Source organism: Cryptomeria japonica, chromosome 1 (genome assembly GCF_030272615.1).
Source record: "Cryptomeria japonica chromosome 1, Sugi_1.0, whole genome shotgun sequence".
Taxonomy (NCBI): Eukaryota; Viridiplantae; Streptophyta; class Pinopsida; order Cupressales; family Cupressaceae; genus Cryptomeria; species Cryptomeria japonica.
Genome location: NC_081405.1, coordinates 336,429,489 through 336,501,577, shown reverse-complemented (window position 1 = coordinate 336,501,577; position 72,089 = coordinate 336,429,489). Strand labels below are relative to the sequence as shown.

The window sequence follows — 72,089 nt, the reverse complement described above, 5'->3', positions numbered from 1 at the left end:
ATGCTTTGTTGTTTGATTCTTGCAAGTTTAGTTGCCACATGCCCTGTTTTAGTGTGTCTATCCTCCTACAATGAGGCTAGTCTGTGAGTTATTTGATATAGATAGAGCACATATTGATTTGTGTGGCTTTACTCACCTTTTACAAATGCCAGATATCTGTGTGAATCATGGGACACTTACTGCACTTGTTGAGTGGTTCCATTCAGAGCATAACACCTTTCATCTACCAGTGGGAGAGATGACTATTACACTAGAGGATGTTTACAGGATTTTGCGGATTCCATTTGTTGGGGATAATGTTGACTATGATTCTACTCAGTGTCATGGTATCTTAGCCTTGAGATGCATTTTTCATGATGAGGACATCCTTGCGTGGGCTATCAGTTGGGATGATATGATGGCTAGATACAGTAAGCAGTTTCCACTGGCATGTGTATTGGTTTTACAGATATGGGCCTGGGAGCATATCCCAGGTTGCAGACCTATTATGGATGATGCCAGAGATCCACACTAGCCAATTCTTTATAGATATTTTGGATACGTTACTCAGCCCCATCTGGGAAAGATAGAGTATTGGCGATGACATCTTGATGATCTGATCATTGTTGTATGGAGACCATACATGGGTCTTGAGCTGTGGGACGACTGGAGAGCTATGCGATGTGACATGTTCATGACTCGTCCTCTTATCAGCAAATCTGTGATGGTTATTGAGCGATTTGTTGTATCTCAGGTTATGAGGTAGTATGGTAGGCCTTAGGAGATTTCACAGGAGTTCACCACCTATGGCTGTTATGGGGATGAGGAGAGACAAGGATGGGCCCCTAGGTTGTCATACGCATTGAGCATGCATGCACTTGCCATATTGCAATGACTTCGATGGGACTATCTGGAGGATATTGTAGATGCGGGGGTATTGCCCTAGTACAGGGATTGGTTTCAAAGTCATCCCTTTCTTAGATTTACAGATCTAGTTGAGCATGTGCCTCTCATAGAGGAAGATGACGATGAGGACCCTACATAGGCACAGGTACAGGTACAGGGATAGGCACAGGGTCGAAGAGCAGCAGGTCTTAGGCGGGTAGGTGGTGATCCTGGTGCGAGAAGGTGCAGAGTATTAGCTAGGGGGAGACTATTAGAGAGGGGAGGGTGGATCCCTTGGAGCTATTGGTGTGGGGGTTAGTGGTGCTAGGACAGTGGAGGGTGGAGGAGAGGAGGAGCAAGCAAATCCTAGACAGGTGCGACAGCGGAGGGATGAGCATGGTGGAGATGGTGGCAGAGATGGAGGTGAAGGGAGCAGGGGGCAGCTGATGCAGCACGGTCTATGAGATCAAGATTAGCAGGTTTGTAGTCACAGTTGACAGTGGCTCAAACACAACTTGCAGAGTGGGACCGACAACTGACGAAGATCAGAGTCGAGCGCAATCATCAACTCATTGAGATGAGGGCATAGAGAGACGCTCTTCAGTGGGAGGTTTTGCACCAGATGAGTCAAGCGGCTTATTATGTTGCAGCTTATAGCATAGCAGTTCCTATAGCACTGCAGGTTGTTCCATATTCCCAGTATATGGCTCGATCTGAGGGAGCTCGGGCACCTAGGCAAGATGTTGGTCAGTAGGCTCCACCTCCTCCACCACCTGGCGATGAGGGAGAGGCAGAGAGCTAGATTTTATAGCTCTTAGATTTTTTTATACACCCAAGTTTTTTGTAGCCTATACGATTCTTAATCTAATGGGAGATTGTAGATGATAGTTGATATCATTTGTACCTTGAAACTTGTATTTATACTCTGAGAAATTTATGATGATATATACGAGATCTTGATTTGATTTCATCGTACTTGTGTTGATTGATTATGAGATGTTTTTCTATATGCTTTATTCTATATGTATGCATATTTGTTCAGTATGGATGTATGTAATGCCAATGAATATGGATGTTTATTTTTGTTTCTTTTCATATGCAAATAAATGATGAAAATGAGTAACTAGTAATGCAAAAAATGTTTTAGTATTTATGCAATAATGTGAATGCAAATGTCCAAGGGGTTGAGCTTAATTGGTTAAAACACTGGGTTCTCATTATGGAGACCCAAGTTCAACTCCCAATAGGGACATCTAAAGTGGAATTCTAAGTTGTGACTCTTGGCCTTCCATAGGATGGGGAAGGTCTTGGGGTCAATCTAATCAAACATAATAATAATAATAATAATTCAAAGATATGTAATGGGGATGGGGCCCCCTACTGTGTCCCCACTAGTTCATAGCTTCAGTCAAAAGCTATTAAGGCTTTGGCCAATTACCTATCAAAAAAAAAATAATATGAATGCAAATGAATGTGTATAATGAAATGTATGGATCTATATAAGATGCTTATGTATGTAGCTAACATTTCAATACACAAGTACTCGATCAAAGAAATGATGAAAAAGAGACCACTTAGCTTAGAAATGATGATACTTCAGACTCTCATTCAAAAGATAAAAAGATCATTGTTATCATGCATAAATCACTCGAAATGCATAAAATGCAAAATGAATGCAACTTAAAACTAGTAATTGGATTTGAAATGCTTAATTTTCATCACTTAGTGTTTACAAACATAGCAGGCAGAATAGAGTTCCTTCCTTTTCATGTACAATATTAATTATCTTGTCCGCAATGACCCTTTTTTTGTTCATATCCTTGGACAGATTACGCATGCATCCGGATTGCACATTTAAATAAATTCCCTCAAAAAAGACAAAGAAATCATGCCAACCTCCCTATAGAATACAAATAAGCGGAGTCGAGGTATGTGTGGCGATTTCACCTTATTGTGAAGGCACTTATCACAGACACCCAGTTGATTAGATGTTTCCAGATCATCAGAATCATTCCTAGAAGTAGAAAACAAAGAAAATATTATGCCCCCAATCCTTGCTTCTCTTGGTCAAGATACACTTCCTCGAGTTACTCAGAGGAAATAATAATCGAAAACCAATATAAAAGACAACACACAAAGAAAATTTCAATCATATCTCAAATTGTTTAGTGATTGTTTTCAGTAATGTTGTTTTGCTTGTGTACTCAATGATAAAACTCTTTAGTAGTTAGGAGATAGGTGACTGACTCAGATTGGACGACCAGGTATTACTGATGGAAAGATGACTTGGTTGATGCTGCTTAGGACACGAAAATTGTTCAGTTGATTACCCTAAGACTAGGACATTGATCAGTTTCAAGCCATGAGGGTTCTAAAAGAACTAGGATGTCACAAAAAGTGACTAAAAGATATATGCAAGCGAAATCAAAGATGCAAGAAAGCGGGAAATACCAAAATTGCATTGATAGATGGAGCGCTTGAGTACAAGAGGCACCTGTTTGCCAGGTTTTCACCTGCTTGGCAAAGATTTTGTTTTTACGACATTTTATTATTTTTTTCAGGATTTTTTATCTGTACAGGTTGCTGGAGCAGAGAATACTAAGTGAAGAAATTTTTCAAGTGGATGGTGTTGATCGGTTCATGGAGTTGTTCTCCTTCTGATGTTGAGAGTTGATAGGCACAAGAGTCAAAGACTGCAATAACGATGTAGGGACCCAGCCAGTTGGGTTCAAACTTCCCTTTGTTGTCCCAAAACTGTTGATTTTTAGGATTTTCTCTCAAAACAAGGTCACCAACCTGAAATTGTCGTTGTCAAACCTTCTTGTTATATCCTTTAGACATTCTCTTTTGATACACTCTCAGATGATCAAATGTAACCTGCCAACGTTCATCCAGCAACTCGAGTTCTTGCAATTTAGATTTTTTGTAGTCTTCATCAGTAACAAGACCTTGCAAAGAAACTCTCAAAGACAGTATTTCCACCTCAATAGGTAAGACTGCTTTAGATCCATACACCAAAGAAAAAGGTGTAGCCCCAGTAGATGTTCTATTACTTGTTCTATAAGCCCATAACGCAGGATTGAGCTGCAGATGCCAATCCCTCCCAAATTTATTTACTGTTATGTGTTAAATAGTCAACAGACTTTTGTTAGATGTTTCAGCTTGTCCATTACCTTGAGGGTAATATATGGATGACCAGTGATGTTTGATTTTGAATTTTTCATAGAGCTCATCTAGATCTTTATTCTTGAATTGTCCTCCATTTTCAGTCACAATGGATGAAGGTATTCCATACCTGCAGATGATATAGTTAAGGATGAACAAAGCTACTTGTTTATCAATTGCTTTGATGAGCGGAACCGCTTCTACCCACTTAGTGAAATAATCAGTGGCAGTTATAATAAACTTGTGTCTGTTAGATGATGCAGGATATATTTGGCCAATGAGATCAAACACCCATTGCTGAAAAGGCCAATGTGTAATGAAGGGTATGAGATCCCTTGCTAGAGCATGTATGAGATTCCCATGTAGCTGACACTTCTCACAAGTTTTAGAAAAATTTATAGCATCTTTCTCCATGTTTGGCAAGTAGTTACCAGCCCTTAGTAGTTTCCGAGCTAAAGTTAGACCATTTGAATGAGATCCACAAATACCTTCACGGACTTTAGATAATGCGCGTTGGGACTCTTTAGTTTCTAGACACCTAAGCAAAGTATTATCCAAACCTCGCCTAAATAGATCATTAGCGATGATGACGTACCATGAAGCATTTCGGGTTAGGTTCCTTTTCTCATTACAAGTAAGATTTTCTAGGATAATTTGGTCTCATAGATAAGAGTAAATGTGGCTGTAGCGAGATGAGTCATGTCCAATAATAGAATGGACTATCTGGGACTTAGGAGAATCATAGGTAGGGTAATGTAACTCTTCCACCAGGAATTCAAAGCGAAAATTAGATTCTTGTAACTTTGGTATAGATGCCAAGGTGGCCATAACATCTGCTGCTCTGTTTGCTGATATGGGGATTTGTTGGAATGACACAAAAGTAAAATATTTCTTGAGATCATCCACCATTCTCTTATAAGGCATCAGTTTCTCATCTTGAGTCTAATATGTATCATTGATTTGGTTGATGATTAACTGAGAATCTCCATAGATGTGTAATTCCAAAACTTTCCATTCAATAGCCAGCTTGATCTCGTTTACCAAAGCTTCATACTCTGCAATGTTGTTTGTGCAAGGGAAGAGAATCGTGTAAGCCTTCGGGATTGAATATTTTTTAGGAGTAATAAAAAGTATTCCAGCACCGGAACCATGTTGAGTGAAAGACCCATCAAAGAACATCTTCCATGATTGTTGAGTAAGGTGCATGATAGATTCATTTGGAAATTCTATATGCAAAGGTTGAGTGTCTTCAAGTGGAGCATCAACAAGTTGATCTGCAATTACATGTCCTTTGATGGATTTGCACTCTACATATTCAATATCAAACTCTATAAGAACCACGACCCATTTAGCCAATCTTCTGGTAAGTGTTGCTTTGCTGGGAAGATATTTGAGCGGATCAATCTTAGCCACTAGCTTGATGGAACGTGCTAACATGTAGTGTCTCAATTTTTGTGATGCAAAGACTAATGCCAAATATGCTTTTTCTATTATAGTATAGTTCATTTCATAAGACACCAAGGTTCTGCTGATATAATATATAGCTCTCTCTTTTTTATTTTCATCTTGTTGTGCCAAAAGTGCTCTGAGTGATGAATCAATAGCTGATATGTATAGAATCAATGGTTTACCTTGAATTGGTGGCTTGGTGGATTAGATAGTTATTCTTTGATTTGCTGAAGGTGTTGTTCACATTCTTGATCCTAGTTGTATGTTACTCCTTTCCTTAATACTTTTGTGAAGGGTTGAGCTTTATCTGCTAGCTGAGAAATAAAGTGTTTGATTGACTGAAGACGTCCTTGTAAACTTCTCATTTGACTAATATTCTTTAGAGGTGGCATTTCCATTATAGCTTGGACCTTCTTAGGATGAACGCCAATTCCTTTCTTTGAAATGATGTAACCAAGTAATTTCCCTGATGTCACTCTGAATGCACACTTTTTAGGATTTAGCTGGAGCTTGAATTTTTCCATTCTATCTAGTATGAGGCCTAGCTCTTGAATATGTGTGGATCTCTTCATGGTCTTTACTAAAGTGTCATCAACATAACCTTCCATATTTTTATGCATCATATCATGAAAGATAGTTGTTACTGCTCTTTGGTAAGTTGCTCCTGCATTCTTTAGCCCAAATGACATGACGTTCCAACAAAAGGTTCCCCATGCACAGGTGAAAGCTGTATTTTCTTGATCTCCGGGAGCTATTTTGATCTAATTATAACCGAAGAATCCATCTATTAATGAGTACATCTCATATCCATTATCATATCAATATTAGGCAATGGAAAATCGTCTTTCGGACATGCTTTGTTGAGATCTCTGAATTCTGTGCAAACCCTGATAGATTTGTCTGCCTTTGATACAAGAACTATGTTTGAAATCCATTATGCATAGTCTATAGCTCTGATAAATCCAACTTTTAGCAATTTTTCTAGCTCACCCTTAACTAGCAGTGCCACATGAGGGTGCATCTTACGGAGTTTTTGCTTGACTGGTTTAACTCCTGGTGTAATAGAAAGATGGTGCATGATAAGATCAGGATCTAGGCCTGGCATATTAGAGTATGTCCATGCAAAGTTGATCTTCTTTTCTAAAAAGAGATTGCTGAAATATTTTAACTCTTCTGCTGATAATGATTGAGCTAAGGGGATGATATGTGGTGTCTCTTGACTCCCAATATTTACTGGCTGAGTTGGTTCAATCAATATAGAAGACCTTTCCTGGAAGTGACTTGGCAGTATATCAAGTATCTCACCTTCAGGTGCCTCAGAGAGGTTTTCACCCTTAGGTACGTCCTTTATTTTCTCTAATTTTGATTCTGACACCGCCACAACATGGTTTTCGCCATCAGATCTTTTATTTTTATTTTTTTTATTTTTGTGACTAAGATACTTGATATCTGTTTCACTCATGTTCTCACTGTGTTCACTGGTGGAAGAGTCCATTGCTTCAACTGCATTAAGGTAGTAGGCTAATGTGTACTCATTGGCAAAGATAGGTACATTCATAGGTTGGTTTTGGAGACTACAGTCAATTAGTTCAGGATGTACCAAGGATAAAGTTTGAACAGGTTCAAGGGAGTTCACGGTATTATCATCATAACTTTGGACCGACAAGTTGAATTCTAGAAGACTACCTTGTGTAAATGTCTTGAGACGAGGAAGAGTTACAACATGATCATTTAAGTGCACGTTAATATTTAGTTGACCAAATCCAATAGACCTACTTCTAGTATCGTTCTCTACGCCAGATTGGACTACATATTGTGGTTCACCAGTAACAAGATCAGTAGACAGATTTTCGACATCTGTGACAGAGGAGTCAGAGTTTGATGCTGAATAGGTATTGTCATCAATAGGACTGTTGTCGGAGTCATCAGAGTCATAAGAGGAAGTTTGTGACTCTTCTTCATGCGATTGAGTGAATGTATGTATAGTATCAACACCTACACCTTTGATGCTGCAAGTTCCTTCATGATTTGGTTCATTTATCACTTGTATCTGACATACCTGTTGACACAACCTTGATGGTTTTGTGAATCTCTATCGTCTACTCCATTCAACTTCTTTTGGACTAATGACTGGTTCTGTTTTTGTAGCTTCAATTTCTTCTTGTGTAGTTCCATACATGATTTGTTCTGTCCTATTAGAGGGAGACATAGTAGGTGGAGAATTTTATTGTGTTCTTCCTTCTTTTAGCTTTTGTTCATAGTCTTCTTGTCTTTTTAGTATAATTTCTTCTATCTCCATTTGTAGTTTTAAGCATATCAACTCTTGTGTGTCATCTGTGATATCATTGGACTCTTCTAGAGTTTATGTACTAGATGTATCTGAGAGATAATCTAGACCCCATTCATACTCATTCGAGTCAGTTTCTGAATCATCTACTTGTTGTCTACCAATGTATGTAACTGGAATTTTCAGTGGTGCAAACAATTCTCTGATTCTTTCTACCTCTTCTCTCATATCCTCTGGGACTTCTACTCCTTGTAGTGTTGTAGTTGATACCATTGGAACTTGATTATTGGTTGTTTCCTCTCTCTTAATTGCTAGTTCTTCTTGTTCTTTTTCATACTCTTCTTGAGTCTGTTGAGTGTTTACTTCTTGTGATGTTGAAGGCAGTATCTTTTTCCTCCACTTAGATTGATGATGGGAAGTATGTTTCTGGTCTGATGTCTTTCCTAGATTGTATCCCGGTCCAGCTTTATCATTTGTAGACTTAGTTTGTAGATGAATAGGTTCCATAATACCTTCTTGATTTTTTCCCAATAGACCAGTACCTGAATATCCCATGCGTTGAATCATTTTATATCCTGGACCATATTGTGTTGGAGAAATATCACAATGTCTTACTTCTTTATTTTCACTATCTTCTTTGAAAAGTCATTTGAGAACAACGTCCTCTTCTATTTCATCTGCAAGGGAAGTAGAGGATTGTACAAAGAGGCCATCATATATGACATTTGGAGTGGAAGTCTGTGGCTTCATAACCTTTGATGGTTTTCCTGACTATCTTGGTGATGGAGGAAGAGAGATTAGTGAAAGTACTGGTTCTATCTTGTATCCATCCATGCCAGTATTTGTGATTTTTAATTTCTTTTCTAAGTCCTTCATCAAGGTTTCTGAACTTTCAGCTATAAAGGTTTCTCTATTATGAGGCACAAAGGTATCAACACTCTTTGTCAATGCATTATAGAGGGAGTTTGTATCAGCAAGAATATTGACTTCAACTTCGTTATAAGAAAATTTTACGCATTGATGATATGTAGATGTAACTGCCTTCATTTTGTGAATCCATGGCCTGCCCAGTAAGATGTTGTATGAAAGAGGGAGATCAAGCACCTAAAAAATAACATCTCTTTCTATAGGTCCTACCCTGATTGGTAATAGTACTAGACCTTTAGAGGTTCTTTCTTCTTCATCATAAGCTTTGATTGTTATTTTCTTGGCCGGATCAATGACATTTTCAGAAAAGCCTAGCTATGTAAGCAGGTTATAGGTACAAATATTCAACCTAGCATCTCCATCTATCAAAACATGTTTAACTCAATGTTTATGGATCATAACTTCAATGTGCAATGGTTGGTTATGTGGGTGATTCAGCAAGTTGTCATCTTCTTCAGAGAAAGTGAGATAATGAGGCGAAGTCAGGTGACCCACCATAGATTGAAACCGATCGATATCTAAATATTTTGGGACATTAGTAGTGAGAAACGCCTTATCCAGCATCTCTTTATGAGCAAAAGATATTTTGAGCAATTCAAAGATGGAGATTTGAGCATTCATTCTTTTCAATTGTTCGACAATGCTATAACCAGGAGAGAATGATGAAGCCAGTTGTTTGGATTTAGCCATGGTTGTATCTGTTTGTCTATTCGAAGAAGTTGGTAGGTTTGATGTTGTTTGAGCAGAAGTTGAAGAACTAGCTCCTTGGAGAGTGACTTTCTTTTGAGCATGGGTCACAACATTTGTATTTTGTGATTCATTTTGTTTATCTTTGATTATGATCACATTGCAATATTTAGGTTGGGAAGACTCAATCATGTTGATCACATTGTCTTTGTTGGTATAGGTGTAATTGACCTTGGCACCTCCTTTTGACTTTGAAGAATCACCTTGTTCATAAATAGGTAAGGGATCTTTAAAAGCTTTGTGATCATCATTAGTTGTGTGATTTCCAACAACAATTTTGTTAGCATTAATGAGATCTTGAATCTCATGCTTGAGCTTCATGCAGTTGTTTGTGTTATGACCTTTGTTTCGATGGTATTCACAGTATTCGTTCTCTCTCCACCATTTTGGTTTGACTTCAGGATCATATGGCCTAGAATTGTTTGGTAAGGTTATCTGATCAATTGCCAATAAAGTTTTGAAAGTGGATTCGTATGATTCTTCTAGAGGAGTGAAGTCACGTTTAGGTTTCGAAAGCTAAGGGTTCTTTTTAAGCCACTCTTTTACTTTTTTTGGAGGATTTTCTGCTGCAGTTTCAGCTGCTTTGAGTGCTTCTGTGCCAGTAGCCAGGTTAAATATTGTGGATTTTGATTTTGCTTTAAGAGTGTCCACCACTCTGTCATTAACAACGTTTCTATTGTTGTCTTTTCCATATTTCCAATATTTGTTCTTTTCTTTGGAACTAGAACCTTGATGTGTTTCTTTCCAAAGTGAGATATCTCCTTTCTTTATAAGCACATCTTCCATTCGAAGGGCACTGTCTAACATTTTGTTGAATGAAGGGTATACTTGCATTTGGATACTGTATTTCAATTCAGGGATCAAGTTATTGATGAAGATATCCATCTTCTCAGAATCTGGAATAGATCATGAATATCTAGAGAACATCTTTCTCCAACGTTGGAGGAAAGTGAGAAAGGGCTCTCCTGTTTTCTGTTTGGTATTGCAAAGCTCAATCATAGTGACTGGATGACGAATGTTATAGGAGTATTGTTGTAGAAACAATTGGATTAATTCTTCAAAAAAATTTATTCCATAGGTAGGCTTGAGAACCATTCCATAGCTTGCCCTCCTAAACTTCTCGAGAAAAGGCGCATGAGATAGGTTTGTTCATGCATTAACTCCATACATAAAACACAAAATTCTCTGACATGGTCTTGAGGATATGAGTTGCCATTGTATTTGACAAATTTGGAATCTCCACTCGTGAAGGAAATGAAGGCATGTAAAGGTTTTTATCAAATGGAAATGGGCATATCTTGTCCAAAGAATATTGTTTTGATGATTTATCCTTGTTTTTCACTGTAACGCTTGTAATGTTTGTTTACCATTGCTAAGGGTGTATCTTCCTCTTTAGTGATGAGGGCCTCAACGTTATAACCAGTAGGAAGTTTAGCACCTTGCTTTGCTAGTTCTAGAAAATAGTCTTCTTTTTCTCTAGCCATGATAACCTTCATCATTTTTCAGAAATCTTTATCCTTTTGACATTTATGAATATCAGTTTCAGTAGGTTCAGAGGCTTCAGATTTGTCTGATGAGGAATCACTGTCAGTAGCTTGGATACTAAGATCGTCATAAGCATTGTGTTTAGCAGCTCGTCTTTCTTGTTTTGTTCCAGATATGGTGGGAGACAAGGGCTGATCATAAACTAGTATATCTGATGATGAAGGTTTATTAGTGACAAGGTCTTCTACGTAAAATGGATTATCCTGATATGAAAAGGATGGTCCTTTGCCTTTGTCAACTTTCTTACGAGAACTTCTGGTTTGAGTAGGCATTTTTATTGACTGATGTGACCTAAAGTTATTTGTGATGTAGAAGTCAAAATCAAATTTAGAGCTAGTTGTTCGTTTAACATATTGATTGAGAGAAGCAACTAAGATTTAGTCTGGTTTCAGGAAAGATATATCCCATGTAAGACGTGATCTAAGTTACCTAGTTTGATTTGAGAGAAGTGACTAAGACTCAGTCTAGTTTCAAGAACGATCTATCCTGTGTAAGATGTTTATCTAAGTAACTTAAGTTTGATAAATGGTTGATTGAACTAGTTGAAAGATGATCGACAAAATTGTGCAACACAACGACAGAAGTACACTGTTTAGATTTGTTTATGCTCAGGATGATGATAACCAGTTGAATGCTCGTTGTAGACTATTTTTAGGTAAGTTTGATTATTCTAGACTAACAAAATCAGAGATTCGTACGACAGGGTTTACAAGACCAGATGACAGTTTAATAGCTTCAGGACGATAAAAACAGTATTTCGTACGAGTTGTTGCCTAGGTTTGTACGACAGGTGGGTATACCTCAGACAACAAACTGATGAATGTGATGTTTTTTCGTACGACACATGACTAGGGCTCAGATGATACTTCCCTAAGCAGGACGACAGTTTATCAGATTTTGTACGACACCGAATTGAGACTCAGACGACAAACTATAAGGCTTGATGAATTTTCGTACGACAACAGTTATGTAGCAGGACGATAAATCAGAAGACTCGTACGACAGTTTACTGGACAAAGACAAAATTTTGATAGATAGAGTTTTCAATGATTGAGGATGACTAGTTTTGAGTTGGACTGAGTTTTTGATAGCTGATGTAGGTTAGTTTGTGACACGGACGAAGTTTTGACGACTAAGGTAGACTATTTTTTTTTTATATGGACAGAGTTTTGACCATTGAGATAGACTAGTTTTTGATATAGATAGAGTTTTGACCACTAAGATAGACTAGTTTTTGATATGGACAAAGTTTTGACCACTAAGATAGACTAGTTTTTGATATGGACACAGTTTTGACCACTGAGTTGTTTATTATTTTCTCTATTTTTGGTATTCCAGTTTCAGTTTCAGGGATGAAAATACAGTAAACATGCAATATGTATAATGACTTCAATCACAATATGCTAACCCTATGGAAATTGGTGAGAGAAGACAACCTTTGCTTGCAGACTCAGGTACACACCCAATAGCTAATCAGAATACAGCCATTGAGTCTCACACAATGGATTCTCAACTCCGTATTAGCCGACTTCAAATGCTAATGGGGGCACAAAATGGCAAGTATATTGGGAGAATTACTATCTCTTGCACAAAGATTATCCCCCCTTTCGGTGGTGAACTTGACAGCCTCTATCTTATAGTTGTTAGTCAGGAATTTCGTTCAAAATCACCCCTTGAAGTCACGCAAGCATGATTGAGGCCTATAGCCCGATAAGGTACCAAAACAAGCTGTAGTCATGTAAACGTGATTGAGACCGCGAGGCCCTACAAAATGCTCGATATGGGAGATCTCGAAGAGAAAAATCAAATAATCCTGTCCTCTGAGACTTTAATCAACCAAAGGCCTATTTATTATAGTGAGTTAGAATGCCTAGGTTTGACTGTACTCACTTGGGTCATTCTCACAGGGTGATTACTTTTTCCCAATGTGACAGGCTCGCTAAAGGTACACAAATCTCAAACTTAGAAAAAACCTCAAGGGTCTGGATTTCTGATTGTCTGTGCAGATAAGAGCATACTCTCTTACCTCTCAAAATCTTCTTAAAACACAAAAGATAGATTTGTTCATTAACCAGATAGCAATTTAGGTGCCTAATAATGAATTTAAAAAATACACGATGTTTACTTGAATCTCCTCGGGCAACTTGCAAAGACAATGAATTAGTAGTCATATTGTCTTTGTTTGACAAGCATATTCTTCGACAAGCGTTTTGTAAAAAATGCTTAGGCTGTGAAAATTCCTTAGACAAACAGACAACAAGCAATGGTCAGTGTTAGTATGATCAAAATCCAATAAAGAACCTGAAGAATGCAATATGCTTTTAACCCCAAAAAAATATAGAATACCGTACGACAATTCTCACCGAGTTGTACGATAATTCATACGAGATCGTACGATACCTACAGTTTGTCGTTCGGGCATGTGGGAAATCTCGTACAATATTTCACAGTAATTATACGGACAAAAATCTGAAAAAATAAAAATCTGAAAAATAAGAAAAAAGTTAGTCTTCGAGGTCGAAAAGATGTAGTCTTTTGCCCCACAGTGGGCGCCAAAAATGTGTGTGTGAAAAGTGGAATAAGTATCTGCAAGCTGTAAGATACAACACTTCAATTAAGTCATTACATTTATGGTTAGACAGATATAAGCATGAATAATAAAACCATCACAAATCGACCAATTGCCTTCTAAAAGATGTGAGTATAGACTTTCTCTCAGATTTGTATAAGCAATACCAGTGACTAGACTACACCAAGACGAAGGATTTAATCTACATGAGCATGATATTAAGCTAAATGGATGCAAGATTATGCTAGATGGATGAATAGTAAGCTATATGAATTCAAACAATCATAATTGAACTAAATATGCAAAAAGCTAAACTAAGATGCAATAATATCGAAAAAAGCAAGCATAATATCTTTAATGACTCCAGAGCAAAAACTGTATAATAACAATAAATCTCTAGGGTGTTTTGAATGAGAGATGAAGGCTAAATTTATAGAAAATCACAAGAGAGACCAACGGTCAAGATCAATTAGCAACGAGCAATTGAGATAATTCAAGAAAAAACACAATTTAGGATAATTGAAATAATTGAGAGATCGGATTAAGTTAACCTTGAGATAGATTCCAATTATAGTTTGATTGAAATGCATTCAGATTATAAGTTCGAGTTTTGCATTGGAGATAAAATTCAATTAATTCCACGCACTTGAGATAAAAATAAGTAATTCCATGCAATTTCTTTGATTTATTCAAGAAAAAAGTCTTTTCAATGCAACTGAACTTCTTTTCTTAGAATCTTTGAGTTCCAATTTTAGAGAATGATTAATAATTCATTTTAATTATTTTTCTGATTTCAAGTTCCCAATTTAGAAGAAGAAATAATATCTCAAGTTTGATTTCTCTCTCAATTCAATTCTTTTATTTTATTTTCAATTTAACTCATTCTTTGCGTATTGATTCCTCTTTTGTAATTGTCTCACACTAAGATGGTTAGTGCCTGATTAGTATTCAATAAACACAAAAACCATTTAAATGAGATATCAAGAAAGATTTGAACAAGAACATCATGAAAACAAAATAAAACATAAGTATACTCATGAAGCTCCCATTGCAAGTAGCTCTTCCTTGTCCTCCTTGCCTCCACGAACTTTGCTAGCTCCAAAGTTTGACAAATGGAGAGTTGGAGAGAGATGAGTGAATGTGGATTGCTCTCCTTGTGCTCAACAAGGTAAGTGGATTGATGGATTATTGGATTATTGGATTTGAGTAAGGATTAGAAGAGGATAAGAGGAGAATAGAGCAACATGAGGATGCATGAGAAGTCGATCCTTTTGTGAGGATAATTGGCTCCAATTTATAGATTGGAGAAGGTCAATGGAGGGCCAAGATTGATTTGATTATGAAGGGTTGAGATTGATTTTGGATAGAAGGCATGGATTAAGGGTGCCTTGGGAAAATAAACAGGAATATAAAATTCCTTTGGAAAAAGGGGGGAGAAATTTGAATTTCCAACTTGAGGAATTAAAAATTCCAAAATAAGGATGCATTGAGGGATTCAAAGAAATTTTAATTTCTTTGAGAGATTCAAAGTTTGATGTGTCATGAGTGGGAATTAAAAATTGGAGAATAATGATAATCATGATTATGAGAGATTCAAGGAGGGTTAATTAGGTTGAGTGGGATTAGGAAAAGTGATTTGTAGGAATCACATGACTAGGTTAATTAAATAGAATTAATTAACTGAGTGGGTTTTAAAGGAAATAATTATTGAGAGGACTTTAGAAGAATAGGGGAATAATTAATTTATTTGATAAATTAATTATTGGACTATAGTGACAGGGTTAATTAAATTAGATTTAATTGATTTTGAGAGGAATAAGGATAACACAATTAAGTTAATTAATTATGTTGACAGGCTTAAATTAATCAAATGCTAATTTTAAGTGTCTATAGTAATAAATTAATTCATTTTTATGATTAATGGCATAATTATTAATTAATTAAATATGCTAGGATATTTAATAAATTAAATAAGATAATTGATCAAAATGATTTACTTGGAATGATTTAATTAATTAAATAAATATTTAATTAATATAGAATAATTCACTTACCATGTGACATTTAATGATTGAAGAATTAATTAATTGTGTGCTCAAGATTGATTTAATTGCCTTTGGTTAGGACCTTGGTGATGTTGTCGAGATTAGGGGCCCATGGTTTAGATGACCATTTTTAGGGTATTACAGGAGGAACATAAGGCAATCCTCACTTTTCTCAATGATATAATATTCAAGAGTGAGTTAGAGACCTCATTGGATGTTAAAGACAAATGTATCATCTTACAACTAGATTATATCTTAGTGAATAATAGAAGAAAAATGATAATGATCAAATAAAGCCATATAATCATAACACTAAAATCGATATCATGATATCACATGAGTTATTTATTAAGAGATGTATAATGCTAGTCTTCTCTAAATAGAGTAAGTTACATAGTAGTAATGACATTGAGAATTTATTATATGTGTAGACCGAATCTTCACCATTCTTTATGCATTACTTTAAGTTTGTTTAGAATGTGGATATTTTTTTATTTAGTATCAAATTTTCTCATAAAAGATTTTTTTATTAAGCCTATATTAAATATTAAGTTGTTTAATTACCACTTTCTAAGCTTATAATGATTTTAAGTATCTATTTGTTTTTCTTCTTAGTAGTACTTAAGTAGCACACAACCCTTCTTCAAGCACCATATACTTGAACTAAGAACAACTGTGAAAGGAAGCTAAGGTGCGGAAAATGGTTTTAATGGTAATCAAGCAAGGAGAGTGAATGCAAAAATTCTTATAAAACCTTGACTATTATATTCTAGATGCACATTAAAACAAAGTAAATATTAAAACCATTGCAAACCATAACTCCAAATTTATGTGGCAAAACCCTTTAAGAAAAAACCCACACTAAAAAATCTAAAGCTCAATTGTATTACTAGCAACAAGAGTTACAATAAAATGTATAGTGCTAATCCTCTATAGGAGCAATTACAACAAAAAAGAATTCTAGAGTAATTCTGACAACATAACGACATCTCAAAAAAATATCAACCTGTCATACAAAACACTCTAAGGCACCAAGGATTTGTAGAGCTCACACATGAAGAGTAAGTGCCCATGGTTTCCAAAATTGTCTACAACACCTATGTGGTAAAGTGGTGTCCAAAACAAAAATATGTCATAAACAAGATACATTGCACATAACAATTTCCAAAACGAACTCCTACCTTTTCAACAACAATCAACTTGCCACATGCAAGGCACCTTCTACATGGCAACTGCCAACACATAGCCAACTATCAAATATGAACTCTTACACATTCCTAAGGTGAATTAGAAACTTCTACAATTAACTCTCACAGCTCATAAAACTGCCATAACACATTATCATAGTTTGTCATAAAAATGATATAGAAACTTATGACATTTGTCAATTAAAATATAGGCCCTCTAAGGTGACGCCAACTTCCTACAAAATAGGAACTTTGTCATAGTCATCACCCATCACATAGAATGCCACCTCACCAAGAGGTCCCATGGAGTGATATGACAAAATAGAAGTTAGCAACTTAGAATATAATAAATTTATGCATCAAATAATTAAATAAATCATCATTAGGATTCTAAGGTTGAGACACCTTAATTCCAACAAATTGAATAGTTAGCTTCAATAACTAAGGGTTGTACTTATGTTTAGATAAGTTATTAATAGTTATCTTTCATTAGTAAATAAATATAAAATTGAATAGTAATGATAACCGTAAGTTTCACCTAAAACTCATGCTTTTCTTTATTATTTTTACCCACATTAGACACCATTTAAAAAAAAAAAGGAGCTCTCATTTCCAATATTTAAATACCATATTTAATTGAAGCTTGTAAGGAAATTTCATCTTCAAAATGCTTACTTAAAGACATAAATAACCTCCATTTGTTGATCGAAAAACATTTCAAATTAATTAAATCCTAATTCTAAGCAGTGTTTCCTAAATCTTTTTAACATGAGACATTAAGCACAAATTTTGTGCAATAAAGATAATTGTTTTGTACAATAATCATCATTTTTCATTGATCACATGTTTCTTTTATATTATTCACCTTTTCTAAGGGAATCAATCTATCTAATCATTCATAATAACATACTGTAATAGTAAACTAAACAACCAACATGACAAAACATATATAACCAAAACAAAACACACACAACAATCAACAATAGACATAAAGAGTAAACATCAATATCTCTTATTCAAAACATTTAAGTTAGAAAGGACAAATTCTAAATTCATACCCACAAATCCCAATATAACTCAGTATGACTCATCTCCTTGATCTTGTTATAAGTCATACGATTCTTTGATCTACCATCCTTTAAACTATTTTTGAATGCGACTCAATATCAATCATCTCATCGATTTTTTTATCATTCATACAATACTTTTGATCTACTATCCTTTAAACCATCTTGTACATCTCATTCATACAATACTTTGATCTACTATCCTTTAAACCATCTTTGATATCATAAACATAGATTCTTCCGTTCTCTTCTATAACGTTCAACATTCATTCATGAAAATGCACATTCATTACCTTACTCTATTTAGACATTCTACCTTCCCTATAGATGAAAAGCCCTCACATGGAAAATGTTGAGAGCTTATCCTTTGCTTACACGAGCTATCAACATCTACGAGTCAATAGATCTAGGCCTAAGGGTCTAAAAGGTATTCAGTACCAATCCTCGGATACCTAATGTTCCCCGGGAGGTGAGAGAAACCAAAAAAGTCCTAGAGCTTATCAATGAAGCTAATCCAACTTTCACATGATTTGTTGCCATGTATTATATATTTTCCACCAAACAAATAAAGTTGGTCACAAGGTAGCCTTTAGCATTTATCGCAAAGGCGTATACAATACCCTAACGTCCACTCAAGGCGGGTCCCACACAATGCCTTGTAATTTCGGCACGGAACGCACTCGTGGGGATTCGAGCCCGCGGCCGCGCAACAGTAAACATTCTCGCGACAAAACACCACACAAACAAACAAACCCAATTTCGCGTCGGTTTCCAATCAATCCGCGGGTCCCACCTACTGCGCCGTGCTATCCAGTCAGCAATCCACGTGGGAAACCTGAGCTCATGTCGGTAAACTCCCTTTTATCTTAACAATGTCAACTGTAATAAAATATTTTAATGACGTCGGCAACGTCAGACGCTCTAGAAGAGATCAACATCGTTATGTTATCTTCGAATTTTTTTATTTTTATTTTTATCTCAACTCCTCTTGGAGGAAAGGTTTCACTGGTCTTTATAGTTAATTTGATGTAATTTAAGTTGGTTTTGTAGTTGTTATTTTTGTATGGAATTTAAGTGTTTATAAATATTGTTTTGGTTTTTGGATGATTACAATGAATCTTGTAGGATTTGTTGTGTATGAAAGGGTCACGTTCTATAAATTCTTTATTGTCTTGTTAATTTGATCATTATAAAAATTGACAATTGATCCGATTCTTATGTCCAAATCTCTGAATGCATCCACAGTTCCTAAATGGTAGATTAGATTTCATTTTCTTTTTTTGGCTGCCTATGTATGCAACTTAATTGCTTATAGCCATTTTTTTGGCTTCTCAATAGTAATGATGCATGTTGTGGGATTTGTGATGCGTACAAGGGTCAAAAAGTGGTCATTTCAAAGTGTCGTCCAATGCCCACTTAAAGATGCCTCAATAACCATGTACTACAACCAGCTCAAAAATGCCCAATACTTATACACAAATGTTGTAATAGTCATGTGTTATGGGTACTAATAAAGTTGCACAACTCTTCCGATTAAAGTCCATAAATTCTAATTACTGGAGGCAAAGTGGGCAGCTATTGGTACTTGTGAAATGTATTAATGAGCTTTTTAGTTATCAGTTTTTTGGTTTCTTTAAAGTTAGTAATTGGGAGGTTGGATGAACAAAGAGTGAATGGTAATTGGAACATAGACACTTCTCCTATCGATCCGATAAATGATTTTTTAATGAACTTAAAAATAATGAAATCCAATAAACATTATTGAAACAAAATAAAAGATAATTGATCCTTTTTCCTTACCATCTCTGACCTTTATTTTTTCAAATATAACTGGTAAAAACTGCCTCTTTTAAATTATTCTCGTACTTAATACAAATATTTACATAAGCTACCCGCTCTATAATAAAATTCCATTACTTCAGCAGAGAAGTTGAAGTGCCTTGTAAAATACCTTGGATTAAGGGTTTTGGCGAAGGATTCAGGTTTCGTAAGTAATGTCTACCTATGATCCGTTATACAGGAAATCCGACGGAGAAACACCGATCTCAACAACAATGACCCGTCCTGTCACACCAATGAGAAGAGGACAGCACACCACGTGGATTTACATTGCAACTTGACGTGGACAGTACGCAGATATTCTTCCTGATGATGTGGCAGAGGCACAACAAAGAAGATTATAATTAGCCGCCAGAGGGGTATTAATATTCTCTCCCTTCGTAATCCGTTTGTATCGGTAATTATCGTCGTGTTCTCTTTTGCTGCAAAAGCGGAAGCGGGTTCGAAACCCTAGGCAGGGTGGTCTTAAACCTCCGTTTGTAGTAGAATTAGCTTTTGAAATCTACTTTTTCGCACCGCGATCTGGTGCTGTGTTGAATATGAAATGTGTTGGGCACGGGTTCGAGCCGATCGAGCCGAAGATGGAGTTGATTTGGACGAATTTTGGACCGCGAGGAGCCTGAATTTACTTGGTTCGGCGGGGATGTTGTTGAATTTTTGTGCGTTTTCAACATTGATCGAACTTTTCAGGTACTTGTTTTAAATGCCCTAAACTTGTCTACTGTTTTGTAATCTGATTTGCCGTTCCCGCTCGAATTGCCGAGACAATGAATTTACCTCCTGACCGAGCTGGTCACGTTTTTAATACACCTTTTTGTTTCCGGCTTGGTTTATAATCGATTGAATTCTGTAGATTATGCGTACAGTTTTGTGCTGTTTCGCATTCTTGAATGAACTTGTCAGAAATTTGAATTTCAACTTTGTTGCGACAGAAGCAAACTGCAACGTCTTTTGTTTTAACTTAAACTATTTGCTTTGATCAATTCAGATTTTTTAAGGACGGCTGATCATCTATCAGAGGAGGTCTATTAATAATTCAGAGTCTCTCCAAAAAGGATTGCTTTAAACAGGTTTTGTTTTGTATGACAAAAATAATTTTGGTGCAAGACAGGAGAATCTAGAGTCTATACATTGTCAATCGGAAAAAGCAATTTGATAGGTAAGGAAGATTTTAGTTGTCATTATATTCAACGTAGAATTCTTTAGGAAATCAATATAATTATTATTCTTTTCTCGTACGATTTTCCTCTTCCGAAGGGTTTTATTACAGTCACCTGGAAGCTCCGGTATAGATAAAAAAATTCATCCTCATCCATGACCTACATTTTTGGTGATTACATTTATACATAATAATAAATATAGCTGTGCCCTTATTGATTCGAAATGACATGGCTGACCAAGGGTCGTATATCAGGGTTCTACTGGTACAGGTCCTATTGGAAACGGGTGATGAAGTCGGATCAAAGGTCTAGGGACAGAATCTCATGTTCTTCACATAGGAATATCATGTTAGGAATATCTTTGAACATGTTTTTGTATGCCAGCGTGAAATTTCCATCGTAGAAATGTGTGCATTGATTTGCTCCAAAACTGAGCGGAGGCTTGCACTGATATTTTGTGTAGTTGGAAAAGTATAAAATGATTAAAAGGATTTCCATATGATGTTTCATACTTGCCCATGTAGATGCAAAAAACAATACATATTAGTCATGGAAGAGTAAAACTGATGTAGTCACTAGAATATGTTAAAATTGGATATGGTAACAGGGATGTAGATGCCATAGTGAAATAGGGCATGCAATTAGATGAACGGGGTACCCTGTAAGGATATATAGTACTACTGCAAGGGTATATTGCATTTAAATATGATCTTAATGATATATTGTACTACTGCAAGGATATATTGCATTTAAATATGGTCTGTAGTGGGTAAGATTGTAACAACAGGGATGGCCTTGGTGACTGAAGAATGATGATATGATGCAATATATCTACTAATGTTCCCAAGTTTTGTTTCTATGTTTGGTTGAATGGTTGTTGCTGTTTTTAACTCTTTTTTATGCCTCAAAAATTAGATTCAATATTTCACTTAAGTTTACTTTTGGCAATTAGATCATATAATCAAAAAATAAAAAACCTCTATATTAAGAGGTTCAGGAACAAGGAATTACTCTACCGATCTGTTCCAGTTTATCCTTATATTGATTTTTCCTTATTTGATATAGTCTCCACCAATACTTGCAAGTATAATTTAAACTCATCTATTAGCATACACTTTTTATGGTTTGGTTTCTTTTTTAATTTATATCCCCTCTCCATTCAAGAAAAAAAGTTCTCTTTCTTGAATTATCATGCTTTTATAGTCTAGGAATGTGAAAATATTCTCTACTATGCTCTTTGCAGAATTTTTTTAACTGAATATCTAAGCAAAGCTATCTAATGAGTCGTGTGTAAAGTTGAATTTATTTATATGCTCAAAAGTAAAAACTTGCTTGTTTTCTTCAATTGGTTGTAACTTGGGATTCTATATATTATCTATTTGAGCATTTTACATCATTAATTGAAAGATAGATCATATTCGAGAGTATTGTTTCAAGTTTCAACATGTTCAAATTTTCTGAAATCTTCTGTTTGGTTGTTTGATAGAAGTGATGACCAAATTGCATTTCTTTAAGTCAACCATTATCTACAGCAACTGACAGTTGGTGATTTTTCTTTTCTCACCATTTGATACTTTTGCAAAGATTGTATAGCAGAAAAGAATTTCACTGCACTAAGAATTTCACTGCACTAAGTGATATGATTGAAAATTGATTCTGATGTTACTTGATAGGCATGTCAATATCAAACTTCTCATGATTATGAATAAGATTGGAAATTGTAAGACCATTTCTTGTTCTGGGCGTTTCATTGATTGGTTTGGATCGCGCAGGATGTCATACATCACTTAATGGCCAAAATTAAATTGTGTTCTTTTCACATAAGGGGATTCCTGTAGATTAATAGGTTCAATAGTCTGTTTTCATCACTCAGTGAGCAAAATTAAGTGTGTTTGTCTCATACCAGGGGATGTGTAGAATGGCAGGTTCAATAATCTGTTTTCAAAAGCTTTGTTTTTTCAACTCTAAATCTAAATTGATGTTACAATACTATTTATGTGGATGTGATCCTCTACTGCTGTATTTTTATCTTTTATGTTCTTTCCAAAATGATATTAAGTCAAAGAGTATTTCTTAAAGGAAAGAAAATGGAAAGCAAAGGGAGGTTTAGTTTCTGTTTAGTACTTTTGCAGAAAGACTGTTTAATCTCTTTCCTCTGATTGGTTTCAGTAAAATTTGATGCAGATATTAAGATCAAAACTGTAAGGTTTGAACTGAGAAGGATAACATTGATTATCATTTGCGCTGCCCTTCTTTATCTGATAAAAATTGTTGTCAGAACTTGGTAAAATCAAAATGGCATCTGGATCAATCAGTGCAGATGAAAGGTTTGCTAACATGATCCATCGTCAACAGTTGCTGCAAAAAGAGGATATAAATCAATTAACAGAAGCCCAGTCAGTATCTGATGCTCATGAGGAATTTAGACGAGGTTTGGAAGTGCTTGTTCGGGATCATTTCCATACCTGTATGACTCTTGCATCCTGCAGCTCTGCCCATGATAGTGGAATCAATGGTCGACGTGATCGTATTAACCGCTTTCATGAGGACCATGATGACAATGAAGAGGAGGAAGGCGATCAGCTTGTGCGCAGAAGGCGCAGATCTGAAATGGAGGAAGATTTGACAGATTCCTCTGCTGCAAGAAGACATCAATCAAGGATCTTGGCTAGATGGGCTGCACGACAAGCTCAGGAGATGATCACTACAATGGAAAGACAGAATCGAGAGTCAGAGTTACTGGCTCTTGCAGGCCTACATGCCGTATCAATGTTAGATTCATCTTTCCTCAGGGAATCTTCAGCTTCTAGATCAGAGGGTAGAGTTGAAAGGCCTAGTACTCGAGCTTCATCTCTCCTCCAGATGTGGAGGGAGCTTGAGGAGGATCAACGAGCTGATCGTGCTAGGGGAAGAATGAGAGCAAGAATGGTTCACTCAGAGGTTCCAGAAATTCAAAGGGAGCACATAGATGACCAAACATATCATGAAAATGCTGGTGTTGGTGGAAGGGACCATACTGCAAATACTAGCAGTGTAAATACTTTGTTACATCAATCAAATCAACAAATGAATGTTTCACAGGGAGGTAGTGATTTTTCTGGGGACAGACAGTGGATGGTAAATGACCAAAATGACAATGAGGCTCCTGAAGCTGGACACAGGCATGGGGAATATAGAGATTGGGAAGAAAGACAGTTGGATTCAGAGAATGTCAGTAGGGAACAATCTCCTGAACTTGGAGAGGGTGAGACTGAGAGGGTGAGACAAATTGTAAGGGGATGGATGACTGAAAATGGCATCACTGAAAATTCATCTAACTTGACCCATGGCAGTGGCCACAGGACAGAGTTGCTTGGTGAAAATGAAAGAGAGAGAGTAAGATTAGCCAGGGAGTGGGTACACACAGCAAGCCAGCAGAGAGATGTGCGTGGTAGCAGGCGGGAACAATCTCAGAGGCATGGTGTTCAACCTGGTCTGGTACGAAGACAAGCTAGACAACGTGAAGTTACGCAAAGTGGATTGGTTGCTGAGATGGAGGAGCGTGCGCCAGAGCATGTGAACAGGGATGCACTAAGATTGCGAGGAAGGCAAGCTTTTATGGATTTGCTTGTGAGGATCGGGAGGGAGAGACAGAGAGAACTTCAAGGACTCTTGGAGCATCGAGCTGTTTCAGAGTTTGCACACCGCAACCGGATACAGGTGAGCAGTGTGATATGCATATTTTCATGCTGCATGGTTATTTGATCAGAAGTGGACGGTTTTAACATTTTTGGTACTTTTCCATTTTTATGTGACCTTTATAAGGGTAAAATGTCTCATCAATAACAGTGGTTGTTGACGATCTACGACTTGTTTTCCTGGTCCATAGGATCTTTAGATTGAGTTCATTTGCAATTATTTATTATTTGTATATTACTCTGACCACATCTTGGGTTTTTTCTTTGAGGATCCAGTCCCACAAGTTTAATATTTTTTGATTCCTGGAGATTGAAGTTGTGAATATATAGAAAGCTTTTCAGGTGATATTCTATGTATTGTCTTTTTTACTGTTCTATGTGGCTTTAAATTGTCAGAGGCATTTGTTTTTTCTTCTCTGCTTGCTTTGCACTTTTATTTCATTTATTTGTACTATTACAATTTTCATTATTGTCTTTGCATGCTCAAATATTTATGGGTACTTTAGGTAATGCCATAATTGTATATATAATTTTAACTTTTATGTTTCAGAATACGTGGTATCTAGATGTGATTATGCATGCATAAACTACTTTTTAGCATGAATAGTAGTCTGCTGTCTGCATTTGACTGTTTTATTCTTCATGTTTGGATAAACCATTATCAGTAAATGTTTTTGATACCCTTTTGCAGTCTTTACTTCGAGGCAGATTTCTGCGTACAGGACCTGGAACTGAGGAAGAGAGGCCACCTTCAACAGCTGCAAGGGAGTTGGGTCAGTTAAGACAACGCAGGACCGTATCTGCTCTACGGTATGGATACTTACTGAAGTGTTTTCTTCCTTTGATTCTAACATATGCAAATGGTATGTTGGGTGTGCATTATTGGTGCCTATCCTTCTTAACTGTTGAATGTGAGCAGTTCAAAACCTTGTCATGCTTAGGGAAGATAATACTGAAAACTTCGAGATAGAACCCTTTTAAAATGTACCGTCTTCTGATTGTAGAAGATTGGTATGAGTTGCTGCAATATGGTTAAGTAATTTTAATAGAATTACAACATGATGTGTGAGTGTATGCTTTTTGCATTGAAATGATTAAATGATAACCAGGGAAAGCTTTTTATTCAGATTGGAAAATATTGTTCGTGGTCAAGCTGTTAACCATTCTGATGGGGCTGGAAGCAACAATTCCAATATTCCTGGTGACAGCAACTTCAATACTTCAAGAAATGATCAGTCCAGATTGGAAGAACTGCAAAACACTTTACAAGATCAGAGTACGATGCAAGAAAGTCATCAAGCTGGAAATGGGCAAGATCTTGGAAGAGAGATGGGGGAGGTGGAAGGAGATATTGGCGAAGTGAGAAGGGATGCACAAGAAATTGATATGGAAGGTGTAGATGGAGACTCAGAGGAAGATACTGTACAAGATGTTGATAGGAACTGGCAAGAAAATGCTGAAGTGGAAAGGGTGCAGGAAAGGCTGGAAGGTACTGAAGGGGAATTACATAGAGGCTGGCAGGATGATTCAGAGAATGCAGATAGGGACTGGCAAGGAGATGCTACTCAAGACGTAGACAGAGAATGGCAAGAAGGTGCCATTCAAGATGTAAACAGGGACTGGCAAGGCAATGCTTCACAAGATGTTGAGAGTGATTGGCATCAAGATGCTACACAGGAAGTGGCAAGGGACTGGCAGGAACATCCTTCACAGAGAGAAGCAAGGGCCTGGCAAGGCATTGCAACTAGAAGACAAGTCAATGATTTTGAGCCTTCAGAGGACACAACTGCATACAACATGGAACTCCGTGAACTTCTAGGCAGGTATGTTTTCAAGAACCTCTGTAGTCATTGATTTTGTTCTTTTAAATTGGCGAATCTGATATGAGTAATTGGTGATTGATACTTGTTTAGGCTCAGGATATGTTGCAGAAATTTGGAAGTCAAAATCATAAATATTATAACTTGATTTCTTCTTTGAGCAGGCGGAGTGTTTCGACAGTTTTGGCAAGTGAATTCAGAGAAAGTTTGGATCAACTGATTAGATCCTATGTACAAAGGCAAGGTCATAACCCTGTAGCCTGGGATCTAGAAAGGCCTGTACAAAGGACCACAAATGTGCAGGAGGAAGATCCAGAGCCGCAAGAAGCTGAGAGCCGAAATGAGGGTCTTACTAATGTTACAAATGTGCCTGGATTGCGTCCACCTCCACCTCCTCCACCTCCACCAACACAGCCACTTTGGCAACAAGGTACTGCATGGGCTACTCCAGTATTGCCTCCACCTCCACAGACAACATGGAGTCGTCATCCGTTACAACGCTCTGACATTGTGAGTTATTATGATTTTATTCTTTATCCTTTTTGGGGTTGCATATGATGCACAATATCAAAATAAGCACAATTGATATAGATAATTTTTGAATAGGTAGCATAAATGTGCTTACAATTTCTGGAGATAAAAGAATGTTTGTTCTGCAATATTGATTGTATTACCAAGTGTGTAAATACATTTAGTTTCTTTAAATAAAAAAACACACATAAAATATAAATTTTAATTGACTTGGTCTTACACTTGCAGGAATGGGAAGTTGTAAATGACTTAAGGTCTGAGATGACACGAATTCAACAAGGAATGATTAGCATGCAGCGCATGCTGGAGGCTTGTATGGATATGCAGTTGGAGCTACAACGATCTGTCAGGCAAGAAGTATCTGCTGCTCTAAACCGCTCAAATGAAGGTCAAAGTAAGTTTTTTCCTGTGGAATATAAGCTATAACAAATAATGGTGCTTGACAAAAGCATGTTGTGTAAATATTTTAGAAAACTATTTTGAATTAACTGAGATAGACATTCATGTCAAAATTTAGAAACAGGTTCCATCATCTGCAATGAAGTCTACACAAACATAAAAGAGACTTGTTACACAAGAGATTTATACAACTGATAGCTACTAAGAATAACCTTCTATTAGAGATTAATAATGGCTGTAATAGAAGATAGAATGAGGTGAAAACACTATTTATTTACACTATATACCAATGTAAAATATGCTTAGGGAGATTTTACTACCCCTATAATATTGTTGATGTGTCTTTTATACACGATCAAACACAGAATAAAATACCCAAAGGTACCTTATCCTCTCTTGAACAAAGTTTCCCCGAATGTTGAAGATTTCGCCTAAGGATCAATCGAGGCAACTCCAAGGTTCTTATATGTAGGGTCTCTACGTGTGGATAAGCTTTTGTGGTATGATGTGATTATGCTGGAATCACAAGGGGACTTACGTTCGAATGCCTGCGCGTTTGAATTTGTTGGAACTCAAGTCCTATCTACTCATCGGGAGAATAAAGAAATAGCAAAAGGTTGGGGGCTCAAAAAGTCTATTCTAAGACCTAGAATGCAAGAAGATAGATGAGCGACTAGGTGAAGTTCTACTGGGTTGGGTCTTACCATCAGACTGAACAATTCGACACCAGCTCAGTGCAATCTTCTAAGGGACATTTTGGATATGTTCAAATCGTTTCCATCAAACACTGATCACCATCCAAGTTAATGCATGAACAATGGATGTATAACAATTTGAAATTAAGCTCTTTAATGCCTGTTGACCACGCAGGGCACACTTACAATCAGTAAGGGGCTAGTGGTATGGACTAGGCGGATTCCACGCGAGCGCATTCAGTAACTTCCTTCATTCAATCTAATTGTCTATTATCTAAAATGAAGATTCAACAAGAAACCATGCATATTGCAAGAAACAACACATTTCACCTTAACTTCAATGAAAAATGAGGTTTATTTACAATTTTGGGCAACAATTTCTTGCCTTCTCTTCCTACTCTATTCTAATTACCATCTAAGCTTCTATTCTTCTATCCTATTCACAAACTATTCACTATTCTAACCACTATTAACTCACTATTAGCCTTTACAAATGAAGAGCGAGAGCTTTATATAGAGAGCTCTTTACAATTCAATGGCTAGGATTACAAGATGGAAAACCCTAATTAGGGTTTGTTACAAAAAACTTCTTTAGCCAATGAGAAAATTAACTTTTCAAGAGTGTGGACCAATAGATGTCAGGGGTAGGTGCCTCGAAATTTGTGCCATCACTGGTGAGTCAAGTACATTGAATCTAGACATGCTGATGTGGACCTCTTTGATTGGAGGAACAGTGACTGGGATGCCACCTTGTCTTGCGTTTGTGCTTGGTTAATCAAGGAACGTTGTATTTCTTGATATTCAATGTGATGATGATGAGAAGCTAACTTTGATTAACTCTTCTGAAACTATCTGCTTCTTAAATGTACGCTTGCACTAACCTTGGTTGATCCTCCTTCGTCTTTGATGTACTTGATGAATGGTGTACCTTTCCTTGGCTCTCCTATGCTCGATGAAGCCTCTTCACGGTCAAGTCACTCCTCCTCTGGTAGCTCACTTCGCCTTGAAGTGTTTGTAAGATCCTTCTTTTTGACATCCATTGGTTTCTCCATGTGGTAGAACGAGGTCTTTGAGGATGGTTAACTCCATTGCTTGCAACTCCTTGAACACTTGAAGTCCTTCAACTTAGTAGCACCTTGAATCCTCTCTCATGCATTTGAAGTGTCCTCAATGATGATGAAACTTGAAGAGGTCGCCCTTGTCTTGGCCTGATCTTCCTCCATCTTGATTTTGTTGATCTGCAAAATAAACAAAAATGGTGTCAAGCACTTATGATATATTCATCTAAAATGGTATTTCTCACTTCAAACCATTAACAAGAAGGCATTAGGATCAATTTCGCTTGGACCCTTTGGAAGGACAGGCCCTATAATGAAATTCGCTCTGGACCCTCTCTAGGGACAGGACCTATAATGAAATTTGCTCTGGACCCTCTCCAAGGACAAGACCTATAATGAGGTTTTCGCTCTAGACCCTCTCCAAGGACAAGACCTATAATGAGATTTTTGCTCTGGACCCTCTCCAGGGATAGGACCTATAATGAGGTTTTCGCTCTGGACCCTTTAGAAGGGTCAGGAGCGAATTTTGCATTTTGCACAAATTCTTCACTTTGTCATCATTTTTCTTTACTTCAATTGTCTCCAAGGCATGATAATGTCCTAGTTGAGGTTCCAAGACATGAAATTAGTCCATTTTTGAAGCAAAAGGGAGGGTCTTAGGAAAATTCGCTCTGGACCCTTTGGAAGGGTGAGGAGCGAAATTGGCATTCTTAGGCTCAATTTACCTCATATAGACTTCATTTTCAACCTTACCTTACCAAGATCAAATCATTTGCCTCCAAAATTGCTTAGGAATAGGTTTCACTCAAGGGCCTAGGCAAAACATTAGACCTCCTAGGAATTTCGCTCTGGACCCTCTGGAAGGGTCAGGAGCGAAATTGGCATTTTTGGACAAATTCTTCACATTTTATGACCACAACTCACTCAAATGCATGCCTAAGGATGCCTCTAAGTTCAATCAACCTCAATCAACACTAGGCTTGATACAAAATTGGGAGCAAAAGGAGGTTTCAAGAAAATTTGCTCTGGACCCTTTGGAAGGGTCAGGAGCGAAATTTGTGATTTAGTCTCAAATCTATCATTTCCTTTGCTCCAAATCACCTCTCAAGCATACACCAACCCTCTCTCAACCACGCCATAGGGACAAAGATCTTGATCTTCAAACAAGGAGTAAATAGAGGTTTAGGAAATTTCGCTCTAGACCCTTTGGAAGGGTCAGGAGAGAAATTCTTCCTTAAATGCTATTCATCTTCCATTCATCATTTCTTTGCCTTGAACCTAACTTATATCAAATCTCCTCTTATCATGACCAAGTCAATTCTCCATCAATTTAGCTTAAAACAAGGTTCTTTTAGTGCATTAGATGAAATAAGGAGTCCTAGGAATTTCGCTCTGGACCCTTTGGAAGGGTCAGGAGCGAATTTTGCTTTTCTAGACTCAATTTACACTCAACTTGCCTTGGACTTGTCTTTTCACCCTTACCTTACCAAGATCAAGTCAATTCGCCTTCAAAACTCTTGGGAATGAATTAGTTCAAAGGTTTGAGCAAGGTATAATGCTTTATGAAGAAATTCGCTTTGGACCCTTTGAGAGGGTCAGGGGCGAAATTGCTCTTTTAGGCTTGATTCACATCCCTTTTCACTTAGGTTTAGACTTGACTTTTGAATCTTTTCCTTGCCATGCATGACTACCATTCAATGTCTCTAGTGAAGAATTAGGTCTTTTGGAGGATTTCGCTCTGGACCCTTTGGAAGGGTTAGGAGCTTAGATAAATTTCGCTCCTGACCCTTCCAAAGGGTCGAGCGAAATTTGGCAATTATGCTCAAATCCCTCACATTTAGTGATCATGACCTACTCAAATGCATGCCTAGGGGTGCCTCTAAGTTCAATCAACCTCAATTAAAGCTTTGGAACCTAAGCTTGATGCAAAGAAGGGAGATCTAAGGAAATTCGCTCCCCTTTGGAAGGGTTAGGAGCGAAATTGATGTTTTAGGCTCAATATCATTCAAACATTCAATACTTCACCCTCATTCACTTTGCTCTCACTTTAGGACATGCTAACAAATCACCTTAAGGAGGCGCCTAGCTCAAAATGTTGGATCACAAGCACTTCCTGACAATTTCGCTTAGGTACCTTTGGAAGGTACATGACCTCAAAAGGAGTTCCGCTCTGGACCCTTTGGAAGGGTCATGATCGAAATTTGCTTCTTATCTCAAATTCTCCAATTTTTCTCATCTCACTTGGTTGCAACTCACTTCAAAGGTATTAGCATTCTCACTCAAACCATGGGAAGAAGGTTCATGATCCAAACTGGGGAGGAAGAAAGGATTCTAAGGAAATTCGCTCCTGTCCCTTTGGAAGGGTTAGGAGCGAATTTGGCATTTGTGCTCAAATTCTTCATCACTTCTCCCATTTGCTAGCTCAAACATGATGTTTATACCTCTTCAAAGGCATGGATAAGTTAATTTATCCTCAATCAAAACTTTGGAGTAAGCCTTTTGATCAAAGTTAGGAGATCAAAGGAAATTCGCTCCTGTCCCTTTGGAAGGGTCAAGAGCGAATTTGGCAATAATGCTCAAATTCATGACCTTTTCTCCAAATTACCAGGTCTAAGTTTGTTCAAAGGCATCCTAAAGGTGAATTCAAGCTAATTTTCTCCCAATCCACGCCTTTAAGTGAAGATTTTGTCTAGAATAGGAGTCAAAAGAGAGCTAAGGAGGGTTTTGCTCCTGTCCCTTTGGAAGGGTCAGGAGAGAATTTGACAATCTAGCTCAAATTCCCATTCAACTCTCAAGCTTTCAAGTCTAGGCTTGGTCGTTAGGCATTTCCAAGGATAAATAGGTCAATTTTATATTAATCAATGCCTAGAAGTAAAAGAACTTCATCATTCATCAACTGGACCAATCTCAAACCCTTAAAGGGAAGAATCCCTGAGAACACCCGTTCACATACCTCCATTCACTTCCTTAACTCAATGACATAGGCCTCAAAAGGAAAGATTCCTAGCATGATACAAAGACTTCCTCAAACTCAATCAAGACTCAACCCGAGACCCAGGCCTAACCAAGAGGAAACTTTAATCAGAGACCCTAACCTGGACCACCTACTGACCCATTTGAGCCTAAGCAGACCATCCTATCGTAACGAGCTCACTGGCAACTCTCCAATGCAAAGATTAATAACTAAGACCAAAACAACAAAGCCGGGAAGACTAACCCTAGAAAGCAAAAAGCAGGGGTCCCCATTTGCAATGGAGTGATGTGTGAATATGTCATAACAAATAGGTATGCTTGACCTAATCACGGATAACATTTCTTAAGTTGGTAACTCATTGGGTCTTGATAAAATTTTTATTGTATGTAAAGAATAGGTAACTCATTGGGCCTAATAAGTTGGGTTTACAGTATACACCAATACCTCCTATAAATTAACTTATAGGGCACAAAGAATGTGATATTACATGCCTCATCTACCCCCAATGACAAATATTTACAGCCTGAGCTGAGATGTGAAACAAAATTTTTGCCTCTATCAAACGCATGGTGAAGATATTGGCAACTTGGATTGACCATCTTATGCAGTGTTGATGATATTCTATGTGCTTAGTCATGTCATCGGTAGCTCGGTTCTCAGCAATATGAGGTCGCTCTTTATTGTCACAAAACAGTGTTAGAAAGCTCCCGAAGTGCAAATTCAATATTATCCAACAGATTACGGAACCACTTCACTATTTGTGGTGCATTCACTGCTCCTCAGTACCAGGCCTTGGTGGTGGAAAGAATCGATGAATCAGGATGATAAACAAACCTGGATGTGATTTTCAGGTATCAATATTGTTTCTCCAAACAGAGCGAAGAAGTAGAAACCAACCTGTTTAATATTAGTGCCATAAGAGTATTGGTCCCAGCTGATAAGCATCCTTTAAGTACTGAATATTTTCTTTTTTGCTTATCAATGACTCTTCTTTGGCTCTTGCATTTGTAAGGCCATGTAACTTGACTGTTAGGTTTGATAGATCTGGTTAGAATTTTTGCACTTTGGGAGAGTTGCAATAGGAGTGGAACCTCTGTACTATCCCAATTTCCTCACAACTTTCTAGATCTTCCATAATTGTTTAGGCTCTTCTCCAAACTGGTTAACAGTTGTCCTACCTTTTCCCACCTTGAATTTGATTTTTCTGGGGTTTTCCATTTGTCTTCTCTGCTTTCCTTTTCTCTGTCTTCTTTGACAACACCCTCATTGACATGCTCAATCCTCATCTTCTCAACATTTCCATTCTACGGTGTCTTTCCTCTCTCTCAGCTTTCATCTTTGTTTCCGTTCTCCATTTGGGCTTGCCATGTTCATTTTCTTTGTTAATTTATTTTGTTCCCTAGTCTCTCTTGAATTTTTCATATCTTACACAGGGACGTGTCCCCTCTCTCGAAATTTGGCGTCTTCACCCCCTGTTTGTTTCTAGGACGGGAAGACACCAAGGGGACGTCCCCTTGCCGTCCCCACTACACCAAAAACCCCAAGAAACATCTCCAACTGTTTGGGGATGACTCACCATACCCAAGACAACTCTTCGTCCTCAGGATGGCAAGGGGACGTCCCCTTGGCGCCCCAATCCCCAAAATGGCTAGCCGTCCCTTACGGCTGGGAATGATTCCAAGCTTTCAAAAACAAAAAAACGTTGTTTTTTTTAAATTTTCTTTGCTTCTATTGGTTTGTGGGGGACCCACAAGGACTTCCGAACTAGAAAGGAACCCTAAAATGACATAAAGATATAAAACCAAAACAAAACACTAACCCAACAACTAGGACTGGTCTAGCTACCATTGGATGATCCACTTCCGCCAGAGGGTGATAATGACTTAAGATGGTTTTGAGTCTTTGGATATTGATAACCCGAATGAGGCTTAGTTTCATAGACTGTTGTATTTTTATATTCGAGACTTTTGGATACATGTTTGAGACTTATGGATATTGATAAACCATGGTTTTTTAATGTTTGAGACTGTTATAATGCTTTATTGAAAATTATTGTGTTGTTATACTATTGCTCTCATGATTTATTTACATAGTGATATTGTTCTTATTAGTTATTGACATCTCTCTCTTTCCCTCTCTTTCTATAGGATTTTAATATATTTTGAAAATTTCATATATATATTTAAAAATTTTGTAAAATGTCATCCCTTGCCATCCCCTAAAAATGGTCCTCTAGGGGACGTCCTAGAAACGGGCCGCTTGCTGTCCCCCCTTCCTTGTCCCTGAAACATCTGGAACGTAGGAGTGTTTGATTTGGGATTACATTACTCCTTTATCTTTTCCCATGATAGTTATTTGGTATGTTTTCTATTCGTCACATCTTTTCAAGGATTTCTTTTGGAATTCGAGCCCTTTCCATTCTCCATCCCCTCTCACAAGGCAAACACCAAAGAGATTGTAATGTCCCCTTTTTATCATATGCCCTAGTTTGCCCAAAATCTAAATTTCCAAGGAAGTAGGAGATGGAATAGGGTTATGTACCAACTTAGATTTCCTAAATTGAGGTATTGCAAACATGTTAGATAATCATTGAAACATAACTACACAAAACATTGTTTGAAATACTAAGCAAAACATAGATCTCATTACTAGGGTTTAGGAACATTAAATTGATTATAACATAAACATAACTTAATTATGGATCTCAACCATGGGTGGGGAGGGGGGGGTAGGACAAAGGGGTAGGTTAGGGTGCCTGAAAGTTCCTCTACCCTAGGCCCAAGAGCGGAACTCTTACCCCTCTTGGCCTCATGGGACCATTCAGTCACTACCATGGGGTGCCATACCTAGTGAGGAATCCCATAGCCATTCCCCTCACCATCCCACTTTTATCTTCTGCCTTATAATATGAATTCCTTAACTCCATAGCTCATCATGATAGGGAAGCTAGGATGACTGCAGTAGGGTGTCCCGAGGATCCTTCCCTCCTAAGTCCAAGGGCAACACTCCTTGTGCTCCCTTGGCCTCATGGGACCATTCGGTCACTACCATGAGGTGGCGTACTTTGGAGAGGACCTCACCACCGTTTCCTCTCCCTATATCTTTATTCCTTAATTATGGTAGGACAAAGGGGTAGGTTAGGGTGCCTGAAAGTTCCTCTGCACTAGGTCCAAGAGCGGAACTCTTACCCCTCTTGGCCTCATGGGACCATTCAGTCAACCATGGGGTGGCGTACCTAGTGAGGAATCCCATAGCCATTCCCCTCACCAGCCTACTTTTATCTTCTGCCCTTTAATATGAATTCCTTAACTCCATGGCTCATCATGATAGGGAAGTTAGGATGACTGCAGTAGGGTGTCCCAAAGATCCTTCCCTCCTATGTACAAGGGCAACACTCCCTGTGCCCCCTTGGCCTCATGGGACCATTCGGTCACTACCATGAGGTGGCATACTTTTGAGAGGACCTCACCATCTTTTCCTCTCCCTGTATCTTTATTCCTTAATTATGGTAGGACAAAGGGGTAGGTTAGGGTGCCTGAAAGTTCCTCTACCCTAGGCCCAAGAGTGGAACTCTTACCCCTCTTGGCCTCATGGGACCATTCAGTCACTACCATGGGGTGGCGTACCTAGTGAGGAATCCCATAGCCATTCCCCTCACCATCCTACTTTTATCTTCTGCCCTATAATATGAATTCCTTAACTCCATAGCTCATCATGATAGGGAAGTTAGGATGACTGCAGTAGGGTGTCCCGAGGATCTTTCCCTCCTAAGTCCAAGGGCAACACTCCTCGTGCCCCCTTGGCCTCATGGGACCATTCGGTCACTACCATGAGGTGGCATACTTTGGAGAGGACCTCACCACCGTTTCCTCTCCCTGTATCTTTATTCCTTTATTATGGTTCACAGTATTAAACAACATATATAGATTATGCATTATTGCCTTAATTCAGTATAAGAGATTATATGATCACATATAAAGATTATGCATAGTTGCCCCTATTAATACACACAGTCAAAATTATATGAACATATGATGCTTAACTAACCCATATGCTGTTCAAAGAGTAATTCAAGTAGTCATTATCATATCGTTAACTAATATTCTTTACATACCAGATCGCAGGTAGATTTTATTAATATATGCTGGCTGTCAATGTCTGAATCTGTCTGGTTTTCTTTTGATGGTGATCTGAATCTGATTCCTTCCATCCCCCCTTTTGAATTGCTAAGACGATCTCTTTATATCCTTCTTCCATGCTGGAGAGTTATGCTCTTTGACCACCGCTTTTCATATTCCACTTTAGCTAAGAGACGCCTTGTTTGATCATATCTGAACCGTTTCTCTTAATTCACTAATAGTTTGTGAATAGGATCGTTGCACCATGGGAGAGGAAAGGTCGGTCCTTTAAGTTTTCTCTCTTATAGAGAAAAAGGATCAAGGTCATCCAATTGTATTTGGAAAAACTAACATGTTATCTTGGTGAGTCTTTTGCTCTTGTTATTCTCATATTCTAGATTTTATGGTAATCATAGATGCTCATGGAGTAGACATACATGAAACATGGAGTACACACATGATTATATGTAGTCACGCAAATACAAGTATTGTAGATCCTCCTTATTGACTAGAATGTATTTGATCCATATTTACTTGACAAGGAAACTTTGGCGTCTTATGAGTTGACATATTATAATTTTTATTGGGGGAATCTTAGGAATATGAGGGTGTCGGGGTTGCTAGATTGGTTCCTCTACAAAGCTCCATTTGTTAATTATCCTTTTTTCTTTTGATGGTCTGCTCTTAAGACCTCCTTTGTCGTATCTTATTTTCTTGTTTGAGCTTCCTTCTACTTCTTCATCCAATATTGCCTCTATTTTACGTAGCTGGCTTTTCTTTCCACATATGTGTCCTGGTTCCCACTTCTCTTTGCACTTGTAGCACAAGTGTTTACTTTTAAGGCCCCTTCGAGTGCAATTATGTCAAGGCCCCCATACCTCTTTACATTTAAAGCATAACTTTTCCTCTTGGTTTTATCTTGTTTACAAGTGTGTTTTGTTCCCATTTCTTCTTGCAATCAAAACATAGGCCTTTCTTCCTTAGTTCTTGTTCGTCATGAGAGAGGTGCATATTCTTGTTCTTGTTCTTTTCGTAGAAATGCTTATCTCTTGATGTTGCCTTTTTAGAATGATCTCGCCCCGTGGTTTGAGCAGCCTCCAACCGAGTAGCTCTAAGGATTGCTTCTTGGAGAGTAGATGGATCAAAAGCACTCATTAGTCATCGGGTTGCATCAGTCAGTCCTTCTATGAATAGATAGATGAGTCTTTCTTCGAATATCCCAGGGACCATAACTGCTAATCTTTGAAATTCTGAGATATATTCCTTCAAGAGTTCCTCTTTGTCTTATCCTTGCGAGTTCCTTGAAATGTTTTTGGGGATGGGTGTGGTCAAATCTCTCAATAAGTCTTTTCTTGAAGGCATCATAGGTCTTAGCATTCTTGTGATCTTGTGTAATTAGGCCATGATGCTGTTGGCATTAGGGAGATTGTTGGGATAATGTGCAAATATGTGTTTGGATTAACTGAGTGATGTGTTGTCATTGATGTCAACATATTCCTCTGTGTGTTCTAGTGTTGCAATCAGATTGAGTGAGCTGGTTTGGCCAGTGTGTTGGAGAGGGTTTTGAGATAAGTATCTCTAGTTGATTCAGCTCAAGTTTCGCATGGAGATTTGATCGAGTTATGAGATCCGGTATTGCGGTTGGTTTTTCAGTTCGGTGTTGATTAGTGTTCTGGATTTTGATCCGCATTGCTCCACGTTGCAATATCTTGGTTTGCGGATTTGATTGAGTGTTTGGGACGTTTGGTGTGTCCTTAATTCAAATGGTTCATGATTTGGAGGTCCGCAAGTGAATCTTTCAATTTGACAATCATTGCAGATAGTGTTCTTGAAGTTCGGTATAATGATGATGAAGATTCTAGTAAGTGGTGTTGGTGCGGTTGTTTCTATGGTAATTCATGATGCTTGTTGATGTTTCTAGATCGTGTCCTATTTGTGTTGGTGGTCTGTATTGATCAGTGAGCGTTGAATGATGATTTTCCTTGATCTGGTGGTTTTCTTCATGTTCTTGGCCGACCGGATGCTTGTAGTGTGTTGCGGATGTTCAAGGCATAATTTTGGAGGTGTTTCATGTTTGAGGTGTTGATTTAGGTCCATACTATGTCTTAGCCGACATTGTTTTGGTCCACATACAATATTGTAGCGTGTATGGGTATGTCTTTGTAATTTGTGATGTGTGTAGAGCTGACCTTGAAAGATAGGTTAATGATATGTATAAATAAATGTAATACTCATGTGAGAGAGGTATCTTTGTGTGCAAATAATTCTTTGATCTTTCGGAATCAGTGAAGTAGTGTGAAGAAGTGCGAAAGAGTAGAATATGTGTTATGTGCCTAACCGGAAGTGTAACCAAGCATTAAGAGATGCTATTGTCTGAGTTCATGATCTTCCGGATGTAATCCAAATATTTTTGTAAGACAATGAGTCTTCCTTGGGTTGTAGCCCTTTGTTGTTTTGAGCAGTGAGCTCTAGGCAGTGTGCTTGAATGCATGTGCATTCCCCATTGTAATATTTCATATACTTCTAACAGGGTATCATCATATTGTTGGCAGGTTCCCACCGTGGTTTTTCCCTTGACCGGGTTTTCCACGTCAAAAATCTTGATGTTATGTGTGTTATTGATGTGGTGTTGAGTTATGCTTTCACTGTTAGTTATCAGATCTAAAATTGTGTTTGAGTTAAGAAAAGATTTTGAGAAACAGATTCACCCCCCTTCTCAGTTTTCTGCCTTGTTGCCAACAAATGCCACCATTCATGTGCTGTTCCTTCTAGGTGTAGTATGGCAAATGTGATAGCATCCCTTTCGGTCATAGGACAAAGGGTGAGGTAAGTCTCTAATTTTTGAATCCATGAATGAGCTGAGATTTTCCTGGATCGATCGAAGTTAGGAATGGTCATTTTCCCCACTTTGTTTTGCATCTCCATGTTAGGCTGTGTTCTCCTTTTCCTATAGTTTTTCCTTGCATCGACCTCACAAAATTCAGAGAAGGGAATGCTTCTTTTAATTTCAGGGTCTAATCTTGCCTATTCTGCAGCAAGTTCCCTCATGCCAAGGATATGGGTTTCTTCACTACCTTTGGATGGCTCTTCCCTAAATAGAAAAGGTGGTGCATTTGTTCTAGGGGTAGACTCCTAGGTGGACCTATTATCACTCTCTGATTGACTTGGAGTTCTTTCCCTTTCATTCTCTGGATTTGTCCTAAGGTTGCCTATGGTTGTTGTAATGTTTTGTAGGGCCTGAGTAGTTTGCTGTTGAAATATCTAGCTAGTATCGGATTTTACTATGCTAAATTTTAATGTTGCCTTTGGCAATTAAAATTTAAGTAATATGTGAGCGATTAGCTATTGTAATTTTAAATTGGGCCCTAAGTCAATGATATGTAAAGTGTGCCCCCATTTGTACCTTATTTGTAAATTAAAAGGTGGCGCCAAAAGAAAGGAAATACAATAAAAAGATAATATTTATAAGTCGGCCTTATAGGCCCAGCCATCTCATGAAAGAGAGATTGAGTCTTGTATATAACAAGACTCAATCTACACATTCAGATATAAAAGTATTCCATTGTTATGCGAAATTATCAAATAATCACATCAGCGAATTATCCATTCATCATCAGCGAAATACTTCTGCATATTGATCAGTGATCTACTCCAGATATTCAAGTCTTGAGGTCAGCGATTTCACTTGGATAATCCTCCAAGGTCAGCAAACTCCTGTTTAGGATTGGCGGACATCATACAAGGTTGGCGAACCTTGTTTAGTGCTGGAAAACTTGTCTACTGTGACAGCGAATTCACCTAGGGCTCTTCAAGGTCAGCGAATTCATCTGCAGCTGGTGAATTCACTTACCAAGACAGCAAGCAAACTCAGTCTCAAGGGCAGCGAACCAGTAGATCACCTTCAGATCTTGCTTATAGTCTACAGTATACTCTTCAGATAAGTCTGTTGTAAGTTCGATTCAGTTTGCTGCTTCATGTGTGAAGCTAATTGTAAATCTAATACTGATTTCTGAGTGAATACAATTAAGGATTTGTTGCTGGGTTTTCACCTCCAAGAGGGAGGTTTTCCCAGGGTACTGCTGTGTGATGTGTGTTTCATTTATTTTTTTGCTTACTGTATCAGTCTGATCATAAAATCAACACCGAGTAGTTTGCTCCATAAAGGCTCTAAACTCACATTCCATGGCTATTGTAGCTTTCCTTTTTTCTCTCTCTAGAGCCCTTAAGGTTCGTTGGCTTAATTGCATTAACTAATTCCCTCAGGCTGGCAAGAACATGCTCTGATAACACTTGTTATGTCCCCTTTTTATCAAATGCGCTAGTTTGCCCAAAAACCAAATTTCCAAGGAAGTAGGAGATGGAATAGGGTTATGTACCAACTTAGATTTCCTAAATTGAGGTATTGCAAACATGTTAGATAATCATTGAAACATAACTACACAAAACATTGTTTGAAATACTAAGCAAAACATAGATCTCATTACTAGGGTTTAGGAACATTAAATTGATTATAAAATAAACATAACTTAATTATGGATCTCAACCATGGGTGGGGAGGGGGGGGTAGGACAAAGGGGTAGGTTAGGGTGCCTGAAAGTTCCTCTACCCTAGGCCCAAGAGCGGAACTCTTACCCCTCTTGGCCTCATGGGACCATTCAGTCACTACCATGGGGTGCCATACCTAGTGAGGAATCCCATAGCCATTCCCCTCACCATCCCACTTTTATCTTCTGCCTTATAATATGAATTCCTTAACTCCATAGCTCATCATGATAGGGAAGTTAGGATGACTGGAGTAGGGTGTCCCAAGGATCCTTCCCTCCTAAGTCGAAGGGCAACACTCCTTGTGCCCCCTTGGCCTCATGGGACCATTTGGTCACTACCATGAGGTGGTGTACTTCGGAGAGGACCTCACCATCGTTTCCCCTCGTATCTTTATTCCTTAATTATGGTTAACAGTATTAAACAACATATATAGATTATGCATTATTGCCTTAATTCGGTATAAGAGATTATATGATCACATATAAAGATTATGCATAGGACCGTTTTTTTTAATTAACTAATAGTTTGTGAATAGGATCATTGCATCATAGGAGAGGAAAGGTCGGTCCTTTAAGGCTGATGTTGTTCAATAATTAAGAAACCCCACTGTATGTTATAGGCAATCAAAGCACATTGTTTGATTTTATAAAATTGTGAAGTCTTACTTTGTAAGATAATTTTATATTTAGATTCGCTGATAAGGGATGTCAAATCGGGGGGCATGACATAGATAGTGCCACGAATTTTTAGAAAATTTTCATCCTTCTTCCTTCTCTTATATCTGGTTTAAATTTTGAATATATCCTTGTTGTCCTTTATATAACCTAGTTAGGATCCGAACAATGAAATAAATGTTAGCAAAAAAAATGGGGATCACAAACCGAAGTTTTGAGCCCCAAGTAATTTGTGTTGTATTTACACCTAGACTCAGCTATACAAAGGGAGCAAGGAGTTAATCCGAACAGAGTACTAACTAGTTAACTAATCATAAAAGCATGTAATATAACATATATAGAATTCTGGTATAATCGTATGCTCTCTGGGGACACGTCTCTTTCCTTTCTACCCTTGTCTCCCATAGGAAATGTTTCAAGGACTCAAGGACGCCCCCCCCATCCCCTTTGTCAAAAATTAGGAAATTTTCCTAGGACATGAAAAAATAGCAAGGTATGTTAAGAGACAACTAGTCATTCCCAAGACGGCCAAGGAACATCCAGATGTCTCCCATTTGTCCCAGGGACAACTAGCCGCCCCCTAACATACCTAGGGACAATTTTGTGTAATTAAAAAAAAAGTTTACAACCTTTCAATGCTTGTTTGGTTTATGACATGCCCACTAGGGTTTACAAAAAAATATGAAAATGGTGTTTGCCATGAAGGTCTATGTGGTTGTGAAGGTATTAATTTGGGCTTGGTGGCCAGGGCTCCCCCCCTTTGACCCCGCCCTACATCACAAGCCCTCAAACCCCATGAGGGGCATTGTCCCTCAACCTTGTTGGGGGTGCTACCTCCAATTCCCCACAAGGGACGTTGCCCCTTGACCTTGTTGGGGGAGTTGCCCCAAACCCCCATCAAACTATAAGCGTAACTAAATATTAGACCAATAATATATCATGATCATAAAATCTACAAAATACCTAAGTTACAAATTCGAGTACGGATATGGATACTGAATCGGGTACAGATTCGCAGATTCGGCAAATTTTTTTTCCTTGGGTATGGGTATGGGTACATCCACACACACACACACACACACACACACACACACACATATATATATATATATATTTTAATTATATATATGTTCAAACATCAAAATTATAAAATATAATTATAATATTTTTGTGCATCATAAGGGGCGAAATTAGGGTTTAGAGGTTAAAAAAATATTTTAAAAAGTGCTTTTTAATTGTTTTTTGCTCCTTTATGACCTGTGGGCCTCGTTTTTTGGGAACCCACGGGCCTTGGTTCTCTCGGGTCTGTGTGGGTTCTTCTTGGGTTCCACTTTGGTCCTTCCCAGGTGGTTGGGTCCGCTGTGGGTCCTGCCACGCAAGACCCACAGAGGACCTAGCCACTTGGGTCGTGGCATGATCCACAACGGACCCAACCACCTGGGAAGGACCCGGGTGGATGCAAGACCCACAGCGGACCCAACCACCTCGAAAGGACCCAAGAGGAACCCAAGAAGAATTAGGCTCGAACCTGGACCAGGCGAGAATCCAGACCCGGACCCAGCCATTTTGGCAAAGAATCGGTATCTTAGCAAAATACATATCCCCTATTGCAAATCTTTATATCTTCACAGTCAAAGCCACAATCAAGGATTATCTTGTTTCATATGACAACTTGTTTAGTATACAAGTACTGCCATAGACAAAGTTGGCATTCTATATGAGTTAAGTTATAGTTGGCAAGAAATGACATTTTCATAATGCAAAAATGTTTTTGCAAAAACAACTCAGAAAATTCCATTTAAGGTCAAATCGAAACAAACAATTACCGTTTTACTTAACCATTCCTCTTTGTTAATGAGTTTGGCAACAAAACATGCAGTCTTGAAGGCTCTAGATTCTGAATAAAATATTAACTTGTGCTCATATGTATATATATATAGATCATAATTCGTATTCAATTATCCATGCTCACAAGGGTTCTTTAATGTCTATGATGAATGTTTTTATCAATGTTATTATATGAATATTTTTAAATTTTTATTCCCTTAAAAATAGCCTAAAAGTAACCCTTGTACTGGAATCATGTCTTGCCGTCCTCATCTTGGAAACTTAGGGGAGCATAGGTATATTCTTATTATCAAGTTCAATCAAGTACATACATTTCATCCTTATATCTCCTATCCACATATATCCATGCTTTGTTACATATATCTTTTGCTCTACATATATCTAGCGGATGGGACATGACCCATCTATTCTATCTCAATCCTAGATAATGTCTTTTGAGTCTCAAGCTCCACAACCTCTTTTTGGTAGGTTTTCCGTAGGCCAATGGGACTCAAGAGAACAGCAAGTTACAATAGAAACTTATACGAAGAGAAACCTAGAAAGGCCCCACCAATGGGAAGAACAAAAATAAAAGATACAAAAATAACAAGTGACCACCAACACAAGTGGTCAGAAATTATTACAAATAAGAAGGGGGAACAAGAACCCCAAAGAGCAAAAAGTAGCTATAGAGGAAAATGGTAGATCATCAAGTATCGTTTTTTATACTAGAGGTGGTGTAGTCATTGGTGCCATCATTGATCATTGTGAAGGGACTGATACAAGATTTGACTATGCTCATTGCAAGTGTCAAGGGCTGAGAGGGTTACTCCTAGGATCACAGCTAACATTGGAGAACAAAGTAAACCCTACAATTGTGGAGAAGCTTGTAATATGCATATGCCTTTGAGATTGGGGGCTGGCTAGAGAGGAGTAGGTCTATGCTAACGAGAAGTTGGACTACACTGTGAGAAAGAGATAGGACCACGATGTTGAGGGGTAACATGCTGAGGGAGAAATTGTGAGAGATGCTATCACACAAGTCTATCTACGTCTGTAAAAGTAGCGGCATCCAAGGGCCATTTAGGGTTATTGATCTCTTGGATGTGTTGAATGGAGGAGGTGATCAACCTAGGGGATTGTGGCCAATTAGATCCCTCATAGGGCAGTACTTGCTATGCAAACTGATTCTTTTGAATCCCTAGCGGCCTTGCATAAGCTGCCATGAAAGTACAATTATCTAACTTTGAGCACCCCTCCAACATTCCTCAGGTTCCCCTTTTGGTGCACCATCAAAGTTTAGCTTTAATGTAATGTCCCCTCCTAGGATTTGGTCTATTTTAACCATCATTAATCTATTTCAAATTAGTTATGGCTTAAACTAACTTGATTAAGAGTCAAGACTACCTTAACATGAATCAAATCTGGAATGTTCTATTTTTCTATAGTCCATCAAGTACTTGCTTTCTTACCATACTAAATAGTTAATCTTATTCTGATTCATTTATAGATCATTATGTATTTATCTAAAGGTATTATACTATTATCAACATCTATATTTACAATCGTTGTATTATTTCTTACCCTGATTTGAGTATATGTATACATAAATAAATACGTAAATTAAGTAATATATTACCAATTATTTGTGTATTAGCTAATATCCTATTATACAAATTGCTAATAATACGAACTAAACATTACTTGTTAGTGATATGTTTGGTGGCTGGTCATGGGTCAGATCTGGTCTGCCACTATCATTATACTTAGTATCCCTTTTAAATACATAATGCACTCTATATTAATATTTTTATTAATATTAAATTCTGCATAGAAGCACTATCGAACTTCCTATAGTGAGAATACATTCCCATGCATACTATTATCACCCGATCACAAGTCTCTAAATGTTTGGCCTACTTCCAATTAAGACGACTTGATATGTAGATGTATGTCTTGAGTCGACCCATTCCCTTAAATATCCAGCAAAGAGATTTGATGGGGGAGTCGTGTCTCCTCACAACTCTTGCACCCATTGTTTGATATCATGCCTTTGCTTCTAACTAATTAATTAGTTAAGCTAATGCAAATAATCGTTCCTCCTTGGCAATGAATGCAAATCATTGTTTCTCCTGTTTATGTGGCTACGTATTTGTGTCTGTCACCTTTATGGAGTCGGCAATGATAGCTTCCTTCTAATCACCATCTTTGTCTGGTGATAGTCGACCATCCTCAAAATGTAAATAATGTTTTACAATTAATAAAGCTTTAATTACTAAACTCACCTATGTGGAATTCAATAATATTCAATTTATTGTTGAATGTTTTCATATTCAATTAGCCACTTTTAATTGTTTCCAATAATTATCATTGGGTCCAAGTAGCATCGCACCATTTGCTGTTGTTAGCGTGTCTTTTGCTTGACAATTACTTGCTTTCAATCGCCAACGTATATGTGTAAGGTATTATATGTAAATTATGTTTATTATTTATAACATATAAATTATGTTTATAATATAATATTAATTAATTTTTTATTTGAATATTCCAAGAATATTACTAGTAATAAATATTAATTAAATAATAATATTTAATAAATAAATAAATTTCAAATAATCATTTGTTATTAATTATTATATTAATTAATAATAATAATTGATATGTATATATGACGATCAGGGAGGGGACATGACATTTAACCAAGAACTTCAGGGTCTAGTTCACCTGACTAAACTCCCATTTGCCGCCTTATGTATATTCTCCTCTAAGGAGAAGCTTAAATCCCAACTGTGGGCTTGGATCTCTTCTGCCTTTGAAATCAACATTTTGTTCTTCTTCTTTGTGATTTGAAGCTTCTCCTTAATAGCCTTGATAATCATTGCTTTCACTCATGAGATATTTCTTTTCTTGTTTTGAAGAATTCTTGGTTAATTTCCTTCTTTCCTCCCCAAAAAGCGTGGGACAGAGTTATCTTCCATAGTTTTGGAAGGGTAGAGAACAAGAAGGGAGCTTCCTGTTGCACAATAAAACTTAGCATTGAGCTTGGTTTGACCCAAGATAAGTTAAACAAGCAGAGGATCTTATCCAATATCTTTAGGGCAAAGGGGCATTCCAAAAATATGTGTAAAACTGACTCTAGCTCATTTTCATAACGAACACATCTATTGGGGATGGGCAACCCTCTTCTCATGAGATTGCCCACCATAAGAATCTTATTTTGGGCCACCAACCAAATGAAGTTAGCCTTCGAGGTGAGATGGTTGTCCCAAAGGATATCCCAAGGGAAATCATATTCATTGGGTTGAATTTAGTAGCATAACTGATTTGTCATTATGGGCTCCATCCTCTAAGTCTGATTAAACTAGCTCATCCTATTTTGGGATCTGACTAATGTGGTAACTCTTCAATTTTTGGTTAAGAAAGTGTTGATTGCTAAGAACCCTAGTATTTGCTGTCCCTAAATATAAAGTTTCCAAGATTTCCCTGTTTTATTGATAACCCAAACTTTTTCACAGCAGTTGGCAACCACTTAACTATGACTCATCATCTCCTCAATAACATTATTAATTTTGTTATTGTTGCAATCATTGTTTTTTAAGTTTCTACATCATGCTCGAACTTTATTTGTCATAAATATAACAAATTGGAGTTGACTATGTATTGCTCACTGATTTTCCCTTGAATCAGGATCTATGGCATTAGAGCTGTTTGTTGTGTGTTTGGAATGAGGTCAAGTTGTGTGAGTATGGTCCTTGGGCATGAGATCCTTATGATTGCCTTTGTTGTTTGTTCAAACAATCTTTTAGATCCTTTCCAAACGATGGTCAATGAATCTTTGAATAAGCAGAGGATGCAAAGGATGTTAAATCAAGTTATGTCTGTGTCAATCATGGCGTTGATGAGAAAAGGTTTTGGAAACCAAACAGGATGAAAAACACCCACACTTGCACTGTTTGGGTTGCCCCTTGAAGCCCCATCAAATTTAAGGTTTCAAAGTTAAGTTTTGTGAAACCTGGTGGGAGCGGGGAGAGGTAGGCCACCTTATCTTTATCCACAAGTCTTTTCCTTCAAGATGTAAAAAGTTTTTGTTTCTTTTCTGATTGAGTGTCACTTAACCCCTTAACGGGGGTAATTTCATGTTTTAGTACATTGCATTGTAGAGGTAGTTTTATAACTACGTGCAACTTTAAATTAGCCTTCAACTTTAAACCTTAAAAATACTTAAGTTGCCTTCATAACCTCCATACACATTCCACATTTTCAAATTGACTTTTTCATAAATGGAGCGCATTACGTACAAAGAAACGGGACTTGGACTCGGCTCAAACTCGGCAAGGCCGAATCGGACTCGGACTCGGGACTCGGCGTCAGACTCGGTTGGACTTGAGAAAGTGAAAAACTCAAGAAATTTAGAGATTTTTAAAGATTTAAAACTTGTTTCAGGCACCCTTTATTGAATACACCTTAAAGACACAATAACATCATCAAACTCGGCTCATTTGATTACATACAAAAGTATACATCAATCACATAAGCATAAACACAAATTGTAGCTGAAGGAAATAACAAACATAGATATATAAATATTGTCAAATGTATACAATATTACAAAACTCATGGAATAAAAAATCCATGTCATCATATGATCATCATCAAATGTTTCATACAAATACCAAAGGTAAATACAACTACAAGCCTATGGCTCAGAGGAGCCTACACGGCAGCACCCTCCGGCCCCGGCCCCCTGCGAAGGCGTCTAAGGTAGGTCTTGGATGATTCGACAACCATAGCCGCTCCCCGTGACACCATGCCATGCTCACCAACATCGGGAACATCCGTGTCACTATTTGCCTTTGAATCTCCTGTCTGTGCTCGTGCTCTCTGCTCCTCCTCTGCCATGGCTATAGTCTTAGCTTCTATATCTACCTGGTCGATCCAATCATTGTCAGACTCGGAGGTTAAATTTTCCCTACTTCTATCGACGTAGTTTCCCCCCATATTTTTTGACGGGGGTTTGGGGGCAGCGCTCCCAAGGTGGGGTCAAGGGGCAGCGCCCCTTCCGCACTCCCTGTCGCGATACAGGGCGGGGTCAAGGGGAAGCACCCCGCGAGGCCAAAAAAACTCATTATTTAATAAAGGCGACGGGTGTTATTTTTCTATTGGCTGACATGTTGTAACCCTAATTTTTCTCATTCTCAGGCGGAGGTTGTAGTGAACAAAGACGAGACCATTCATTTTAATGAGACTTTTTTAAATGTTTTTTTTTGTCATTTTACTTAACTCAGGCAGTAGCCGAGTTTGGGGCTCGGGACTCGCCGAGTTTGGCGAGTTTGAGCCAAACTCGCCAGACACGGACGAGTCTGAGTCTGAGTTCTAGAGACTCGGCGAGCATGACTTGGACTCGGACTCGCTGAGTTTAGGCGATTCATGGCAATTCGCGTTTCTTTGATTACGTATGACTTGATGACTTTTGCAAATTTAAATGACACTGAAATTTGAAGTCTAAAATGAATTAAGTAGACTCATTAGTGTGTAGAAGTTAATGATAACTTAACTACTATGTTCTCTGGATGCACATCACCTACCCTTTTGAACATATTCTTGTATTTCAGATTTTTTGATAATGTGAGGCCATGTATATGATGAATGCCTTATGAATGTTTTTGATTAAAGGGTAAAAACCAGGTTTTGAAGGGACCAAAAATGGAACCAACTAATCAACAGCTGACCCATAGCCCAAAAGTGGCAAAATTAACAAAACAGAACCACCATTAAAACACAGGCCACAACATAAACTACAGACTATTCAAGGTTGGAGCAGTGCCTAGCTCTTCTTGGAAGAATCCATTGTGTAGATGGATTTAGTCAATGAGCTCCTATTTTTCCATAGCTCTCATTTTTCTTTTCCTACTTCTAGTTCTAGATCTCAGACCTGCGGAGGATTCCTTACCAAGCATAGGTGTAGCTCTCCCTTTCTCAGTAGTCTCTTTTAGCCTCTTTCTCAAGAGCTTCAGGTCCAAAGCACCATTCTCAATGGTACTCATGCGGACCTGAAGAACCTGGTTTAAGGATCCTTAATGTCTTTGATCTCCTGTTCAAGTTTGTCAATTCTAGCTTTTTGCTCCACCAAAATCTCTTGAAAGGATGTTTCAAGATTACTTATTCTTTCCTTCAGAAATCATCTTGTTTGCATCATTTAAAGCCTCCCACAGTTGAAAAATCCGTTCATTGACAACCCTGGGGGTTTCTGTTCATCCACAACTAAATTGTTGGTTTCTAAGCATAAAAAATATAACATATATCCAGTTAATTTCTATAAAATACCATTTAATCAATTTCTCCTGAAACTTAGAAGCTTCAAATAATGATGGCTCATGAATGATATCATACGAATATTTGAAATTTCAGTATATTTTCTGAAAATCTCCCTACTTTTTTAATAGCTGTCCCCTAAAATGGCCTAAAAAAAACTGTATCTAAAACACTTCGCCTCAAATTCTGCCTGGAAGCTTGTTGTAACATTAACTATAACCTATGTGACACAAAAGGGTGCCCATTCCTTGACATATTAGACACACCCGTGTACTTTCAATTACTTTAGTATAACATTGGGAGCACAAAAAGATATTTTCAGTGACATGATACCACAGACTAACATGCCTTATGAACCCAAAGGAATTCTGACAGGCTTTGAGCCATAGATGGTGTAATCATGGATGGAGGATCCAATTAAGGGTTATCCAACCATACAACCTAACACAAATCACTTCACATTGTCACACAACAGAATGCAAATGCACAAGAAATAGGTAGAACAACAATGTTATGGAATCACACTTTGAAATACATCAGCTCTCCTTGCTACAAGGGCTTACAATCAGAATTAGACCTTGGTCTTGAATTACAATGAAGTAAAAACACAAATAAGCACGTAGCTTCTCAAACTACGATGCTATGAGCTGATTTTCAATATGATACTTTCTTTGTTCTTCTGAATTCTCTTTGTTGTTCGAGCTAACTGGAACTAACTCTTTTGAATGTGGAATTGATGATCTTTTAAAGACAGTCTTGATGAAGTATCGATACAGCAAACAAAAACGTAGTACATTGCCCTATGCACATGTGATGAGGATCATGGATCCAATTTTAAATGATTCTCCTTGAATTTCTCCTTGGAATTGGATGCTTGCTTGTGGAGTCACTGGAACATATAGAGCGACCCACCCTTAATGAGTGCAGCAAGATGAATGCTTTAAAACTCAAATGTGGCCTTAACCATGAACCTCCCTGGGACCATAATCTCATAGTTGACATTACTAGTTGTGCAAGATTAAAATATGTGGCGCATAGCTTAATTAGGCTTTCCTTGGTAGGTGTTACAAATTACATTGCATTAATTTAGAATAGAACATTTAGCAAAGACATGGCATTGTTTTGGGCACCCCTAAGATGCGCGATGCCAATATGAAGGCTTGGGGATTAATATGTGGTACTGCATGGGTGAAACACTGCTAATTTGTATGTTCAAAATGGTGACTGCAGGAAAAATTAACCTCTGTTCCAAGAATAGAATGATTCTGACAACTCAAGAATCCTGCAAAAGACAAACAACCACAAAAGAAATATATTTTGATTGATGCAAGGTTGTTCTCACTTAGGATGCTCTTTGCATCAAGAATCCATGACAATTACATAATATGAAGGTTCCATCATCATCCAAAATGTTGCACAAACTTTGAAATTGAGTCCTGTGGAGGACAGCTTGACAATGGTTAGAAATGAGAGTTGTTTCCAACAATGAATTTGTTGATATTGCAAGAAAGGGACTTCTGTTTATTTATACCCGAGTCTCAAAACATAGACCTTGAAATTAAAATGATCCCCAATTTCTCAGAAAAGGGTCAATTGGAGGTGTATTCTCATTTACCCAGGATAATATCCACACGATATTTCCATGTGCATCATATCATGCACTTAATGTGCCATCGCCGATCTTGTATCAAGCAGAGACTGTCCACTAGCAAGCCTTGGAGTTGGTCTCCGTGGATTACAGGTTGGGACTGCCCACAATCAGGCATGGTAATGTGTGTCTTTGTTGGAGAGGGCAGATTTTCATATAAGGTAATGAGCACCATTTTAGAAGGGAATCTTTATAGATGTTGCAAATTATTCTTCTATCGAATGTGGATCTATGTTTGATTGCCACAGATAATTATGTCATACAAAGTCCATGATCAAAACAATTGCCTTCCACCTGCAGATAGATAGGCAGAGAGAGATCACATGAAGTAGTTAAATGGATGAGAGTACGTCTTCAAACATATAACTCTAACTGTCCATGTACACAGTATGAGAACTTTCCTTAAACACAACATAGATACGACAGTTTTATTTACAACACCATTGGGTGCAACTTGTTCATGGTTATTTTGGTGGTCCAGCCATTGGTTCTGAATCTGATTGATGTAGCACTCCCTATTGTATCGACAAATGATTCTTCACACGTTGAGGAAGAAACTTGCAGTTATATGACATTTGAAGATTGAGAATGGTTGCATAAGGCCGTGACAATTAAGGTGTTATATACACTCAATTATATGGGATGTACATCTATATACAAAATACTTATTATATTGGTTTCACATACATGTGCTGGTTACTTAATTTTCTTCCTCACAATTTAAAATGTAGATGCTATTATAATCTCCATGATTACTTTTTCTATTGTATACAGTCTCTTTCAGTTATTATTTTCTGGTTCTAATCTTAGACATTCTAAGCACCCTGTACACATAGCCCACATGACTCTGGACCACACAATGGTTTGAACCAGGTGAAAGCTTCATGCCAGAAACTATTGGCATTGTTGTCTGCAACAAGCTGTATGAACCTTGCATCCGAAGGATGGCGTTTGCATTATAACAACTTTAACAAACCTATGTCTTGTTCCAGTATTTATTAGATGCATATTTACAAGAAATTGTTGATTTAGCGAATGAGTTATTACTAAGTTACTGGTTTGGGTTGGTTTGCCAGTTTGGCTAATTTTTTTTGGGGGTTTGGGTTCTTTAGTACAAAAAACATGTAAAAATTATGATATTGCTATCAGGATTCAACTGTGTAGTTTTTGCATCAAACTCATTGACCCATGTTTCATGAGCAGTGGTTCACAAGAGCCCATCTCTCATGAGAATGAATGGTCCACTTAGCACTCATTGCATCTAGGTGATGCTCACAGAGGTGAAGCATTGGGTCTTCCTAGGAGGTCACCCATCCCAATATTGCTACAACTCAGGCACACTCAACCACAAAGTTTCCTCCAAGGTTAAACCCACATAGCTTGCAACCCCAATTGCAAGCTTACACACACACACACACACACACACACACATATATATATTTGGTTGGTTACATGGATTTTTAGCTTGGTCCAATCGCCAGGTGAGGCCACAATGGGGACCCCATCCCCGAATCCAATAGTCTAGACCTGTGAGCACAAAATCCCAACAAGGACCTCTAGCCCGCAAGAGTTAAAGACCCGCATGGGTCCGACACAAAGTCCGCAAGCAACATGCGCCAATGAGGGCCTGGATCCGCAAGTAGCACGCGCCTAACGTGGGTCTGGCACAAGGTGTTGAATATCTGGGCAACTGAGAGGGGGGGGGTGAATCAGTTGATAACTTAAATCAATTTCGTTTATTCTTTTCACAACCGGATCCAAACCAACAAAATTAATTAACATAGATACAACATGAATACTTGAACATACAACATATCATACAATGAACACCAGATATGACATGGAAAAACCAAGAAGAGAAAAACCACAGAGAATGTTAGTTCTCAATATAAAACACCAGTTAAGGTGATTTTTACAAAGGGTGGCTCACTGCCAAAATGCTCACTTTAGGTGGGCTCACAACCGAAGAAAGAAAGAATCCACCACTGAAAACATTACTTGCAAAACCGGACTACTTCTGGTGCCTTAACACCAACACACTTGCTTATCACCAACAATTAGATCTTTCCTTTCCAAACTTGCATATCTTCAAAACAATACAACACTTTTCCATATCTAACACAATTAGATCATCCTCATATATATACTGTCTTCCGAGAAGCATAATCTTCCAAGTTGGCCAAGACAGGGATCTAAAATAGGTCAATACTAAACATTCTGGTGGTCGGAAGAAATGAGAAGTAGACCATGCCACAACACACATCAACGGTTAGATCAAGACATTACAAACATTACAAATTCCAAATCCAAATCATGACTCACTCGCTACACCAAAAGCTGCTACACATCCTCGAATTCCGAACTTAATCCGGATCCAAACATAATTGCCAAAAACATCAAAATTATGAATGGAACCAAGATACGCATGAATACCATTGATCAACACCATATCCGATAACAAGAAATGTTTAGATCACCAACAACACATCTTCCAGAGCACCAAGGATTCTGGGAACACATATTCCGGATCACCAATACCAAGAACATCAGAAACATCCACCATTATGTTGACGTCAATGACAATCACTCATCATTATCACCATCACATTTGCAACAATCTCCCCCTTTGTCATTGATGGCAACATCCATCAACAACAAATACATGACACTTTCTGCACAACTCTGCAATAACTCAACAATCTGAATCTCTCACAACCTCTCAAGATCTCTCCCCTTTTGACATCAAGGACAAAGGCGAACATAACCCCCCCTACAAAACTTACTCTTGCTCCCCCTATGAGGAAGCATCCACGCATCAGTCTAGATAAAAATATGCAAGCTGTTCACTGGATTAATGCACATCCAAATGTACATCAATTCACACGAGGAAGGGGTAAACCCCTAACTTCTGTTGAATTTTAATATCTCAGATTAACAGTAAAACAGAAAATAGAATTAAGGTGTTGATTTTGTTAAATCAGATTATTAGATTTGATGACTTAAACCAAGAAATCAATAAAGTAAATGCACAAGAAGACTCAACACGAATTACCTTGGGAAAACCTCCACATCTGGAGGAAAAACCCAGCAAGAACAATCATCCGATCTGATTATGTATTGTATCCAAATTGTAACTATACAAACTTAGCTTTTAGAGCTTGATGATGATGTCTAGGTCTGTACACCAACTTGCCTAGATCAGCCAGCAATCTGAAGCATTTGATTCGTCAAGGATGAAGGGTTTCGTGCTTGCAGCCCATTTGGATTCATGCCTTTCAACATCAATGAGTCTTTTATAGGTTCTCATTAGTCTGACATGTATTCGCACCAGTCATCAATCTGGAAATGTATGTAAGTCTGATTGAATCAGCCTTGCTCAGATCTGCACCAGGTCTGTCCTCTTAATTCGCAAGTAGCAGAGGGCAGAATTCAGACTAGTATTGCAGAGGTATTTTCGCCTTGTGGTTGGAGTGTGTATCAAATGACATTAGGTTCACTGTATTTATAGGAGGTTGGTGCCTTATTGGGTCGGCCCAATAAGGCACCTTTTGGTGCCACTAACAAATTTGATTTTCCATTATAAAGTCGGCTTAGTAAGGAACCTTTTCCGTCATATAACTAAGCCTTGAAAAAGGCTAAGGTAAGGTGCGCTATCAAAGGAGAAAAGTGCCCAGCCCTATATTATTTTAGTTCATTATTTTTTTTCGAGCTAAGTTACAAAATAAACAACAACTTCTACCGGAGATACTCAAAAGTATCTTTACACAACGCTTTCGTGAAGATATCTGCAATATGCTCTTTTGTAGGTACATACTCAAGCTTTATTTCATTATCAAACACCTTTTCCCTCAAGAAGTGATACCGAATTGACATGTGCTTTGTTATGGAATGCTGTACCAGATTCTTAGAAATGTTTATTGCACTAGTTATCACACATAATAGAGATAGGTTCATTGAATGTTACACCAATATCCTTCAAAGTCTGCTTCATCCATAGAATCTGTGTGCAACATGAGGATGCTGCAATGTATCCCGCTTCAGCTGTAGATAAAGAGATAGAATCTTGTATCTTACTTGACCAAGCAACTAACCGAGAGCCGAGAAAGAATGCTCCACCATCTGTACTTTTCCTATCATCAACACTTCCGGTCCAATTTGCATTAGTATAAGCTGTCAGAGTGAAATCTAAACTTCTAGGGTACCACAAACCAAACTCCTTTGTTCCTTTTAGATATTTGAAAATTCTTTTCACTGCCACAACATTTGATTCTTTCGGTTCTTACTGAAATCTAGCCACCAAACAAACTGCATACATGATATTCGGTCTGGTGGTAGTCAAATATAACAGTCATCCAATCATTGATTTGTACTGACTTGCATCTGCTTTAGGGGACTTTCATCTTTTGTCAATTTGCATCCAATGGTCATAGGTGCACACACCGATTTAGAGTTCTCTAACCCAAACTTTTTCAACAATTTCTTAATGTATTTAGTATGAGAAATGAAGATTCCTTTATCATTCTAATTTACTTGCAAACCAAGAAAGAAATTCAACTCACCAATCATAGACATCTCAAATTCCTTTAGCATCTCATTAGTAAATTTTCTGCACATACCTTTATTTCCTCCAAAAATTATGTCATCAACATACACTACAATGATTAAGATTTACTTGAATCAGTTTTGAAATATAAATTGCTGTTAGGCGAACCTTTTTGAAATTCTTGATTAATCAAGTACTTATCTAGCCTTCCATACCAAGTTTTAGGGGCTTGTTTCAATCCATAAAGGTCCTTCTTCAATTTGCAAACAATGTTCGGATCATCTTTCAACTTAAATCCTTCCGACTGTTTAATGTAAACTTCTTTCAATTCTCCATTCAAAAATGTTGATTTCACATCCATCTGATAGACTTTGAAATCCTTAAAACTGCAAAAGCCAAGAACATCCTGATTGCCTCCATCCGAGTAACTGGGGCATATGTTTCTTCAAAATCAATGCTTTCAATCTGAGTATAACGCTTGCAAACCAACCTTGCTTTGCTTCTCACAACCTTTCCATCTTCATCCAACTTGTTCTGGAATACCCATTTTGTTCCAATCACATTCTTATATGTCGGTTTGTTAACTAATTCCCATGTCTGATTCTTCTCAATCTGATTCAGCTCTTCTTTCATTGCCTTCATCCAATTTTGATCATTGCAAGCTTCTTCTACTGTTTTCAGTTCAATCTGTGAAAGTAAACATAACATGACTTGTTCTTGAGTTGCTTTGTTATCTCCAATAATTTGATCCACTGAGATTCTTCTGAACATATCTTGGTGTCTTAGATGTAGATGCCAAAGCTTCCTTTTTTTCATCTCCTTTGATCTTTTCTTCCATTTTTTTGTCATCCGGTTCATCAGACTCATAACTTGCCAATTTGTCAGATTCCTTTAAAAGTGTCTTTATCAACTTTCACATTTGCACTTTCAACAATCTTGTTCAGCCTTTTGTTGTAACATCGGTATGCCTTGCTCTTTGTAGAGTATTTCATCAGCTCTGTTTTCAAATTTTCCAAGATTATCCTCATCTCTTTGGATGTAGCACTCGCTTCCAAATACCTTAAAATATTTCATTGTTGGAGTTCTACCATGCCACAGTTCATAAGATGTCTTTCTATGTCTTTTTCTATATAGAATTTTGTTAAGAGTGTAGACTGCAGTATGTATTGCTTCTCTCCAATAGACTTCGAGGAGTTCTACTCCTTTGATCATTGTTCTGGTTGCCTCTTGAATTGTTTGGTTCATCCTTTCCACTACACCATTCTGCTGAGGTGTTCTCGGGGCAGACAACTGTCTTCTAATACCATGTTTCTCACAAAAATTGTTAAACTCATCAGAAATAGATTCTCCTCCTCTGTCAGACCTCAAACACGTAATCTTTCTGTCAACTTCATTTTCAACTTTAGCCTTGAATATTTTGATTTTTTCTAATGCTTTTGACTTCTCTCTCAAAACTGCAACCCATGATATTCTAAAATAATCACAATCAACAACATGAAATATTTCTCACCTTGTATACTTCTTGTTCTGGTCGGACCGCATAGGTCAATATGCACTAAATATAACAATCCGGTGGATGAATGCTCCTTTCCTCTGTAAGTTCCTTTTGTCTGCTTACTTGACATTCTTTGCAAAAGTTGTTATACTGTTTGGTCAACCTCGGTAAATCTCTCACTACACTTGATGAACTAATCTTCACTAAGTTGTCAAAATTGATATGACACATCCTCCGGTGCCATAGCCAGCTATCATTGATATGATTCGTAGCTCCTTCTAGCAGATACGTGTTTTTGCCAGTCCTTTCCTTTGCTGCAATAACAATTTCGGATCCTTTCTAGATCTCACAACCATCATCTTGAAAGACAACATTGTAACCATTTTCGCACATCTGTCCAACACTCAAAAGATTATGATGCAAACCCCTCACATAGTAAACATTGTTAGTATTTTTCTTTCCATCAAAAGAAATAGAACCAATTCCCACAATTTGTTCTGTCTGATCATCTCCAAACGTAACAGAACCACCATCATAGTTATCAAGTTTCACAAACTTACTTTTGTCACCAGTCATATGATTTGAACATCCACTATCAATCAGCCATTCATTTCTATCTCTTCTAGCATGTAAAGCAGTATCAACAGTCTTAGGAATATCAATTTTAGATATATCTTTTTCTACCAAGAGCAAACAATCTCCATCTTCATAATCTGATTCATCATCTGAAATACCAGCATCATCTTTGACATAATAGGCTCTCTTATTAAATTTTCCTTTACCTTCTCTAGACTTTTGTCTTGAACCTTTTTCCGGACACTTAGTAGCAATATGACCAATCTTTCCACATCTAAAACATTTAAGAGGTAACATACCTTTGTATTTGTGGTGCCTTTCTTTAATCTCCTTACAAAGTTTGCTTCCATCTCATTTGAACTTTCATGTTCCGGATCTTCCTCAGAAGCTTTAAAGACAGACTCAATCTTAGCTTGTCTTTTCCAAACTTCCTTATCTCAAATGCTAATAAAGTATCATAAAGCTGCTCTTTAGTGAACTTCTTCGGATCATAGGTTTCTTTGATAGCCAAGATCTTGTCACTGTAACTTTCCGGTAGGGACATCAAGATCATCTCAATTATGTCTTCATCTGTCAAGGTGCTGCCAAGTTCTCTGATTTCATTTACCGCGCTATCAACCTCCACAACCACCAACACATCCACCAATCTTTGCATGTGCACCAACCTGTTGCACGTACACCAAGGTGGGCCCAAATCGACATTTACACCGTTTGGGCCAAACGGGAATTTGAACCACTACACTACACCACAAGGTGATTCCCTATATATATATATATATTCACCTTATATAAATTATAAAATATTATAAAACAAATATATTAAAAAATTAACATAAATATTATGAATACTCAAATATATTAACTTAACATATCTAAATTAAATATTTTAAAAGATTAAACTTTACTAGAATTGTTTTGGAATAGTCCACCTGACTCCGCTTTAGGTGTACTCCGTGACAGATATCTGGCAAAATTTTACGGATAAAATTGTTCCGATGGATAACTTTCAAATTTTTTCGACAGATACCTTGCAGAGACTGTCAGATCCGTAGGCAAACTGGACCGGTACCCTGGATCTGGTGCGATCCGGACGCAGATCGGGCCAGGCAGCCGGTGAACCCGGTAACTTGGAGTTATTAGTAATGGAAATTTTTTGTTTGAGCAAGGTTCTAGATTTTAAGCGGAACTTAACTGTTACGTGCCTCCTTTTCAATTTCCTATGGGATGGGATGTGGGAGGTGCTGTCCAGGCAAATATGAAATTGAATAGGATACACATATTATTTATTTTTAATGCAATCTGACAGATTTTTGCTGATCCAAAATTGTTTGGAGTTTCCAAAAGATTAGATAATAAACATTATTCTTTTGTTCCTTTTCATAATGTTTGGATTTTATTATCATTTATTTGCTGCAAAATCTTGTTGCCAACCTGGCATTGAAATTAATAAATTATAGTTTGCTTTGGTGGGATCATTTCACTTTTCTGGTTTTACATGCATGTTCTGGTTTCTTCATTTGTGTCTTTCACAAATTTAAAATTGGATGCTGTTATGGTCTTTATGATAATTGTCTTTGTATGGTTTTCATCAGTCTTTATAGTTCTTATCTAAGTTGCCAAATCGGGTATGGGAACGGAAACGGGTATGTGGGTACGAAATGCCAGTACGACAGATTTTTTTTTGGGGGTTTAGTACGTTTTTGGTACGTCCATACAAAAATAATATACATATGTATGTAGCTAAAAAATAGAATTAAGTTTAGAATGCCATATACCAATGCATGTGCTAAACAAAATCATTACAAATTTCAAAGTTTGAAACATAACATACTAATTTAAATTCAGTTTTCAATATAAAAAAGATCAAACTAGAATCACAAAACATTTCGCATCTAAAAACGTGAACTCAGTAGATTCGTTTCATAATCCTATTCTGGTACATTTCGTACCCAGAATTGCCCGAAAAATCCCACAATTCAGCAACTTAGGTTTTTATCCTACACATGTTCTGGGTAATAGTAAAAAGTGGGTGGGATAGGTTCATTGTTCAGCGATAAATGGGACCTTCCTTACCAAAATCAGATTGAATAGAAGAGGTGAATCGGGCTTTCATGATCATCTTACCCAATTCAACCCTCTTTAGCAAAACAATATTGCAAGGTCAGCACTGATACCTTTGTTCTAGCTCATCAAACAATTCCTGTTTTCTATGCATCTTCACAGACCAAGAACTATAAAATCACCTCATATTCCAGGGTGACAGAGGGATCAGGTCACTTGAATCTTTTCATGCTTTTTCCATAACGTCTGCTTTTCTCAAATTTCTGGCCAGGAGACTACTTCGAGTTATAACAAGAGGAGAAATAATATTGGAAGTAAACACTTCCTTGGTCTTTGACTTGCTCAATCACTACAAATGATATCTGGATCAGTGCATTAGGAAATAGATATGGGTCTCCAAATGAATGGTGGGCAAAGGAGGATGGTAAAAGGTTCTTGGAGTTTCTGTGCAAATATGCCACATTCCTCTGGGCCCTGAACCTTGGTTTAAAGTTAAACCATTATTCCATGTCCTCAATTTCCTGGGAGTGATAGGGACTTGGGGACTTGGAGGGTTTATCCTGGACTGGGTAGCTTGATCCATTTGGTGCTTAAAGGTTAACAAGATAAGATTTCAAGGAAAAAAATGTAAGAAATCCATAAAGAGCTAAAAGGCGGAGGATTGTCATTGCAAATTCAGTGCACTGTATTTGTTTATTTTAGTAGCTTTTCCTTGCCGTCCCCAAAAGTAGAAAAATATTTGTTGTCCCAGAAACCATGTTCCTGCATCACCTCTCCCAGAAACTCAGAGAAACAATGGTTTAAATCCACTGAAAGCCATGTACCAGAAAGTACTGGCATTGTCTGCAATGTGTGAAGTCCATGCATGAACTAAGCTGTGTGAACCCTGCATCTGGTGGATGGCTTCTGCTTATAACAACTTTAAACTTACTGTTAACAATTTTTTTTTTGTAGGAGCATTGGTTCCAGAGCTAAAGCAAAATTGCACTGCTTTATGCCTCTTGTTTAAAATTCTTAGGATTTGGGAGGTGCTTTGCAGGCTAACGTTTGGAGGCTAATATTTATCTGGGGAGGATGCACATTTCATTCATTTTAATTTGATATCAGAGCTTTGTGTCATTGCAAAATTGTTTGAAGTGGTCTGAAGGCCAAAACATCAGAAATAATGAAAATACCAAATAGCATTTGTTTATCTTATTCTTTTGATAATGTTTGGGATCTAATTATTATTGGTCTGCTTCAAGTACTTGTTCCCATCCTGCGCATTGAAATAATAACTTTTCATGGTGGGATCAGTTCTCTTGACAACTTTTATTGGATATATTTTGTGCAAAGGTTAGGGGTTATGTGTGGAAGACACTCAGCTGTCTTTATTGCTAAAGTGCAATTGTGGACTCATTGCTATTTATCTGCTAAAAGCCAGTTTTTAGTGAATTTCCCCGTGGACTTGATATATCATAACCATCTAGTCTAGAGCTTCTCCGAGGCTGCTCTGGTGCTTGAACATATATGTTTCTACTCTACCATAGATAAGCCTTTGTCTTCTATACGAGGAATAACTGAAATGCTTGAGATTGGGAAGTTGATACATGCCCTGGCATGCATGTATTACGTGTGAAACGCTAGGCCATTTTTTTGTTAACTAGTGCCAATCCGTTGTTGATGACTGTATGCTTTTATCACTATTTCCTAGCTTATGTGCCTTGTAAGAAAGCTGCTTGATTTTTTCATGGACTGCAGGTGTACCGGATGAATCTATAGATGGATCAAAGTGGGTTACAGTAAGGAAAGGGATGTGCTGCGTCTGTTGTGACATTCATATTGATTCTCTGCTATACAGGTGATATTCAAACTCTTTAATAGTTTTCTTTTTCTTGCTTTTTTTTAATTTAGCTAGAACATAATTTAGGTCCCAATAAAATGATTTTAAGGGTTCATGAACAAGTAGGAAGCAATTAAATAAGCTGTGTTAAAGACTCTACTGTTCTTATTAATTTCTTTTTGCAGGTGCGGTCACATGTGTACGTGTCTAAAATGTGCAAATGAGTTGCTGCAGAATAGTGGAAAATGCCCAATGTGCAGAGCTCCAATTGTGGAGGTGGTCCGAGCCTACTGTGTGTTGTGAATATGGGCCTATTTGAGACTGTGTAATAATAAAGAATAATAAAGGAGTACCTTAAGCTATAATTTTCTTTCGCCATTCCTTACCGAGGGAACAGTGCCACATAGTTCTCACATTAATTAGATGGCCTTTGGATTGCTATTTGAATGTTTTGTGCGAATTTATGTGGCAGTGGACGCCTAAATTCTTTATTTTGGTTAATATTGTGTACAGATTTATGTAAAGGTGGTACTGGGGACAAGTAAAAACATTTTTTTGTAATCTATTCTTGGCTGAGATTTCTGTTTACAGCAGAGGATTTCACAAACCATAAGACATTATCAGTTTGTGGACATGCTGTGATTTCACTTCAGCAATTACAGTAGCATTGCCAGCATATCTCTGGTCATGTCTCCATTAGTTTGCAAGCCATCTAATGGCAGCATTGAACTAGGCTGTTAAAAATAATTGATTGAATTCAATGATCAACATTGTTAAGCAAAAGCTTGGCCTCAGGAAGAACTTGGGAGGTCTTGTATCCAAAAACCCGAAAGACGCTCTAAGAATTTGAGAAGATAATATTCTTCCATTCTTAGAAAGTTCTATTTTTTTTTCCTTTGGCTCATTGTCTTACACTTGTCTTCATGGATTACATATTTCTAAGATATGAATTGTGTGCATGCTGTGTACAAGTCAATTTTGTTTGAAGTTAAAACTTTTTCTCTCCAACTGAATATGAGAAGATAATATTCTACCATACTCGGAAATAGAAATGTTCTAATTTTTAGCTACCATATTTAGCTTTTGACTATATTTAGGAGAGGGGATTACCATCATATCCAATGCTAGTATCTTAACATTTGTTTTCTGCGCAGATGACAGGGGACCACGCTCTTAGGAAACCCATCCTAGTGGGGTGGACTCGTGGGTGTCCAAGCTGTCTCCTTTTAAAGAGGACAGTTTGGGGACGTCCCCATTCCACCATCTCTCAACGCCCTTCCTCTCCCATTAGAAAACATGATAGTCTGCAAAAAGCTATATCTAAATGTAGCAGGATTATTATAATTTACAGTGGTTCATTTATTTACAGCTGATGGGAAATGGCTTTAACACAGCTGCAAACATTTATATATGATTTGTCGCTGTTGCTAGCTAATCCAGACCATCGTGGGGAAAATTGTAGACATATTTATGACAACTAACGATTCTAATTGAGTTGTTGAAAATAGAATAATATAATATGTAATGCTTTGCTATGACCTATTTGAAACAATTCTGGAGGAACAGATTACAATTTAGAAAAACCACAGAAACATGGAACAGTACATTCATTTATCTATTTCGGGTGTAATCATACTTTTTGACTTAAGTCATGACTATATTAATGTGTATAGCACTCAATTATAAATCATCTACAGATCCTAGTCTTACATGGAGTCAGCACCATGCAAAAGCAAATTACATTACAACTTAACAGAATGAAGGCACTCACTCCTTTACTCTAAGCATGCCATTTTGAAACCGTGTAATTTCAATTTAACTTTTTGTGGCTCTCTATTAATGAGAAAATGATAATTGTATCGAATCTGCTAATGCTAAATTTATAGCTAATTGTATTTTTAATATATATATATATATATATATATATATATATATATATATATATATATTACAACTGTACATGCTGTCTCTCTTTTTGAGAGGGATATGGGAGATTAAGCTGTGGTCCCAAGTGGGGTTTAAAGATCTATTTTTAAGTAACGGAGGCTTCATGAAACAAACAAACAACTATGCTACAGGATTTATTAGCAGCTCCTATTTTTTAATTTGAGGATTGGAAGGTGTGCTCTTCAGGTGGGGCTAAAAATTGTCCTATCAGTTTAGGATTTTTTTAACCTCTAGCCAAATATCTAGATTTTTCAAAATTTCACCATTTTAAAAAATATTTTATTTACTATGTAAAAGAATAATAAAATTTATGAGGCCACCAGCTTCTACAAAATTGAAACTTAAACTTTCAAATCTTAAATAGACCCTATAAAATTAATGAAATCACTCTTTAAAATATTCTAAAAAAACTTAGGAGCATCCACTCAAATTTTTTAGAAAGCTGTACTAACCAATTTTTTTTATAATACGAAAGATCAACATAAGCACATCACTATGAAATGTCACTATTATAAAGTGTTATACAAAGAGTCAATGCATATAACATTGATAAAAGAAAAATGTCTCTCCTGCACTCGCTCCCCAACAGCTCTCCCGCCTCCTGCATTTCAAATGTGCTTGCTACTGCTTGGACCGGCAAAGGCTCTTTGCTCCCCTCTGCGCTTCAAATGTGCTTGCTACTGCCTGGACCGGCAAAGGCTCTTTGCTCCCCTCTGCGCTGGGTCGTGCTTTTGCCCGGGCTGGGGTTGCGGCTGTTGCTCCATGCTCCTCTTCAGAACTGGTGCCTTGGTCTACTGTTGGGTGGGTCACTGGTGGTTCCCACAACGATGGTGAGTTTCCCCCACTCGTGACTGCTACTTCCGGTGCTAGTGTCGTGGCGGATCTGTCTGCTACATTGGGTGATTTTGTTGCTGCAGAAGGTCTTCCTATGGCTTTGGGTACTAATGTTGGGGGTTTGGATGCCAAGATCCCTGTTGGTGGTTTTGTCCCTCCCAAACCTGGTGTCTCTAATCCAGTTTTGGATTTGAATACCTTGGCGACTGCTGCTGGGGCTAGTGACGACCTTCCTGCGGGTGACGCTGCTATGCCCAGACCTTTTGCTGGGATGCGTAGCTTTGCCTGTGTGGCTAAATCTGCTGCCCAGGCTTCTAGGGGGGTTCGTCCTCTTCCTTGTGCCAAGACCTCTCCTGTTGTGGTTTGTGGTTGTGAGGTTACGGAGAATGTTGACTTCTATCAACGCAACGCTCTGGTCTGCAAATTTATTGGGTTTTGGCCTTCCCTCCCGAACTTTCATCGTTGGGTGAGTGATTCTTGGAAGCCCCATGTTTCTTATGGCATTGAGCTTTTTCGTTGTGCTAAGGGGTTTTTTGTTGCTTCCTTTGCCTCTACTCATGATCGTGATTTGATTTTGGGTAAGCTTTGGTCTTGGGAGGATCACTCTCTCTCCCTTAAGCCTTGGACTCCTTCCTTCAACCCACTTATAGAATCTCTCTCTGTTCGTCCGGTTTGGGTCCGCCTCCCCAATCTTCCCCTCCATTTCTGGGAACCTTCTTGTTTTGAGGCCATCGGTAACTCCATTGGCAGCTTCTTGAAGGTTGAAAATGCCAGGTTCTCCATGGGTCATTCTACCTTTGCTCGCCTATTAATTGATGTTGAATTATCGCTGGCCCTCCCTAGGGATGTGGTTCTTATGGTTGGGGACAGGCCTTGGACTCAACCGTTGGATTATGAGGGCCTCCCGTTTCGCTGTCGAAGGTGTTTCTCAATGGGTCACCTTGCTTCTGACTGTTCTTTCTCTCGCCGCAAAGGTGCTGCTACTTGGTGGAAAGATGCTACGGAGGACCACCTGACGATTAATGCTTCAGATTCTGTTTCAGTTGATTCATCCCAAGATGAGGTGCCACTTACAGCTGATGAAGCCCTGGTTGATGTTATTGTTGTTGCGGCCCCTTCTGCCCCCTTGGATCCTCCTCCTGTTGCTCCTGCTTCTCACTTTCACTCTGCTCCTGGCGTTCTTTCTCTTGTTGTTGCTCCGTTGCAACAGCCTGTTGCCACTTTGCAACAGCAGTCTGGCAGTGACTCTGCAGGGTTTTCCCCGCCTGTTTCTTCTGCGAAAGTTCCTACTGATAGTGTTGCCTGGACGGTGGTTTGTCGTAGGCGGAAAGGAAATTCTAACCACCTTTCCCAAGCCCTCCTTTCTCAAGAGTCGGGGTTTTCTCCCCCCTCTTGATTTGGTTTGGGTGTTGATGGTTTAACTGGTTGGTTTAGCCGGTCCGACTTTGTCCTTTTGGGGTTTGCACCCCTGCTTGGTCTTTAATTTTGATAGCCTTTGGCTTTGTAATGGGTCAGCGCCCTTCTTAACGCTGCTTTGTTTCAAAAACAATTAGCAATAGTGATCGCTAATCGTTGTGGGATTGAAGTCTCTTTGTATTGGGTCAGCGCCCTTGTTAACGCTGCTTTTTTTATCAAAAACATTGATAAAATCACTTTTCTACAATGTACAACACATTAAACTAATTTCCAACTGCAAACAACAATGATGTACCTGGAATGAAGAGGTAAGATTGGCTGCAAATGAAGTCTGATTGCATTTATTAATGCTGTTCACGGGCAGAACAGTTTCGAATTCTAGCTGAAAGTGCTAAAAAATCACTTACCTAGCATACTTGACTCATTAGCAATGGTATGGACCAACACTATCAACTCCAAACACAAGGAATAGTACTCACCATAGCCTCAAACATCAAGACATGCGTTTGCAGGTCTATAAATTATGTCATAAGCTGATGTAATAGGCCTGAATTGACTGGTAAAATGATTGTATGTTTCATATATTTCTGTTGGAGGTCAATCAATAGTAGGAAACCTTCAAGAACTCTCCAAGCCTGCATAGGACACCACCCAAGATTGTCAAAAAGCTCCACATATGCACAACACTACTTTAAAGCCTTAGAATGAGAGCTAGATATAAGTTTTGTAGTTTTGAGAGTGATCTGAAAACACATTATAATAGATAGATTAGCAAAGATATTCACCTAGTAAGCTCACCAGCTTCACAACCATCATTCTAATGTAAGCTCACCAGCTTCACAACCATCATTCTAATGTAAATCAAAGACATAAATGTAAATTGATGTTTAACACATTTGTCTTTTGAATTTAAATAAATTAGACTCTATTTAATCTTAAAATTGCGGACAAAAATATTAACTTTTTTCCTCAAAATTTTGAAGGTACCATTCTTTTATTAGATCAAATTTTTAGATTTTGAAATTATATAAATGAGCTATGCTTCTAACCAGAAAGAAGGGAAAGCAGACAACATTTATCGATAACCATAAAGTAAATTTAGTGTAAATCAACACAACTAAAATAATTTTGAAATAATTTTCCGCCACATAGGTTGTATAATCAATCAATTAAATGTTACAAATTAACAATTTTTTTTTATCAAATAAGAAGGAATAGAACATTTTGCAACAATTACCCCACACAGAAGAGTGACAATTGGTACAAATTAACAATTTTTTTTTATCAAATAAGAAGGAATAGAACATTTTGCAACAATTACCCCATACATAAGAGTGACAATTGGAAATTTTAAAGAAAGCACAAAGAGCCTCAATTTAAGAGCAAAGCTTTCAAATTTATGGGCCCATACACTCACAAAAATTTCCTCCCAATCGATCGAAAATTTGTATTTGCTTAAAATAGAGAAGTGAGTCTAACCTTTAAAAAAAATGGAGATCCTTTACAGTGTCTACAGTTACATATTTAAAATTCTAATGTAATCATTAAATAGTCTTTGAAACTACTTTAGAATACAAAAAGAATTTACAAAATGATTATTAGATTTTTTTTATAAATATTTCACAATCATTTAAATAACTATTGTTGAGGTGGCAATTTTGTGGAAACACGTTGGCTACATTCATTAGCGCTTGTTGGGTGGTGGTTGATCTAGTTTTGAAGTCCTTAAGGGCCTAGGTGACCTTGGGTATCTCTGTGGTTGAGGAATTGTAACAGTTTTGGTCCTCAACATCCATAGAATTTTGTTACAAAGAATTTTGTCTATCTTGGTCGTGAAGCTTGCTAGGTGATTTTCATATTATGATAGAGTTGCATCAATTGTTGCCAGTTTCTTTATATTTTCTTTGCAAAAGACTTGCTCATCAAATAGTTCTATGTTTTTCTCAAACTCCTCTTTCAACTCTTCCATTGTTCCATCACCAACACTATTCTTTTTCTTCAATGAACTCCAATGTCTACAAGTTCTTCGTGAATATCAACTCTAATATGATTACACTCCAATATTTTGCTTCCAAAAGGAGTCTTTCCACTCATTGTTTTTCCTCCACATATGTAACGAGGATCATCACTACTTGGAATGATTTTCTCTATAACTGTCTTATCTAAGCCCACATCTAAAATCTCCTTTTATTTTTTGTCTACTTGTAGCCAAAGGGATTCCTTGTGCTTAGTATTTACTATCTTTGTATCTATAACATTCTTCAGTAAGTTCAAATCATCATAGATTTTCTTGATTTTCTCAATGAATGTAAGCCCTTTAGTTTTCATATCTTTCAGCCACTCTTGAGTGACCCTGCCATAAAATCTATCCTTTTGTACCTTGCTTACCATCTCTTTACCAATTATTGAGGTTTGGTCGAAGCATGTTCTAGATTGACTTATTGGTTAAGGAGTGGGGTCAACTAGGGATTTTAGACAATCAGTTAAAAGTTGAACAACTTTTTTTAGATTATCTTTGTCATGTTTGTCTTTTTGTACTCTCAATTAATTTGGAGGATGTCACTTGGAATTTATGAACATCCCTATCCCATGTTTTCTGCAGGTTCTTATTTATCGCCCCATCTTTTCTTTTTTCCTTCTCATTTTATGAATGGGTCGATCTGATTTTATAGATATTTTGGGGTTTAATTGATTGTTGGCAAAGTTATGGTTTGGCATGCAAGGTCGATACCCATGTGGTTAAAACATATCCCCATAATCTTCTCTTTCCACCGTATATTATGGGTCGATCTGTTTTAAATAAATATTGGATTTAAATTTCAAATGTTGGCAACATAATTTTCTTAGGGTTGAAATTGATATTTGGGGGCGGCTTCCTTCAAATTGCATTCTTTTCCCCATTAATTCTCCAGCCTGAATTTGATTGCTGAATTTCTTTTGTAGATTAATTCCCCCTCACACTCTTCCCTTTGTTCCGTGTTTAATTTAATGGATCGATATGCTATATGAATCGATATCAAATTATATTGATGGTAATTTTATTATCACACCCCTTATTTTCCTTTTGCAGATTTTCCTTAATTCACTTCATGTACCAATCAAGCTTCGACCTTGATTAAAATCGCCATAGTTGCAATTAATTTTCTTTGGTCGATTTAACTTTTCTCCTCTACATAATTTCCTGGCCATTCATATTTTAGTTGCTAAGTGAACTAGTTGAAAGGACCCAGTAGTTGAGTATGTATCAATTGTTGTGAGGGTTGTTGATACCCTTTGTTCCAAAAATTGAACAAATAAAACCTATTGTTTGAAACAAAAAATATCAACTTTTGTTAGGAAATGTACCAACAGCTGTTAGGAAATGTACCAATAGTTGTTAAGAAATGTACCAATATTGTAAAAAATAACCAATTAGGTGATGCCATATCAGCTGCACAACTATTGGGGTCTCTTTTGCACGCCTATTGGTCTCACTTTTTTTTTGGGCTGTTTTGGACACCTTGGCAAAAAGCATGCTGATGTGTCATCATATTTGTTGATGTGGCCCCGAAACCTTAGTTATAAGCAGGGGACTTGCCAAGTAAGTTGCTGTAAAAAAATCAGAGTGATTTGAAATTTCCAAGTAGGATTTTGAGAAGTGCAAAGTTAGGGTGCACAACTATTGGGTCCTTTCCCCTAATGAGGCCAAGTTCGAATCCTATGGAGTTTATCGCATCTCTCTCTCAAACAATTTATCCACTCAAATCTCATGAATGATATCAAATAGTTTAGTCTGGATCATTCTATGGTTGTCAAATGGGAGTGCACAACATATATTTATGTTAGAATCTACACATTCTATAGCTGATTTATGATTTGATACCTACAAATTATATTTATGCTCGTCAATTTATGATTTAATATAATCAATATTATATATTTATATATATTGCTTTTAAATTATTTATATCAAAGAAAATGATTTTCGAAATTGGGTAAGACTGGTTTCATCTTTAGTTTATTTCAATTTGGAACTTAAAAGATTGTGAATTTCTATAATTTGGGTAATGATTAAGAACAAAAGAAAAATTATAATAAATAAAATTAACCGGAAGGGGTGATTTTATTTCATTGTCTATGATGGATGCTATTGGAAATATGTGCTTGATTATGTGGTAAACCAGGGAAGGGTGATTTTATTCTCACCTACCCCAAATGGGTAAAAACTTGGCCAAGTAATTTAATATATTTGCTCCCTACCATAACACATGTAGCTAAGTTCAACAGTTTGGTTGTTAGACACTACATGCATGCACATGTTCCATACCCAACAGTTGATTCTGATTTGCTAGAGAACTCCGTCGTGAGGGACGAGAACTCATCATGAGCACTGGGAAGCATAAGCTTCATTTGATTGGGTGGATAAAATGCTTGGGTCATATGTCCGTCTTTCAGTTTGCAGATGGAAGTGAGTCCGATGGCAATGGAGACGATACATCCGAAGACAAAGATTCATAATATTGCATTGTAAAGATCTATGGACTAATGTATATCTGTATTTTTATATCATTGTATAAGTGAAATGGCCTATGTGGTCTCAAGATTAAGCTATATAAGCTATTTACAATGACCCATGAGCTCTACTGCATTAAATGTGATAGGAGGTTGCCATGTAGGAAGTAAGGAAAACCACTAACCCACTACCCTGCTTATGTGTTTCTTAGATGAGCTTTTTTAAAATTCCTTTATGAATGTTTAATTCTTAGGATGGATGGTTGTGATGATGTTAATTTAAGATTGATAAATTTATTCTAGTCATATGCACACTAACTATGAGGTTGCAATATTCATCAAATTTGCATGTTATTTCTTAGTTTCGACATGCATGTTGATATCTAGTTTATCATTACCTTTCTCTATTCTTACGTATGCATTTAATTATCTTATATTAAGTCTTGCACTTATGGTAATAGTAATTTGTATTCATCAATATCTTAATAAATGTTTGTTAGACTTTAATAAGATTTAATTATGATAGTTAGTCTAAGGTTAGGACTAGCGGGTCCTTACATTTTGGTATCAGAGCCCTAGGTTTTGCACTAGGGCCTTGAGTTCACTACATTAGATTGTGACACTTGATTGCATGAAATTCCTTTTAGGTAGTTCTTAGTGTTACAAGCTAGGGTTGTCGTTGCACCAAAAGATCAATTTGTCAATGCCCGATACAACCACTAGACTTATAGAATCCACATGAGGCTGTTAAACTATGTCACGAATCCTCGCGAGGGACGCTGGCCCACTGCCAACAATCCCCCTCCCAGCGTCACTCGTCGTGGCCTACGTGATTCGAACCTATGACCAAGCTCTGATACCACTTGTTAGGATAACCACTGAACAACTGAGAGGGGGGGTTGAATTAGTTGTTAACAGATTATATTAATCAAACCACTTATAACTTTTAACCGGAGCACATAAACACTGAATACCGGAATAGCAGAAACAGATACTGCTAAACAATAAAACTTAAGAATGAAATAGAGAATTAACACAATGCAACCATACCACATAACACCATGATTTGTATGTGGAAAACCCGGTAAAGGGAAAAACCATGGTGGGAAACCTACCCACAATCAGATGATACTTCTGCAGAAAGTATGTGATACAATGAGGGTCCTACACATTCAGGAAGGCACACTGCCTAGAGCGTACTGCTCATTACAAAAGAGTCTCACTGACTACAGAGAGGTTATAACCACCTGATCAAGATATTTGGACAACAATCCAGAATAATGAACTACCAGAGATAGCATCAACCATGCCTGGTTACAGTCCTAGTTAAGCTCAATACTGGAGGCCTTTGACCTCTTACTTAAACCCAATTCAATCACCTATGATCGACCAAATCTCTTTCACATATGATATTACATTCCACGATCACGACACATTTTATTCCCATACCATAATCTATAATGAGATCTTACATCAATTTATACAAACCCTAAGGCCTAAACCAATTAGGTCTGCCACCTAAAAGATATTACAATAAGATCATTACATATATCCATATTACAATGATATGCCATGCCAGATTTAGATCAAAACAATATTAACCAATCCATAAAACATCTTGGTAACGTGTAGAGAACACGTTAACATGATACCGATCCATAACCTAGATAGGTATTAGACCTAATCTGGGTCCACCACACCAAAGCGATGTCTCCAATCAATCGAGGCACGATCAAAGATCACCTTCTGCATCCTGAATTCCATCTAGAAGCCGC

The 72,089-nt window shown here is 37.6% G+C and overlaps 1 protein-coding gene across 3 annotated transcripts; it reads left to right on the top strand.

The window, feature by feature from the left end:
• Positions 1-20,066: 20,066 nt before the first annotated feature.
• Positions 20,067-62,585, top strand: LOC131043616 (uncharacterized). 3 transcript variants are annotated; one of them, XM_057976849.2, is made up of 9 exons: positions 20,067-20,381; positions 20,680-20,850; positions 23,036-24,550; positions 25,220-25,338; positions 25,656-26,351; positions 26,513-26,858; positions 27,108-27,273; positions 61,545-61,644; positions 61,812-62,585. In XM_057976849.2, exons 3-9 carry the CDS (start codon positions 23,147-23,149, stop codon positions 61,927-61,929), a joined length of 2,949 nt encoding a protein of 982 aa, XP_057832832.2. In that variant the 5' UTR covers positions 20,067-20,381; positions 20,680-20,850; positions 23,036-23,146; the 3' UTR covers positions 61,930-62,585. The 3 variants fall into 3 exon arrangements, with proteins under 3 accessions (XP_057832832.2, XP_057832831.2, XP_057832833.2); XM_057976848.2 differs by lacking the exon at positions 20,680-20,850; XM_057976850.2 differs by lacking the exon at positions 20,680-20,850 and having other exon boundaries at positions 23,021-24,550.
• The last annotated feature ends 9,504 nt before the right edge of the window (positions 62,586-72,089 follow it).

What these genes read in the sequence shown, in the direction of transcription:
- LOC131043616 (XM_057976848.2), top strand. Translation starts at nt 23,147, where the DNA reads ATGGCATCTGGATCAATCAGTGCAGATGAAAGGTTTGCTAACATGATC. An exon ending in CCGCTCAAATGAAGGTCAAA is followed by an intron (nt 27,274 to 61,544) that starts GTAAGTTTTTTC and finishes CATGGACTGCAG; the next exon opens with GTGTACCGGATGAATCTATA. An exon ending in ATTGATTCTCTGCTATACAG is followed by an intron (nt 61,645 to 61,811) that starts GTGATATTCAAA and finishes TTCTTTTTGCAG; the next exon opens with GTGCGGTCACATGTGTACGT.